Genomic DNA, 72089 nt, shown 5'->3' with positions numbered 1-72089 from the left:
GCAACAAATAGACATGGGCACAAGTGATATCTATCTTAAGGAAAGAAAATGTAAATTCGAATTATTGACTAGGCTTAAGAATATGGTTTATAAAACAAAGGATTCAATAAACTTCGGAAGTATGGAAGTCATCAAAGTTCTTAAGCTAAAGGGAAAGGAAATATATGCTTTATACAAAAACTCAAAACCCGTAAAGGAAATAATCAATATTTTTGGAGATTACACTGTCCACAAAGTTAATAAAACCGAGAACCATGGTATTGACACACTAGAGATATTTAGATTCAATAATGAACCAAGATACAAAAATATAAGCCTTGAAATGGTATTAGGAAAGGGAAAGCTCCAAAAAACACGATTTTTAACCATAAGCAATACCAATCTTATTTTCAATAATACAGAATATGATTTCATTATAGCTATACAGGGAAGAACAAAAGAACTCAAACGAGGGGGCTGTATCGATGTTCATTTTGGGGACAATGAAGGTTTTTATATTTTTATTGTGGGCGTAGATGGCATTGAAAGAATAGATTTGAATGATCTAAAAGATGAAGATTGTATTGCAAGCCCCATTAAGAATAATAATACCGACAGACAACCAAGGGATACTTCTAATGGCGATATGAAAATTAGAATACAAAGCAACAACGCGGGATACTTTAATAAAGTCAGCAATAACATAATCAAGGATGATGATGTCAGCAATAACATAAACAAGGATCATAAAGTAAATTGTAATATAATCAAGGATGATAATGTCAGCAATAATATAATCAAGGATGACGACTTCAGCAATAACATAAACAACGATCATAAAGTAAATTATAATATAATCGAGGGTGATAAAGTCAACAAGGATGACGACTTCAGCAATAACATAAACAACGATCATAAAGTAAATTATAATATAATCGAGGGTAAAAAATATAATATTAACGAAAACAGTGGTAAACAAGAAAAACACAAGTTAGGTGGTTTGTCTCCGGTCATGAACAGAAAATTTGCACATGAATATACTACAAATATTAACTACTATTATTTTGATATAGAGGGTCAAATGTACAGGATGCGTAAGAGAGCAGATTCTAAAATTATCGAGAGGGGAAGATGGATACCGGTAAAAGGCATAGAGTCACTTGCCTTTACTCTCAAGCACCAAGCAATCCAGGAAGGTATAGAAATAGAAAACGTTCTTCTTCAACTTAAGACACTTCTCGATTCAAAACAAAGACATATCCAGATAAATACCTACCACAAATATCCTTATATAATTAACAATAGAACAAAACAGGCAATTAGATTTAGTCAGAAGGATGTAAATAATTTTCATTTGGTGCAATCTGAAAAAGAGTACCAATTTGCCCTGGATGATTTCACAACAAAAAGACCTACTTTATATATTGATACTTTCTATTTAAGAAAGAGAACAATAAAGGTGAGATTGAAGCACAAATTTAAGGCTGTTAAGGGTGGTATATTAGCTAGTGTTTGTATAAGAAATGGCCAAGCCTACATAAATATTGAATACACTGATACAAAAGCAAACAAAGAAAACCATGCACAGGACGGTTATACTAAATATACTGATTCTAGAAACACACCCACCATTAAACATGGGGAAACACAAATTGAAAATATTAGCACCAAATATACAGAAGTTAAAAAATATAAGGCTAGACATGGAGGAACAGATGCTGTTAGTCCTACTACACATAGTGGAATAAAAAGCATAAGTCCATTATATGGGGGAACAGGTGGAATCAGTCCTAGGGATTCAGACAAGAAAACCAGTCGCACTAAATATCGAGATATAGTAAATTTCGATGGATCGAAAAGTAGTATTAACCGTAGCATAGACAATAATGATGCATATTCATACAGTGAAGAAAGCTCTGGGGAAAGTGACTCGAGTCAGTTCTCAAGCGACGAAGGAGAAATAAAAAAGAAGAGAGAATATAAGAACAGTGGAAATGAAGCTGTACTGCTTAAGAAAAAAGAAGTAGACCTAAATGATATTGAATTTGAAGAATTATGTGCTCATAATAAACAAGAATTGGATATAAACCTTGAAATACCCATTCTTTCAGTTTCTGTTTGTGATGAAGAAAAAGAACTCGCATGTATACATTCTAAGAATCTAACAATAGATATAAACAGGATCATTGCAGAGATGAACGTCGGAAATATGAAAACAACAGGGAATACTACTGATATTTGGATAAAAGTATTCTCCATTCAAATCGATGATCAAAATATTCAGAGCAGATTTCCCGTCATTTTATGTCCACGAAAAAAGACACTCAATATTTTGACCGGTGATTCTCAGTCAGGGGAAGTCTTTTTTAATTTTCGCGTAAAGACAACAAGCATGTTTCAAAATAACAAAATTAATGAGAAAAGTAATGATAATAATGGCACTGTTAATAATATTGCAGATGACAATTGCTTTAATAATATGAATGATATTGATGATAACAATAGCTTTAATAATATGAACGATAATAATTTGACTAATAACAATAGCTTCAACAATATAAATAATATTGATGATAACAATAGCTTTAATAATATGAATGATAATAACGGTATTATCCATAACACTTGCAATAATAATACTGTAAATGAAAATTCTAAAATAATTGTTGACGATTTGTCGCTGTTCATAAACGAATTTATCCTCCAACTTGATGAACAAACCATAGACAGTATTTTCGCTTTCCTTCGAAACAAAAAACCAGTATCAAATTACATGGAATGTTCAGACTGTCTAAAAATAACATGTTCTTGCAATGAAATCACCAAAACAAAAACTAAAAGATTCGTAGTTCAAAATGCATACATACACCCCATTTTCTTAACATTTAACGCGAAAAAGAAAAAAGGAACACCAGAAGATGGACTTAAATCAAAACTTATTAATTATATCATCAACAGTTCAAGCGACGTAAAAATAAACCTATCACAACAAAACCTAAGGGAAATCGAAGGGTCCATAGAAAACTTTAAAGACCTACTCATAACAAACTATAAAAATGATATATACAAACAACTCATCGGTCTTGTCGGATCCGTTGACATTCTCGGTAACGTATCTTCACTAAAAGAAGCCTTTTCTATGGGAATGAAGGATTTGTTCAAAGAACCATTCAAAGGTAAAAAAACGGAAGACCCTAAACAACTTGGCAAGGAAATATTAAAAGGTGGTGGAAGTTTTATTAAAAACGCCTTTAAAGGATTCGCCGGTAGTATTGGAAAAATCACATCTTCTGTCTCTAAAAACCTAAGTAAAGCCACACTTGATAAAAAATTTAAACAGGAAAAACAAGATGAAAAAGTTCATACCGAATTTATAAACGATGAATTCTTGCGTGCACCAAAAGGAAAATTGTTCTCTGATACTGTAATAATAGAACCGTTCGCAAAAGGTGCTGAATCACTCATAACCAGCTTTATTTCAGGCGTAGAAGGCATTTACACCCGTCCAAAAGAAGACATCAAGAAAAAAGGAATGAGTGGACTCTTCAGCGGCATCGGAAAAGGCGCTGTAGGATTCATCACAAAACCCATTGTAGGAATTGCGGATTTCGCTACGGGAATAACAGACGGAATAAAAAGGAATATCGAAGACGGCGTTGCACTCAGAATTCAATACCCAAGAAACAACATAAACGATATATACATCGAAAATGAAAATCAATGCTATTACCTCTTCAAAAAATTAATCTATGGAAAAGAAGAAGATCTCGAGAAGTATAGCAGGAAAAAACAAAAGATTGAATACTCAGATGTTAATAAACCAATAAATATTCAGCTAAATAAAGATGATAAATTCCAAGGGGATTATAGTGATGAAACAAATAGCAACATCCATGGAAAAAATAATGAATATCAAGAAGAAAGGGATAAATTTAGAGGCACATATACTGAAAAAACAAATAGCAATATCCACGTTAATAACAATGACCATATGCGTATGTTTTATAATAACATTTCTAAAAATAAAGACCGTCAATATAGTGATGAAACTACAGGCAAGATACATGGAAATAATAATGAGATTAAAGGTATGTTTTATCATGGCGATCCAAAAAATAATGACTATAAAAACGGTGATAAAATATCATATAACGTAGAAGAATCAATAGAAATAAGTAAAGGAATCGAAAAATACCACAATGCCAATGTAGAGGAAAATACACACACAAAACACACCCTAAAAGATGACAACCCTAAAAATATACTGTCTACCGGTGACTTCTTGACAGGAGAAACATACCCAGAAATGCATCTCATCATCACGACCAGAAATATTTACATCATCGATCCAGACGGAATTTTCAGATTCAAATACCAAAATGTTATATTGGAAAATAATATTTTAGTAATTGATGGCGCGGCAAGAAAAATCCTTCTTCAGAAAAGAACACTCGATATAATCAAATCTAAATTACAGGAAAAATAGATTTACTAATATGCACGGCTGTAAAATAAAATTCCATTAAAAGTATATTTTATTTATTTCGGGGTGAATGCTTCTTTTAACTTTTCATGTTTGCGCCCGCAAAACTTTAAATTGCTCTGTATTACAGATTTGTTTATACTTTTCAAACACACCATCCTTAAGGGCCTTTCTTAATACATCCTCTAAGCTAAAGACTTATACATTCTAGTGTTTTTCACGCAAAATTGTTTGTATATATGTACCACTTCCGTTGGACTTCTAATTATTAACACGACCTATGTTATTTCGTGACCACAAATCCCATGTTATGGCATATGGCACTATTATCATTCAAAAATACTATAATATGTCTATAATCCATTTTAAATAAGAAATATTTTTTTCGGGTTAGATAACTATTTATTTAAGGGTAAATTATTCTTTTGGTTTTTTATATTTGCTTTGCGTAAAACATTAGATTGCACAAAAAACGGTTTTAGTTTATACTTTATTCAATTTAATCATCTTTACATCTTCATATACAATTATATATTCTAAAGACATATACGTTCAAGTGTTTTTCAATCACATTGTTTACGCGTATAAATGCATGGAAATCCCGAACTCTTTAATGAACGACTTGTGGTCTAAGTAAACAAAATAAATCTTAATTTCAAATCATTAAAATCAGAGAGTAAAGAAAACACATAAATATAAATCTCCTAGCAGCGGATTCAAATACATATATATACAATTTAGTGATGCCTGAGTGTGTAATTTAAAATTACAATGAGGTTCAATTTTTTTTCTATAGTCTGTTTATATAATAGCAGAGGTTTTTATTTTATAAGCCATTGAAGTTGCTTATAATTTAAAATGTACAAAGAGGTTCAATTTTTTTTCTATAGTCTGTTTATATAATGGCAGAAGTTTTCATTTTATAAGCCATTGAAGTTGCTTATAATTTAAAATGTACAAAGAGGTTCAATTTTTTTCTATAGTCTGTTTATATAATAGCAGAGGTTTTTATTTTATAAGCCATTGAAGTTGCTTATAATTTAAAATGTACAAAGATGTTCAATTTTTTTCTATAGTCTGTTTATATAATGTAGAGGTTTTCATTTTATAAGCCATTTAAGTTGCTTATAATTTAAAATGTACAAAGAGGTTCAATTTTTTTCTATAGTCTGTTTATATAATGGCAGAGGTTTTCATTTTATAAGCCATTTACGTTTCTCATAATTTAAAATGTACAAAGAGGTTCCATTTTTTTCTATAGTCTGTTTATATAATGTAGAGGTTTTCATTTTATAAGCCATTTAAGTTGCTTATAATTTAAAATGTACAAAGAGGTTCAATTTTTTTCTATAGTCAGTCTGTTTATATAATAGCAGAGGTTTTTATTTTATAAGCCATTGAAGTTGCTTATAATTTAAAATGTACAAAGAGGTTCAATTTTTTTCTATAGTCTGTTTATATAATGACAGAGGTTTTCATTTTATAAGCCATTGAAGTTGCTTATAATTTAAAATGTACAAAGGGTTCATCCAATAAATATCCATAGGATAAATAAATTAAAATAACGGAAATTTCTATTTTATAGGTCAATGAAATTCATTGTTAAATTAACAAGCCGATAAATAACGCTGTCCATCTGTAATGTATACAGCAAATAGAGGTGGAAAGACCCATTATAAAAGAAATTTACGTATATAAATCTAAACTTGATTCGATTTTCGAACTCAAATGCAAGTAATCAATGTCATTATTGGTAAGATGGACTGTTTTATCCTATCGATAACCCGATTTACATGATTAAACTGGAAAATAAACTTCTTTGCTAATTTTAATGTATAAGATAGGAATCAAAAATCAAATTATCTAAAAAAAATTGATCATTATATTCTAAGAAAGAAACAAAATTAAACGTCTATATTTTAAAAAAATCGAAAATAATATCCCGGAAAGAAAAATAGTTCCACATATAAATATATTATAGAGATTAATTTCTTTGAATTGGAGGCCCTGTCCGCTAACTAGAGTGTACGCAAACCCAAACCAAACAAAAAACATTCATCTTATATTATGCTTTCTAAACTTGAAAAATTTTAGTTTCTAGTAGAACATGTATTATGTGGGTTATATTCTAAAAAATATTATTCATCTTTCATATTGTTTACTAAACCTGAAAAATTTAGTTTATTAGTAGAACATGTATTATGGAGTTATATTCTAAAAAATATTATTCATCATTCATATTGTTTACTAAACTTATAAAATTTAGTTTACTAGTAGAACATGTATTATGGAGTTATATTCTAAAAAATATTATTCATCATTCATATTGTTTAATAAACTTATAAAATTTAGTTTACTAGTAAAACATGTATTACGTGGGTTATGTTCTAAAAAATGATGTTCACCAAATGAGTAAATTAAAGCAAAAGTTATCGGTGTGCAAGAAAGGTTTACATTTATCAATGGGTTAATTTGAATTTGTGCTATTTGTATTTGTTAAAGCAAAACTTCTGATCTTAATGAAGAAAACATCAATACATATTTTAATGATCATTTATTTGTCAATTTTGATTTTTTTCTAACTATTATAATTTTCTCAAGAAACACTGTAGATCACACTATAGAGCATATTTGCTAAATACTTCTTTCAGTCTCATTATCTTTTTTAATCTGCATATTCTTATTTTAAGTGCTATATATTAAAGTTTTTTTCTCGATCGTATTGCTTTTATTTATGCTTCGTTTGACATTCCAAACCACTTAATATAAAACCTATGCAATTTTATAACGAAAAATTGCTTGTTATTGACGTTAGCAACATTAGAATTTTATTTTAGGAAAAATTAAACAATGATTACATATTATGTTTGTTTTGTTTAGTGATGACGACACAATTTATCAGAAAAAGGTATAATATTATCCTATAGTGCATATTTTTATCTTTTTTTTTATTGTAATACGAATTGTTGATAATTTCTGAATGATCTGTAAATAAACACATCAGAATAAAATTTAAACATACAAATCAAAGGTTATGTATGTATTAAATAATAAACACCAGTTTTTATGCAATGAATTAAATTTAAAATTAATGTAAATCTGAATTTGAAGGAAATGAATTTTAAATTATATTTTATGCAGTATTTAAATTTTTAGGCATTTAGAAAAATATAGCTTTGCATATCTCTCCATACGCATCGGTTGTCGATTTTCTGCATTATAAAGTTTATCAAATCTTAAATAAAATGTTGATCTAAAAATTCGAAAATTTCAGCTAGCTAAAACTCATAATCAAATAAAGATTTGAGCTCAGTAAAAAAATCGGCTTATACGTAAATATTAGTTAATAACCATTAAAAATTATATAAATTAAATTTTATTGTTGATACAACTAAATAAGAGCATCTTTTTTAGTGAATATTGCATATGAAACTCTAAAATTTTCAAGTTCTTAGCAGAAACAAAAAGCCGAGAACCCATATATTAAATTTTATATGCTTGAACAAGATTAATCATAAGAATATAAATATAGCAAAATTTTGTTATTTTTTTAACTTGGTATTATATTTTTTATTCTTATACCAGTATTTTTGTTTATTTCAAGTAATTTTTTTTTCAAAAAATAGAAGAGTACAAATATATTTTATGACTTAGACCTAAAAGCATCATAAAGAACATTATTAAAAGGATAATTCTTTCACTCCTTATTTTTTTTATCTTATAAGAAAAACAAGGAAAAGTATTCTTATAAAAACTGTAATTGTATCTATTACTTTCCAACTTTTTCTTGAATCTTTCTCTTATTAGACATTAAAATATTTTAGGGCTAAATTATTCATTATAATTTATTTTTTGCTCTCAAGAACTACTTGCTTGATCTCTCGTGCGCACAGCTTATGAGTCATCTTGACTTTTTTTCCCTCTCGAGTCTTTTTCAATACATCTCTCTCTTTCCGAGCCCTGTTGGTTCAAGATTTTCCCAATCCAAAAGTTTGTATATATGCATGATTCTATTTAGTTACTTCGAGTTCTTTCTGATACCTTTTATAATATTGTGTTACTACTAAGTCCCAAGTTATATAATAAGTAATAATTTTTGTCTTGCTCTGGTATATTAATGACATCTTGGATGCTAGCAGATCATATTTTTTAAATTTTTCGTTTATAAATATTTTTATGTTTTCAATACTAGACACATCGATTTCTATGAGAGTGTTAGAGCTCTCAATTTATCATATATAAAAATATCAGGTCTGAGTTTTTTTATTTTATATCGGTTTTAAATCTTGTATCTACTTTGATCTCTGCGAATGTGTTTCTATGATTTCTTGTACTGTGTGTCCACAAGTTTTTTTGCAAATTTTATTTCCTTGCTAGAATAAGTGAAGAGACCGTACAATTTCATACAGTCTCCTAGTATAGTCACGGCCAAGCCTTTTTTTTGCATCGACTTCTCTTATATAAAATATAATATTATTGATCATCACAAATAAATTGAAAGATTTCAATTTTCTTTATGTTGATGCTGTTTTATTTTATTCAGAAAAATTTTTTTTTTAGGAAATGCTTGTTTTTATTGGTAAACTTGCAAGTAATTTAAACTAAAAACAAACAAGACTACAACAAAAATACATTCGATAATATTTTTTTTTGCGAAATCATTCGATTCTAAAATTTTAGCAATATAACAGAAATTGATTTAAAATTATATAATAGAGTATCTATGAATTTTAAATTACATAATATACATTAATAAATCAAAAACTATGTTACAAACGTTATTACATATATATATCAAAAAGGTTTCCACATAAAATCAAAGTTTATTGTGTCAAATATTGAGAGACATATTATCTTAAAATTGTTTTGAAATATAAAAATACTTGAATTAGAAGCTTCTTTATTTTTAATATGTAATTTTTGAAATAAATAGAGTATATCGGTAGAAGCATGAGCAAAAAAAAAGCATGCATATTTTTTTATCTGAAAAGAGCATTTATATAAAGCAATATGGCAATAAATTTGTAATAACGTATCTAATTTTAATACAAGTAAATATAATTTACCTGTATTTTAGCATATAAATTTCATACGTTACGACGAAATTTCAATGATATGAAACTTTTAATCAAAATATAAATGTCCGTGCTTAAAAGATATATTTTCATTATTAATAAGGCGTGTTAGACTTTAATGAATCGGAAAATTGCACACATCTAAAGGGAAATACAATTATTTATGGCTTTCAATCATATTTTTAGTTACTTTTTCTTATATACGAATTCTGTATTTTTGATTTATGCTAAATTTTGGTATTGTAATATAGGATTCCTATTTCAAGTATGTCATGATTGATTTACCGTGCGTTATAGTATCTGTAATATTGACTATATTCTTTTATCATGAATCTTCTTCGATATCTCTCCAATTTTTAAGACATTTTAGCCTGTGTTTTTAACTAAGTTCTATAGTTTAAATATATGTCTCGATTTAGTTTGTAACTTCAAGTTTTATTTGTACCTTTATGATTTATTTTGGCATTCTATCCCGTTCCACGACATATTTACAATTTTTCTGCGGTTGTAGTGTGTGAGCATTTAGATGTTGCTAAATCATATTTTCATAGTTTCTCGTTTACGACAATCAGACTAATGTGATATAATTAATGTTAATAAATATTTTTTATATGACTTTGTAAGAATATTTTATTTAAGAGGAACGATTTAAATCAGATTTAAATATTATGAGATCATCCATTATCTTTAAATTTCAATGATAAGGTTTATAATACATTAGAAATCTAAATAATCTACTTAATGAATATATTTTATAAACTTTAAAATATATATAATCGGATTTTTCATTGATATATTATATATTGAAGATCTAACATCTCTATCTTATTGCATGTGGTTACTATCTGTTTAAAAAATTGTTTTGTGCTAAAAAGACACGATAAATCTTATAAAATACATATAAAATATCGATTTTATACACTTATCTATATCATTACCGACCAGTAAGAGTATTAACTAAAAATTTTATTAATAATTTATAAACACCAAATATAGAATATAATGAACACCCATATTTCTTTAGTTTCATTTATATAATGCACTATATATTAATGTATCGGGCTTATTTATTCATTAGCGTATTTTCTACTACAATTTTTTTGTGTCGAGCTATAAAAACTTTAGGCACTCAATAAAAATTCCAAGGCTCTGAAACCCATTAATAGAAACAAAAAAAATAACAATCCTGACAACTTATTGTTTTCTAAAATATATTGAATACGCAGGTCTTTTGATATTTGAACAGATATTTTGCTACACACTCTCGCTTTTTAAATATGTGATCGATAGGCCAAAAAAATAATCCACTCATTAAAAAAGAGACCAATCGAGAAATGCATAGATTTGCACATATTAGGATCCAAAAAAAGTTTATATGAAATGTTTTAAAACACATTTTTCGTATGTTTTTTATAGTAGAAATTCAATTACACTCGATACAAATAAATGCCAGCAGTGATTAAGTTATTTTCCTGGATAGTATATTCTTGCCTGAACATCATAATTTATATTTCAGGAAAACTTAAAATATGATATATTAAATCCGAAGCTGATACTTTATAAATTTTATTCATTGATAGTTTACAATACAAAGTATACTAGAAATTTGATGAAATCAGAATCGCAATCAAAAAAGAATTATGCAAATTCACGAAATTATAAATATTAGAAATTCAAAAATGTATTTTTTAACGGTTCTGACTGAATTTAATAACAATACCAAAAAAAACACATAAAACTTTTTACTCAGACGTAAAATTTGATGCCTATCTATAGCATAAAAATATATTATTTTTACATAGTTTTTAAAATATCATATACTTTATAATAAATAATATATATTCGCTTGTTAAAATTTGTTCTATCTTGCTATATTTTCTATAAGTTTACACGGTTTTCACGTTGATAAAAAAACCCACTGTTTAATATACCTTTTACATCTTTCTGAATACTTTCTAATTGTAATTTTTTTATATTACGCTTATATGCTTATATGAAATATTTATAATTCAGTCAATTTATTAAATTCTATTACTTTTACTTTTTTTTCGATATATTCAAATGTTTTTTAATTTTAAAATGTTTAGTTTTTGGCTTATTTTTATTCAAATAAAAAATATTTGAAAGCAATTAAAATGATATTTCGTCTGAAGTTTGATAAAAATTGGTGAAAGTTATGATTTTCAAAAAAACGCATAACGGTTCGAAAATCGAGATTGGTATTGCGGCAAAGTTGCCTAGTATCAACTTGTCAAGATTTTTAAAAAGAAATATCAAAATATCGTTACAAAACATATAAAATATATATCCGAGCAACATTCACGTTTCTATATAAATGTTTATCTTTATATTTCTAAAAAAAGATAAATAATTTTGAAAAAAATGCGTCCGCGAGGATATATCTTATATAAATCGGTAAATGATATAGTAGCTATAAAAGAACAAAAAAGCTTGAATGTAGTATCTTATGTGGCTGTATTTTGTTACATCATTTACAAATAAGAAACAAAAAATATAATATATACCGATATGGATGCTATTATTTCTTATGCATAGACTTTTTGTTGATATAATAACCGCTGATTATATTGAATTTATTATACATAAAAATTTATAATATTTGTGCATCAAAAACATCTTTTGACTTTTTAATATTATTTTACAGTTATCCAAGCAAAAAACAATTTATTAATACTAGGTTTACTTTCATAGACAGAAATCAACCAAGTATGCAATATTATCAAGACATAATTTTTTGTGAAGACTATTTTATGAGTATTTTAGGCATTTACACAATAAAATCAAAAAATATTTTTGTATATTAGGATATTTTTTAAAAAAATCTGTGGTATTTTAAAGACGAAATATTCAAAATTACAGAATTTTCTTTACAAATACGTATTAACTTATTATAGTATCCTATCGAGTATTACAAAATATATTTATAGCCGCAATACAAAAACATACGATAAACTAGACCCTTAAACGTAGGAAAGATGTCGTTAAAATCAGACTTTTTAGAAATTTATTCGCTTTTTTGATACATTTTGATACTTTATTTCCTAAAAACTATATATTTTTGAATAGAAAAAATTATAAAATCCAGCATAAGCAAAATTTACTTTGAATCAGATTAATCTTAAATTAAAATATATGTTAAATCTATTAATTTGATTACACAACACTTTTAAAGTATAACAACACAGTAATTTCCATTTTACGTTCATTAAGGATGACACAAAATTATTTGGATATAGAAACTCTATATTTATACAAACTTGGATGTTTTTATATGGTAGTATAAGTCATTTGATTTTTAAAGCCCTGTTACTAGGGTATCTTCACTAAACATGCATTTTCCCCATATCAAATCCAATATTATGTTTATTATCCGATATTATACAATCATATACTTACTTTAGTCACTTAGGAAAAATTTATTCAGATGAACTTTGATTTTACTTCCAACAACGCACGCAAATCACATGTATATCATCATAATTAACTACATCAAAGTGAAAAAATTCTATAAATTCGAAACATCATACGTTTTTATTCTTTTTTTTATAAATTGATAGTTAAATTGAAAGAGATAATTCAAGCATAACACAACCATAACGGATATTTCTATGCAATTAAAGTGTTTTTATCCCGTGTAAAATACATTTAGGCCTTAATTATTGTAAAATATTCATAAAACCAATTAAATATACGTTTAATTGACCATAAAACAGCCCTATTAACAGTATATCCAAAAATATCATGGCTAATCCCGCTATTATTTAACTAGAGAAAATAAAACGAATTTTTTTTACCTTTAGTTCATAAACCAACGGCACTTTTATTTTTGTTATATAAAAAAAATAGTAAAGAATGTAGGAAGCATAATATTAAAGTACGTAATATAATGCATATTTTACAGATTAAAAGTATATGAAAATGTGTAACCATACATTAGAAGAAGCTTCCGAAAAAGAACTTCTTATTCTAGTCATATCTGATAGAAAGTATATTAATTTTGACCATATTTGCAGTAAGATGGTCTAATGTAAATCGAATAAATCACATGAAGCGGTAAAAATATACTCGGAATATTAATATAAAAATCCGACATCAAAATAAAAAAATCAAATATTTAAGATGACAAATATTATAAACGGAGATATTCTTTGTTATTTTGGAAGCACGGTAAAATCTGTGTATATGGCTTGATTTTCTTAAGATATTAAGGTTTTATGTTTGATCTAGGTGGAAAATAATTAGACAAGCTGATCATATTTGCAAAATAGGAAAAGATATTGTAAATAAACAAGAAAATACTACAAATTAAAAAATAATTAGGAACGCAATTCGTTAAAAATGGATTATATGGTATGTTTTATACTACATGAACGACACAAAGATCAAAATACTCTTATATTCAAGAATTAATATTTGTAATTCTACTACTATATCGTTGTTCACATAAAACCCCATTAAGAACAAAAAACTTTTATTCGCTTTATATAAAAATTATAAATAATCGTGCAATTTTGTTTCTTATGCAAAAAGTAGTATTTAGAAAAAAAATAAAGATTTTTTATAAGTCTTAAACCTGTTAAAATTAAATAATCAGAAGGAAAAGGATTTTTTTTTATTCTGATGCTTCTATGTCTTTTTCTGGATAAAATTTTTATTAGCGTCAAATGCCTTTTAAAATTATCGCTTAATACGTATGATATTTTTCTCTACAATATAAAAAAATATATTCTTTCTAGGATCTAAAAAAGTAGATTCCTTAACAAAATATTTTATTGTAAACAAGCATGTTTAGAAAATTTAGTTGAGCTCTAAAACATCCGATATATTATATACTTTTTATTGAAAAAACAAGATTAATAACAAAAGTAAAGTAAATGCTCTGTAGAATCCAATGTGTCTATACTTTTTATTGAAAAAACAAGATTAATAACAAAAGTAAAGTTGATGCTATAAAGTATCCAATGTGTTGTATATTTTTATTGTAAAATAAGATGATAAGAAAATTATATTGAGCTCTAAAGCATCTAATATATTGCCTACTTTTTATTATAAAATAAGATGAATAAGAAAAATTTAGTTAATGTTCATATTATCTTTTAGAGTACAAACTTCTATTAATATAGTTCATATCAAATTTCTGAAACTATTTGCAAAAATATATTGCCTTAAAAATATATTTATCATTCTATAAAATACATATGTAAGATAAAGTTAGAATAATTATTTTCGCTATGTCCTACTTTTTTACAATAATAAAGGCGTCTTTTATAATATAGAATTTGACTTCGATAGCCTTTTAATATTTTAAATGATGGTTCTAGAAGACTAATTTGGTTAATTTTTGTGTGCCCGCTGCTTGAAACGGCATATTTATATTATTGGAAAATAGATTCTTACTGCACAAATGATATTTATAACATAAATAATGCACAATTTTTTTTTGATAAGTACGCGGAACGATGCTTTGGATGGAAATGTCACAATTATTAAGGTTATTAAATGGGAAAAGGAAAAAAAATTAAGCGTTGACTGATGCCATTTATGTTCAGATTTTAATTAAGTTTCAAGACGTATATAAATAATGGAATTTACAACCGGCCTTAAAGTTTTGTTAAATTTTTTCTAATTTATTACATACTTCAATTATTATTTTCTTCGGAAAAAACATAAATGTTACCATAGGTAGGTAAAAACAGTACCTTTTTGATTTTTGTTTTCTTTACAACCATATCCATTTATTTACACTTTCAAAAATTATTAATCAAATTTTTTTTTCTGTCGTATTATTTAAGGCTGTTCTTTTGTTTGTGTTCCCTCAATCTTAAAATACGACCAACACCTTTTGTGACCATATTTTTTTTCGGTATTTATAAATATTTATATATATGTTTTGAGGCATAAAATTATTGATTTTAGTAGTTTTTGTGTGTATTAATGTTTGAATATTCATATAAAGTATGTTTTTTATTTAATTTTCTGTTTTTTTTTCTAGAATAACATGATGCATAAACCATAATTAGATTTTAAGAATAATTTATTTTCATGATCTAGTCTTTATTATATAAATGAAAATATATCGTAAAAGTGATTGAATATATATTATTGAATGAAAACTAAAAATTTTTGAGATCTATCATATAAATGAATATGGTACTAATAAATTATGGTATAATATAATTACAGGTATTTTATTCAAAAATAAAAATATGATGATATTAAATTGAAAACCATAGGATTGAGAAAGACTCTTTAACTGATTAGTCTTGAAAGAAGAAGGGATATCACGAGAATATAACAGAGGAAGTGATAGTTAAAAGTATTGATGAAGTTTGCTCCAAGGTTTTATCACACAATCAGTTTGAGAAAACATAAAAGTTAAACCAAAAATTAACCCATAAATAAAATAATCATGATATAATTTAATCATAGGTCTTGAATTTTTATATATTTCTATTTATGGGTTAATTAAGCATTCCAACTTTAGATTTTTCTTTCTAGCATAACGTGATTGAGTGTCACGGAAATATCATATCTATACTCTTGACTGTACCTTTTTCTCTTATACTTTATTCGATACTTTCTCTCTTCTCAAGACCTAGGTGTTCAAAGGTTTTCCTCAAACTAAAGTTAGGATATATGCTTCGATTTGGTTGGTGACTTCGAGTTATTTTAGGTGCTTTTTATTATATTATGAAACTACATCATTCCATGTTATTACATATTTATGGTCTTTGTCTTACACCTGTAGATTTGAATTCACAAATTAAATAATTTAAAGGCATAAATCCACACATAAAAGTACAGAATCATTAATGCATCAATGTAGAATAAAAATAAAATTATTAAAAGGCATAATTTAAAAATATGCTTAAAGTTACATACAAATAAAATAACTAAATGCATTTGGAATTCATAAACAAACTGGATAACATCAATATAAAATATAGAATAATTGAAAGGCATTTCAAAAATTATTCCATATATTATAACATGGAACTGTCTGGTGATACGAAATCATAAAAGGCACTAGAAGGAACTAGATGTCATGAATCGGATCGAGGCATATATATATATACAAACTTTGGGATTGAGAAAAACCCTTGAATTAATAGATCTCGAAAGGAGGAGAGGTATTGAAGAAGACTTTGTAGAGGAGAAGATGACCGAAAGTATAAATACGCTGTGCGCGCAGGGAATCAAGCAAGTTGTGCTCTTGAAAATAAAATAAAATTATAACTATAAATTTACCCCATAAATAAATAATTTAAAGGCGAATCATATATAAAAATAATTGTAAAGCATTTCAAATATTGCACGCGAAGACATAATGAAATAGTAAGATATCTTCATTTCCTCCTATCAAGACGATACAACTTTAAGAAAACCAAAAAGATCAGAACTCACTCAGTACAAGAGATCAGCGAAAACGAAAATGCAGAAATAAAAGTTGATACCCGAATTAAAACAGATATTTTAATCAAACAAAATAGACCTGGTATTTTTCTATACGATAAAAAAGAAAATATGATTACGCTGATCGAAATAGGTATAACGAGCCTTGATAACTTGACTGAAGTTGAGAATGAAAAATATAGGAATTATGACATCTTGGCAAATGAACTTGGTTTAATTTACAAATGCAAAACAAGAATAATACCATATGTGGTGACTTGGGATGGGGTGGTCACAAAATATCATAAAAAATATGTTAAGGAGTTAAAAATACCGGACGAAGTAGAAGAATACATGCAAGCTCTCACACTCCGCAAGACACTTGAACTCATCTCATTTGAGAGAAGAAGAGCAGTTGATGAAGATAGATCAGAGGAAGGTGTCAAAAGATGCATCAAGGAGTTGTGCAATATTCCCAACACGCTGAACACATCTAAATAGATAAAATCGATAAAAAGAAAATTAATATATAAATAAATAAGATGATAAGCATTTTAAATATAAAAATAATTAATATGAAATTTAAAATATAAAAATAGTTAATAGAAATTTAAAATATAAAAATAATTAAAATGAATTTAAAATATAAAAGGAAGAACAATTAAAGGTGTTGAATTTAAATATAAAAATAGTTAAAGGGCCACGAACTAAAATCAAATATAAAAATATAGTGTATTTTGTGAAAGATTATTTCTTGGGTAAACGTTAATATAAGGGGATTTTTAATTGTCTTTTACATTTTACGAAACTTTGCATTAACAAAAGCTTTAACCTGATCACCGAACAAAAAGTAGCAAATAGAAATCAAAGCGGCTATAAAAACAAATACAACAAGCTTTCCTCTTTTCCTTTCCTTTACAGGTTCGCCCATAGTTGACACAACAGTCGTAATATCGTACGACTTAACACTAAAAACCTTAAATTCAACTTTCTCCTTATTTTTATTTCCACAATACATAGAAAAATGAACATTTTCCAATCCAGAGTTAGTGACACTAAAAACCTCCTTCATTTCTTTGTTATCTAAACTAAGATACGCCACAAACTTTCCATTAATATTTTCTAGCCGCATAACAATAACAGAATCATATATTTTATTCTTTAACAATATCTTGTTTGACATTGATTCTGTAGTAACTACCATTTCCTTCTTTCGCCCGATCTCAGCTGCAAGAACAGGTGTATGCTCAGTAAAAAGCATCATCAACAATCCTTTAAAAGATATTTTCTCATTTATGATGTCTTGCAATGGCAATTCACTTTTAGTGAAGGCAAATGCGAGATAGGAACCAGGCGAAGAATCTGTCACCATAAATTTTATGTCCATTCGAAAGTCTGGTGATTTTCCATCTGTTGTTCCTATCTTCTCTTTTGAAATGAAATACCCTGATGTTGGTCCGTTACTTAAACCGAGCTGGGCATATGGTGTCTTGGCTGAATATGTCTTTACCATGTAGTCTTTCCCAAAAGTGTATCGGTGTGATCGACCGTTCTCGTCAACGTACGGTGCAAAGAGAGAAAGGGAATCGTTGAGGTTTTGAGTCTTTCTTGGATGTATTTTTGGTGCACTTAATAGTATGCAAGTTAATATTTGTGCTATTCTTTTCAAATCGGATAACATTATTAGAAGGGCAGGGTAAACAAAAATTATACATATAAAATAGAAATTACCATTCAATTGAAGAGCAGGGCAAATAAATTATACATATAAGAGGAATGCCATTTAATAGAAGAGCAAGGTAAAACAAAAATTAAACATATAAAATAGAAATTACCATTCAATTGAAGAGCAGGGTAAATAAATTATACATATAAGAGGAATGCTATTTAATAGAAGAGCAAGGTAAACAAAAATTATACATATAAAATAGAAATTACCATTTAATAGAAGAGCAAGTAAATTAACAATGCTCATAAAAGAAAAATTATAATTTATTTTATGCGTCATCTTTTATATATAACTGTGTAAAAATAAAGGATAAGAAATAATTGTAAAATAAATTTGAAAATATGTAGGTTATTTTTATCTTATTGATCTTTATTTTATAACTTGGATTCAGATTGTTCTCTAAAAAGTTTTGCTCATATATTTTTACAGTAAAATCAAATTTATTTATCATTTATTTTATCACCTTTTTTTAAGCATAACTTTATGTGTTCCATATATATTTGTATACTAAAATAAAGTTATTTTGTAAGCTATTTTTAATATGGTAGTTTTTTAGAGCATAACTTTATTTGTTCAAGTTATCTATCTATATATTAAAATAAAGTTATCTTCATCATATTGATCTTTATTTTGCAAAATAGCTATAATTATTCAATAAACAAGTCTGGCATATATATTCGCACCATAAAATATAGTTTATCAATGGATAGATTTTGATATTGTAGTTTTATTTTTTTATTTAGCTTAAATTTAGATGTTCAATATATCATTCTGTTTATTAAAATACAGTAATTTTTATCTTATAGATCTTTTTTTAAGCATAGCTTCAGATTACAACATAAAAAAGTCTATCATATACATTTATACAGAAACTTTTATTTTTTAGCTTAAATTACGATGTTCAATATATTTATCTATACACTAAAATACAGTAATTTTTATCATATAGATCTTTTTATAAGCATAGCTTCAGATTACAACATAAAAAAGTCTATCATATACATTTATACAGAAACTTTTATTTTTTTAGCTTAAATTACGATGTTCAATATATTTATCTATACACTAAAATACAGTAATTTTTATCTTATAGATCTTTTTTTAAGCATAGCTTCCGATTACAACATAAAAAAGTCTATCATATACATTTATACAGAAACTTTAATTTTTTTAGCAGGAATTTAGATGTTCAATATATCTATCTATACATTAAAATAAAATTAATTTGTAAGTTTTTTTTTATGAGATGGTTTTATTTATTTTTCTTTAACATAACTTGATGGTCTTCATTGTTATATTTTATCCATATTTTTTACATCTTTTTCTTTTCCTTTCTACCCCTCTTATTTTCATGGCTTATAAGTTTTTGATTCGTAAATAACTAATTTGACGGGCATTTTAATCTTTTGAATCCTTTTAAACACAAAATAAATTTCTGTCCATATAGAACAGATCATATTATTGCCTTTTAAATCACATATCTTCACCATAAAATCCCCCATTAAAAATAGATTGATTCAAGCGCGATAATCAACAAAGGTTTGTGTATATGTTTCCGCATCCATCACTATTCCTAATAAATATATATATACGACTTACAGTATTTTCTGACCATAATAATCTATATATTTATACATAGTTCATTTTTATCCTGATATTTAATTAAAAGGGTTAAAAAGCCAAAAAAAACAATATTACTCAATTTTATATAATGGAAAATTTAGACTGAAGATATTTTTAAATAATTTTTATTTATTTTTTCATGCTATTTTTATTCAGAATTACAGTAACAACATAGTGGTGGAATCTGTAAAATAATAATTATTCTTTTATAACGAAAATAAAATTGAAAAAATTCTTATTCACTGAGAAAGCTATTTTTGACCATAAACATTTAAAAAAAATATATAAATTTTTAATTGTATAAAATAAAGGTATAAAAAACTATCCAAGAGAAATAATCATATTTTATAGTTTTTATGAATTTTTATCTTTTTTAAACGCTATTATATTCATATTTTTTGAGGATAATATATTTCATGGTCCTTTTAATCAAAATAAACTTATACGTATTTTATCTGTGATTTATGTTAATTTTTGTACCAAAAACCAATGCACATTAACCTTTTTTTTCATTACAGTTTATGCAAAGTTGTAAATATTTAAAAAAAGTAATACGTATGTGATAAAAGTATACGAAGTTTGCGATTCTTTTAAAACAAACGCAATTTTTTTTTTTACTTTAATTGACAAAAATTCATTATTATACTATAAATTATCAGTAAAACTTAGCAATAATCCATATCGTTAAAGTCTTAAACAAACAAATATAAGTATATATCGTTCATACCCAAAAATGAAACAAGTAAAATTAAATATTTTGTTCCTGTACATTTAATTTTTGTTAGAGCATGGTATTTTGTGTAATCCACACCCATTTATAAGGAAAACATTTTATGTATAATAGATACATATCGTTTTTTCTTATCTTTATATATTTGCTTGCTTTTTATCCAGATCAATTACAATAAAAAGCTCGGCGCTATAAACATTTTTTTGAATTGAAACCTGGTAAAATATGTTTTACCATGGTTTTTATCGCAATCTTTAAAATTTTAAAAAGTTTCGGTACTATGAATATTTTTACATCTTTAGTCAAATTAAAATTACATTTTTCGATATATAAACTGATAATTTACAGTATATTTATGTATTTATTTTTTATACAATAAGTTTTTATTGATTTTTACGCAATGAGATTAATCTCTATTTTCTACCGTATATGTGTACAATTTATAGCCTTATTTTGGCAACAATCGATGGCATTAATTTAAATTTAAAATAACACTTTTCTTATCCCCTATAGAGCACAAAATTTCACTTTAATGATTTTAAGTATTTTCCTGTGAACTTATGTGATTTATACTGCTTTTCTTTGCATTTTTTTAGCAATAAAAAAACTTTATACTGCATTTTTATTCATATCGCAGTTCTTATTTTTTCAAATAGTTTTGCTATTTTTTATTTTGAAATAAACTAGAGAAAAAATATTAAAATTACATTTTAAATATTAGAACATACAGCCTGCCGTCTTTGCATCAATACATCGAAAATATTATATCTAGATACAAAAGGTTTTTTATCATTCTACGATGTCGATTCTTTTATATTTTTTGACTCTGTGTTTTTTTCAAGATAAAAAGGTTTAAGTTTCGATTATACAGTATCTTGAGTCTTTCATATAATATAAATATAGATTTTATTCACGATAAAAAACTTATTTTTTTTAAGGTAATATCAAGTCTTTTATATTTTTTGCACCGGAATTTTATATAAAATTTTAAGATTTTCTTCTATTTACTATAATCCCCGTCTTTTATATAGAATTTTGAAGAAAATAAAACTGTATAATAATCATTTTCTGCTATAATTCTACATTTCATGACCTGACATATTTTTCGAACTGATTGTATCTTTTAACATTTTGTGCTGGAAAATATTAACTTTTTTGGCATGTTTATATGTTAATTAATATTTTTTACTGTTTTTTTAACGTTTTATGTTTTAAATAAGGAAAATTTACAATTTAAATAAATTTGACCTAACAGTTAATAAAGTTTTTTTATTGGCGTAATACTATTTAATTGAATAGTTTACCAAATCATAAATGATGTTTGTTTTCATGTTTTATGACATAAAATTGACTTTTCATAACAGTTTATAATATTTTAAGATTATTTAATCAAATATAAGATCCAATAGCTAGTTTTCATAATTTTTTATGTAATTTAAATATTTATAATTTTACGATAACATGTTATTTTATAATAAGCTTTGTTGGCGTGCTTTTCAAGAAATATTTATTCTTATAATTTTATGACATTTTTTATAAAAAAAAACTTTTTTGACAAATTTATTATGTTTTTTAAATGGTCTATAAATTTGTAATCTTTCTACAACGTTTTATGTCATTATTATGATTTTTATCGCGGATTTACTTTTTTTTGGGTAATTATAGAATATTGTGTATTCGTAATGTTTTTGATAATATATCTGATTCAAAACAACCAAGGTAAAATCTTTATGTGTTTTAATCAAACGAAATACTTATTTTTACTTTTATTTCATAAATAAGACTTATATCTATTCTAATACTTGTTTTGATTAGAATTACGAATATGATATTCTTTCTTAATTTCATAAAGCTCACATTAGTATTTTCTTATTTTGTATAAATAAATGATTGCCTTATAATTTCACAAAAAAAACAATTTTCTTGCTTTCTAGTTTTTCTTAAAACCACAAAACAAATAAAAAATATTTTTTGCTATGATATTTTTAATCAAATTCTTCTATTTTTTAGATTTCTCATTATAGGAATATTTTATACAATTATTGATGCCTTTTTAATTATGCCAAAAACTGGAAATGATACAAAAAATATGAATCTTTTGTTTTTTTTGAATGTAATAAATTGTGAGAAAGATTCAAAAATACGTTACGTAAAATGTAAATGTTTTTATATAAAATTATAAAGATTCTGTTGATATCAAATTTACACATATAAATTATTTTTCTTCATTTACTTGTTTTTTTTTTCATTTGATTGTAATCTCTTATAATGGTTACATGTGTGTATATGCAGCAAGCACATATTACAACCATCATTTTTAACTGATAGCGCTTCTCTTATCTGTTCCATATACACTCTTTTTAATTTAAACTAGATAAAAAAGATAGGGAAAGTTCAGAAAAACTAAAATTGTATTTTTTAGTGAGATAAAATTTCTATCAGTACGAGGTTTTATAGTAAAAAATACACATACGGAATATAATCACAGATATTGTCATATAAAAAATATAATTTTGATTTCTGCATGCATAAAAGTGTTGATATAGCATTCTACCATAAATTTTATGAAATTAAGATGGGTATAAATTAACCTCAAAGGTTGTATCTTATTTTAATCTGAATATTAACCTATAATAATTTTTTACATTTTCAATATTTATGGTTAAATATTATGATTTAAGTTCTAAAATCCAATAAATTCAAATTTAATGTAAAATGTGCTTTACTGTAGGTAAAATTATGGTTCTGATATATGTTTATATAACATATTTTAGCACACTTAATACATTTTAGTGTAAAAATCAAGGCATAGAAAGGCACTATATTATCTTTCATTCATATAAAAACTTATGCAATATAAAGAAGTAATTTAAATCCATTTACTATTGATAAAACCAAAAAAAAACCATTTATAATTACCATAACCCAAATAATTTTTATAGTGAGCGGAATAAAATTAATAAGTGGATCTAGAGAAAGTCAGATGAAAAAGCGACCTTTGAATTCTTGAGACTGCCATTGAAATAATGTGAAAAGAAACTAAATCGCAGATACTTATACAAAATAAATCATTTAATTTGCATTTAAAAGGTATAATAAATAAATTTTTTATCCATTATGCTTAACATACAACAGTAAAATTGATTTATTGAAATTTTAATGCTAAATATATAATAGCATCTGAATATATTAAATAGAAAAAAGCAATAACCTAATTTTTTATGATCTTAGAATATAATTTTGAAAAGTTTTAAAAATAAAATTCTCGAGTTTGTTATTTTTGCCCGCAGTAAAATTGTGGGTAAATTGTTTATTAAATTTATAAACTTGTATTATTGCAAGATTTATAGTCTAAAAATAGTATTATAATGTGATATTGCTTTTTTATTTTTAGAAATTTCGAAATAACCAATTTTGTTAAGAAAACGCATTGTTTATAAAAAAAGTAGCAATTTACTTGCATAAAACAATAAAATATGTTTATGATCAGCAAAAGACCAATTTATTTCGCTATATGCAGTAAAAAATACAGTTAAATATGCAATATTTTTTTATAAAAAATTTAGCTCTTCGTTTAAAATGCTTACTATCCTTGAAGGTATATAACTAGGAAAATAACAAGTTTTTCTATCTTATTTCAAAAAATAAATATATCGAACTAAATAATCTAATATAAAATGTTTGTTTTATGAGCACAATTATTTTTTTATTGATTCTAATACATATTTTTGTGTATATTTGTTTCCATAATACTTTATTTATGTGATATTGTTTATAATTTATAAGCAAAAACTTCTATTCAATGTAAAAAAGCCATCCAAGTTTTAAAACATAGACTATGAAAGCATCTACAATCACAAAATAAATTCCATTGAAAATATCAAAATTTATATAAATTATTTTAGTTTATGGATCGGTGTAAATCTGATATTCAGATTTTTTCCCATTGAAAGCTGATTATACATATGTACCAAGATGAAAACAACATGGATAAAACAGTGGCAACAAAACCAATTATAATATTATTTATCGCACAAAAACATATATTATTCACCAAAATTTGAAATTTTTAAATTAAAAACAAAACATAGTATATTTAGTAAGATTGATCTTAAACGCAAACTGTGGATTTCTTTTAGTTCCCTGGTTTTCTAAATTTTTCATAGGTGTAGGATATTATGCTTTTAGGTTTTGATTAGCTATAAAAACATTTATAAATCACACGATAAAAAATTTTCTCTTATAATTTTAATAGTTTTTTTATTTTCTTATGAATATAGATGCATGTCCTTTAAATTTATGAAAAAATTCAAACTATGGTTTATTTTAACTCTAGTACTACAGTAATTTTTTTAAATGAACAAGAATATTCTTATTATCGAAACTTAATGCTTCAGTAGCTTGGAATAACTTTTTAACACAAAAAAATCGTTATTTTATTGGTTGAAGTTACTGAAAATATTGAAACAACTCATGATATACGTTTTATACGTGATTTAGAACACAATTTATTAATAATATTATAAATGAAAAATTTACTAATTGAACTAATTATTAAATGCATTTTAGTCATCAATCACAAAAAAAATATTATTTAAATCGCCTTGGAATTATATTGATCATAAATTATAAATTTAATTTTTGTATATAATATTTACCATCCTTTTTTTGTATATCTTTAACTTTCTTTATATTTTTAAGATAGTTTAGACTAATATTCAACATACTATATGCACAAATAATCTTAAAACAATATGGTAGGGTAAAAGTCATGAAAATTTCTATTTATATATTGTTATTTATAATTTTACTTATTTATTTGGAATTACATGATTAAAGCTTTAAGAATAATTTTTGGTAATAGTATATTTTTATATTTCGTGTGATCGTTTCTAAAATTATAAAACACGCCAATATAATATATTAGGCCTTTTTTTTGTAAAATTTAATTGTCCACAAACATTTTTTTTCTAGAAATTTATTTATTGCTTGGATACTGAAAGCCCGTATTTTTTATGTTTACTGTGAAATTACATTAAAATCACGATGCTACAAACCAAAAAGTCAAAAGCAAAAATTAAAATTTTTTTTTGGAAAAAATTTAATGATTTTTATATGATAAAACAATTTTCAGTATTTTATCTTAAATATGGAAGCTTAAAATGTAAATTAATTTTTAAAATAATAATAATATAGGGTTATACATTATTTTAATTATAAGGAAAAAATTTATGTAATTTAAGTTTCTTTTTCTAAAATCTAGATTTTACATGGATACAAGAAATCATTTGGTATATTACGTATAACGTTTATAAATTTACACATTCAAATGATCTACATACAGTGTTTTACTGTCCGCTTAAGTGTTTTTTTATTCTATTTTTGCAGTAAATATGGTTATATTCGATATTTCTTTTTTGAAACCTACACAATAAAATGTTGAATATTGATGGACTAATATTTCATATAATAATTTTTAAAGGTTTAAGATGCAATTTTATAAGCCCAATGTAGAATACAACTTAAATAACATGAAATATCTTTTATTATTTGTTAAAAAACAGATTTTACTCATCATAAAATAAAATAACCCAAAAGCCTTTGCTTTTCATTTCAATATTTTCAACATGTATTTTAGCTTCTTGTTATACAAATTTTTATATATATTTTTCTGATGATTTGAGTTTCACTGTGAATAAATTACACAAAGATGGTAATTGCATATACAACCAAAATAAAATGCTTGAAATTATATTGATTAAAATTTTTTTATTGGTTTTGTTGAAGTATTTATATGGTCAAAATAATATGAATCATCAAAAATATGTTCATTGATAATAAATTTAAGCAAAATTCGTTTCAATTTTTATACACATACAAAATTTACTTATCATGTTTAAAATAATATATAATGTGAAAAATTTTAAAGGTATAATTTTGTTTGATTCGCATACAGTATCCATATATAATGTCTAAATTAATTTTATTATGAGTAAACACAGACAAAGTAGTGTGTGTTACAATTATTAAGAAAATAAATTATTTTATAAAATATGTTTATTGATAATAAATTTCACGGGATTTGTTCTAGTTTTGATACATACATAAGTTTTATATTTCATTTGAAAGTAAAATATATTAAGAAAAAATCCAAAGGTGTAAATTTAATTTTGGCACATATACAAAATTAATATATACTCTTAAAAAATTACAATTAAGCAAACTTGACCAAAGTAGCTTTGGTTTTTATGCATAAAAAACATTATTTCTAAATTATGTCTATTGATAATAAATTTGACTGTAGTTTTTTAGCTTTGATAAACACAAAAAATAATTATACTATCTTGATACTATTTAAAGGCCTGTTGGAATATTATTTTATTGAACAATTTTTTTCATAGAACCCGAAAAAATATTTTTCAGCAACTGATTTTTACGTTTCATTCGTACTTTATTAGAAAAAAAATTGCATCCAGTTTTGCATCGGAGTTTATATAGAATGTTCAAGGGATATTGACTGTATCATATTCACCCATTTCTCTGAACTATTGTCTTTATTTTGATATTCATTGTTTTTATTTTATAAATATAAAATAATAATTGTAATAATTTGAATTGATAGTCTTTATTATAGAAATATATTTGCAAACCTAATATATCTTGAATATCTCATATAAATTCATATTAAATTCGAAATATTCTTTATTTAATTTCTTGTTTAGGATTACATATGTTGACATACATATTTTTATAAGTATTTAAAGATCACTAAAAAAACTAGCTACTAATTACTATGCTTTACACGAGTAATATAAGTTTTTTTCTTTAATTGTTTAAAAACCACATAATAGATAACATTTGGAAAGAGAAGTTTCTCCAATATAAAATTTAAATAATTGAATGGCTTACTTCGAGCTATACATCTCTTCTTTTTTGCACTATTTCCTATAAAATCACCACATTTTAAAATTTAAACTGTAATAAAGAGACAAGTAACAATATTTCATCCTACAATTTATTTAAGAATGAATTTTTTTTCGTTGAATATAATATATGTTTATATATAAATATAATAAAGCATTTAAATAAAATTATTAATTTTACATCTTTATTTCATCTACACCTATTCAAAAAAATCTAATATAAAAAAAAATGCAAATGTAGAATATGATATTATAAATATAAAATTATTTATTACATTTCATTCTACGATTTATAAAAAAATTAAATTTTTACAAAGATTAGAAATATGCTTACATAAAATATAATAAATCAAAAACATATAATCTTGACTATTAAATTCTCTATTCTTTATTTATCTGGCATTATCATAGGATGCATCTGTGCAACATATATGGTCCAAATCACCACGAAAGCCGCAGAAATGCTTACAAGTATTGTTATTTGTATCCAAAGATTTTCACCATTCGCCTGCTTTCGTTTAAAGAACAGAAATGTTCCAACCATTAACAAAATATATAGCAAGAAATATATGTATTGCAACATCGCTTATATATCTCGAAAATGATCTTTCTTTGGGGCGAATTATTTTCAATTTACTATTGATCATTTGTACACAAGAAGAAATCAATGTTCAATGCTATTTTAAGAATATCATGATTTATATTACACTACACCTAAATCTTGATATAAAAATCAAGGACTTTAAAAAACAACAAAATCACCTCTAAAAAAATGTAAAAGCAATGCTAAAAAACAATATCACATAACCCAAATTGCTAAATTTTCTTGTATAAGATAAGACTAATTAGAAAATATATTGATAATTAAACCCACAAAATTTAAATTATTGAAAATATGGCTATATATCTTCTTGCTTAAAATACGTCCCTTATATAATTTCTGCTCGATTAAGTAAAAATTATACCAAGGTAATCCAAACTTAGAAATTAACAATTTAATAAAGAAATAGACGTATGTGTGACGCATATAAAAACACGTTCTATTAAATTCATAAAATGCTAGAAATTTTATGGTTCACTGTCTTTTATTACATATTCAAGAATAATAAATCTTTTATATAAATTTTACAATAATAAAAAATAAATTACGATTTAAAACATCCATTGAAAATTTACAATAACAAAATGGCATTTTAAAATTTATTTTAGATTTACTTTTCATGCTAAAAATATAAACTCTAACAATCATAAAAACCACAAATTTTCAACATTGAAAAATCAGCTTTTCGTAGTTCAGCCTATAAAATTAGCTTAGCTTCCAAACACCTCGCCATAAGATAAGCCAAGTAATAAAAAATATATATGATTAAATTGTTTTTAGAGATATTGTAATTGTAAATAAGAATACAATTTTTAATATCTAAGGTCTGAATCTGGAGTTAAATCATTTATAACTTTAAGTGTTTTTGTGAACACGAATCCACTTCATTTAAAAATTCCACATTTGTGTATCTTAAAAATACTGTAATTCCGCGTTTCTAATGTTATTTAATTAGTTATTTTTTGAACTAATTTTTTGTTTATACAGTATTTATATCAAATTATTATTTCATATCATAGAAAACAAAAAGAAAATCCTTTAGTATGTCTGATATTTGCAAATAAATTGCTAATTTTTCAAAAATACAATTATAATACGTATAAATTCATTTATTTTATAATTATTAATTAAAAGCTACAAATATTAAATTCTTATGGAATATGCAAATTTAGGTGCCACCCAATTATTATTTTTCCAATAAAATTTAAACCCTTATTAACTATAGACAAATATTATTTACATCTATTTCAATTCATACTTATATTGTAATATAAAATATAAATTCAGTCTATAATATTTCACCAACTTTTAGAGCGAAATGAAAATTAGGTTTTTATTATCACCCTTTCGAAGCACCTTATAATTGGTGAATTTTTTAATGACTAAAAATAATAAAATTCATGGCAAAGAATTTAGGAAAGGTGTTATAAAATTCGGATAGGATTATAATCATTACAGTAAAACCAAATGAACTATATTTTTAGCATATCAGTGGTTATGACCGAAAAGGGGAATATATCCGACTCTAGAAAAATCAATTAAAATGATTGAATATTATATCTTTTGTTGGAATAAATTTATAAATTACAAAATTGTTAGTGAATTCGCTTAACATCAAATATAATTTAATAATGCGACTCAGATCAAAGAAAGATTTATGTTTTAAATATTCACTTGATTTTAGCGCCAAAAACCAGGCTTCGATGTCAAAACGCAAATATCAGAGACTTTTATTGTAATGCACATATTCACCAATAGTGACGAACCGATTATAGCTATCTAATTAGAGCCTTTAACTTCCTTCTTAAGATAAATAAATTAATTCTAGCTTATTATAAACTCGTGATTGGTGTTTTCTAGAATAACCTTGGTTTCATATATTTATTTTTATCAAAGCATTTAATCATTTATGAAACTATAGGCCCGTAAAATCACAGATACCTATATTCATTTATAAAAACCCACAAATTAAATAAAATACATTTAATAGAAAAAGATAATCTCAGTACAAAATACCAAATTCATATATTATTGAATAATTAATTGGAGCTAAAGCATGTATAAAATATATAGAATCATGGATAACATCTAATCAATGAGTTTTAAAGAAGAAGATGTATTAAAAGGTTTTCAAAGATACAAGGCAGAAAAGTAATATACTCCACTTAAAAGCTATCTAAAGTCATTTTCATGCTTAAATTACAGATAGAAAAATGTAATTAAGCATAAAAACAGATTTTTTACGCTAAAATTAGCGATAAATATGCTCGCTCTTGTCTAATAATTTAAATATTTTGATTATTGTATATAATCATATTAGTTAGCGTTTTTATTTATTTTATACAACTATTGTTTGCAATTTTTTTATTATTTTTAAATAGAGTACTGAAATTATTTCTAACCCTTTTAATTTTCTGCGAAAATTTGAATAAATAAAGCCTACTGATCCATAAAAATATTAGGCCTTAAGATTTTGCAAATATAATTTTATTTAAATTTATACAGACATAAAATCATTTCACATAGTTTATTATGCATTGTCGAATTTAGGACTATCAAATTTAGTATAAAACATAAAAATCAGAATAATAAAATCCAAAATAAGGAAGATTAAATTACCCAAGACATTATATATGAAAGAATCATACAAAAAAAAACGCATAATAATGTCTGTATTAGGAGTCTAAATACGTTTTTTTTACTTAGAATAACAATAAAAACTCAAAGAATTATAACCGAAATATGCTATCTATATAAATACAGTTTTTTATGTGTTTTTATAAATAAAAGAATATATTCATTAATATAATATATCTTTATATCCAGATCATAATAAATAAATAGAAATAAAATTTTATAAAAGCTGTATAAATATAAATTTTGCAAAGATTTAATAAAAATCTGGACTTTAAAAATATGGTTGATGAAAAAAATACAAAATCCATATAAAAATGCCCTATAACGATTATATATCATAACTAAATCTTAATTAATTAATCAAATGCAGAGCAAATAAGTAAAATTGAAAAACCATAGTAAGCAGTGGATCCTATCATAACAAATAGGCGATAAGCTAAATGTTCTATACTAGATGGGTATTTATAGAAATAAATACTATTATATAATTTTATTGGAGATTTTATTCTTGAATTTACATTTTTTTGTGCCTTACTATAGTTTGGCTTGCAGACCATATTTATGTGATGCTGATTTGAAAACAAAAAAAAACCTTACTTTCAGACTTAATGCAAATGTTTCGTGCAAGAAAAATTTGTCAAAGTTAAAAATTAATATGATTGTTTTTGAATTTCTAACTTCAGTTGGAAGTCCAGAATCCATAATATATGACTTATGGATTGAATAAAAATAAAATAAATACATATTTATCTATTTTACACTTATTTCATTAAAACAAATCTTCAATTTAAATTACTATCGCGTATAAAAATACGATTCATTCACATATGTTTATAGTAAAGCATATATCCAGAGAAAAGATAATTAATTTATGCTTGATATACGCTTTATGTGATTAAATACACAGAAATTGGAGTTTTATGGTTTTTAATATTTTTAGTATTGATTTATTTTTGCTCAAGCATTTAAATATTAAACAGACTAGATTTTAGTTTATACTAACAGTATAACGGAATCAAAGAAATTTAGTGTGCATGCATAGTTTGTTAGCATATAAATTTCATACCAAATACATTACTACATAATTTGATACAATATAATACCAATTATAATTTTTCTCGATTACTATAGTTCTTTAATTATATAATATAATCGCATAGCTTAATGATCCTCGAATCAATATACAAGGTTTAAACCTATAATTAATATACGTTCTCAACATAAAATTTTCTGTAGATTGTTTTCATTAATTAAGTTTATTCATTATATTAGTCTTCAACGAAGTTTTTACATTGTAATAAAAAAAACATTGATCTCAAATTATTGTCATATAATTTTTTTATCTATCATTTTCTAATTTGAATTTAATTTTTTATGGGCTTTCAAGAAGCCCTATCTATGATTTTATAACCGAGTTTGATATGTTAAATTCAATTCACAGTGCATTTAGCATTAGATAACTTGGACTTTAAAACCCTTTTTACCATTAACTATAAAATATAAGTTTTACCTTGGTGATTTCTTAGCCAAATATTTTCTAGAACCACGAAAAAATCGATTGAATTGTAGTCAGAAAAATACCATCTCGAAATACAGACAAGGATTTTTATACGATTTTTTCTGCTAAACGCCGGAAATTTTTAACCAAATATAATACTTATTTTTTTTAATTTTCATATTGACTCAAAAATCAGCTAAAAATACCCCGTAAAAGTTATTAGATCAGCTATGACGAAATTATTTTTTTATAGGCCTATAAATTTTTACATACAATCATTTATCATGAAAAATCACTTTTTTTTATTCCCAAACCCAAAAATCGAAATGAAATTATTTAGATGCATTTATTTTTTTCAAAAAAATACTATTAATATGTAAACGTGCGGCTTGTATTTTCATATATACATGGCGAAATCTTTATATTATTATGTATGTTTTTAAAACAAAAGGCTTATAATAAAAATTTACCAAGCTCTTTCAAGAAATGTTAAACATATAAAAATCTCATAGCAATTGTACGTTTGAACTAAATACTTGGCAAAACGAATTTTCGCTTATATTACAAATTATGAACTGCCGTGTGCTATTGTTATATTTCTTTACTGATTGGTTTATAATTTTTGATAGAAAATAAAAATTTTTACTTTTACTTCTTCAAATATGTAAACATGTGATTTAAAAATCAATAAATTAGAAATTGGATGTGATAAAAAATGATACAACCTTGAACCTTTTAAATAGTGGATTTAATTACTTCACCCATTTAGTTTGTATCATACGGATTATCTATATCTTGATAAGATTTATTTGCAGAGAAGCCTAGAGCATCGTTTTTACTAATCCGATTGAACACTATATTATTATTAAATGTGGATTGTATATGGTGAAAATAATAAATCGGTGATTTAAGCATAATTTGTTTAATAGTGTTTATTTCTTTGAGAAAATTGGATAGAATACAAAAATTAAATTATTTCTTTCAATGATAGATCATTATTGATCATTATATAATTAATCATCAAATAATTATGAAATACGTCATTTCTATCACTATAAGATGACTATAATTTAAAAATATATGGAACATACATCTTTTTTATTTAGAATATTTGCAGCTTTTTTGTTATTATTCTCATTATTTTACATATCGAAAGGTTTATATTTAAATACTAGCCATTTGTCACATAATTCTTTAAGTTATATTAACGAAAATGAATCCATTCTCATTCCAGATGCATTCAGTTCATTCAATAATGAAATAGAGGAAGTAATTAGGAAAGAAAAAAATAAAAGCAAAGGTAGGGGACTCATCACTTATGATACTTCAACTGGATTTTATAATGATATGAATGTAAAAACAAAAAAAAATATTTCAGTTCATATTTTAAAAAATCATAGAGAAAGAGGATCACATAAATACATTTTAAATCATTATAATATTGGGGATAGTAAAGATTTTTCAGCTACTTCAGATTTTATAGATGAAAAAAACATGATAAGCAGAAAAAAAAGGCTGAAGACAAGAGTTCGTCGTGACATTGAGAAAATTAAAATAGCATGGTCGCCAGAGCTTCCCACATGGAAAAATTTTAAAAAAGATGACACATGCGGTTTAATCATCGAATACAACAATAAGTTAGTTCTTGATCCGTTAAATGATAAGAAAATAAGTGAATTGAAAGAAAGTATAAATGATCTGCTCATCAAATCCATAAATAATGAGAATATTAGTGCACTAGATAATTATAATGAATTTAACTATGCAAATATTGTAGACTTATTTTCACAAAAAAGTATAATAAATGCAAATTATACCGCTGGAAATATAAGACACACATGTTTTTCAGATGAATATCACTATACTAATTTGAAGATTTGTTTTTCCAAAGATGCCTTCAAAAATACACATTCTCAAGAGCAGAGTATGAAGAATATTTCAAATACAGACCAGTTATTTGTCAATTTTGGTAATTGCAGTACTTTGTATCCAGATATGAGCGGTCATATGTTTGTTATTGGAGCTTTTACCAAAGATAGCGATTTATTTTACTTTCATCAGAAAATTATAGGAGTATCTACACCTTTACTTTTTGTTGATACTGATTTAGTGCCACTAGGTAGAAAGAAAAAATGTTCAGAAAATCTAAAAAAGGAGTTTATAAGATTTATAACGGAGTTCAAGGCACTATATTGCGCAGATGAGGACCCAGAATATATAAATTTTGATTTGTCCGAGCGAAACGAAAAAAATTACACAAATAAGACCGATTTTTACCATCCAAATAAACACATTAACGAATCAAGCAATGAAAATACTAATAAATCGCAGCTATCTAATACTGAGCAAGATATCACAACAAAAAATTATGCTATAAAGAAAAAAAATATGCATGCAAATTCTTTGATACTAGCCATCATGGTAATATATATATCAAACGAGAGATGAAATATAGTATCGCGATAAAAAAAATAAAAGAATAGTATTCTGACCATCGCAGGAGTATAATTTCCAAATGAAGGATTTAAATTGATTCTTTTATAAATCATTTATTTTCTTAGAAAAAGAGATTATTTAAGCAAGTTTTATCTTTTTCAAATTACCATAAAAAATGTTTAAATTTTATAATAATCAAGAAATTATTTAACAATGAATATGAAATTTATTTATTATTATAATATTTTATATAGTAATTCGATATATTCTTCATGCATGGGTCTTTATATATTTTAAGTCATAGAATATTGTAATAAGGGTTGCTTTGCGATATATAGTGTGGATGTGTTAAAAATTTTTAAAATTAAAATTCTATAATTAAAATATGTAATACATCTAAATATAGACATTGAATTATATAAAATGTTTAAATCAATTTTAAGGGCTATATGAGTGATAACTTTATAGTTTTGAAGTTTTTTAAAACCAATAAAACCAAATAATGAAAAAAATATGCACAAAACTTTTTGTATAACCTTATTTCATTTTATTATCCTTATAATAAAAATAAGTACTAAAAAGATGACAAAAACATATAAATATTTTTAATTCAGATTGCCCGTATATTTGTTAAATAATGCTAAAATTAGTTCATTCCCACGATATATTGCTTTTATGGACTACAAAAAGATAGATAATTGATAAATCACGAAAAAAAGTTCCTATGTAAAAATTATGTATTTACATGACCAGAGTCGTGATCATTTAGCACTATTAATTCTGACAAACATATCCATCTTTAAAGAAAAATAGATTAAATAGCACAAAAAAACCTAATCAGACGCTATATCATATACAAATCTTATTTTTATGTATTTTTTTTAGCTCAAATTTTTGTCAAGCTTTTAAGGAAAATCACTTATCCAATGATTACCTTTAGTTTCCAGAGTTGGGGATTTAACTTTTATTCGTATTACATTATAATTAGAAATCATATTATTTTTTATTTAAAAACAAATGACATCTTCCCCAATCGCTTTGTAGTTTATAGATAAAATTATCAATGGAAACTGTTTAAATAAAACGTGAAATATAGTATTCCAACTGTATAAATAAAATTTGACATGTTTATACTAGATTTTATTATAAATTAAACAAAAGTTTAGATGATAACTTCTTTCCCCCCAATCATAACTTTCATCTTGCTGGTGCTATATTTGAAACCTGTTCTATTCATTATATGGATTATAAACGCAGATTTCAATAAAAGATGTTAGAAATATAAATATTAAGTTCTAAAAAAATTGAATCCAAATTATTTCCCTACGCAAAAGACCTAAAAATACTTTCAGAGATATATATTCATAGGAAAATGTAAACTTAATGCAATCGCTGCAAAACAGAGCATGGAATTCAATATCTGCTTCAATAAAATGTCAATTTAACTATAAACCGCTGTTTTTAGATAATATAAATATCGGAGAGATTTTTTTCTGCCATCATCAAGTAATTAAAATAAAAAATGCGCAATTTAATTTTTTTTACACCCGCATTCATCTTACACTAATTTTATAGTTTCCAGGCATCTTAATTTAAATCTAGTAATCAAGTCTATAGCAAAATATTACAGACAGTTTTAAAAAAACAACAATAAATGATCAAATAAATACATTTAAAACATTCTTTCAATGATGAAATCAAACACTTCAAAAATTTGCATTGTTTAAAAGGAGAAAAAAAGAGATCTGCGCGCCACAAGAAGGTGCTCTGGTATAATATAAGGAATATGTCAACAGGAAAAATATAATTTATTTGATTCTGACTATATTAAATTAGTTATATATATATAGTAAATTTCATACAATGCACAATACCATGTAAATGAATATGCTAAGAATTTACTGAAATAAAACTTACAAACTAGGCAAATTATATATTTGCTAATTATGCAAACTTAAATCACAAAAGTACTTTTTTTTACGGGATTAAATGCTTATAATAAAATTATTATACCGAAAAATCGATTTTCTTATGATTTTAATTAAAATTATCTTGAAAGTTTCAGAAAACTTATAGTAAACTAGTTAAAGTAAGATCATTATTTAAGACGTAAACACAAAAAATGTTTTTAATAATTTTCACCTTGAAAAATTTGTATAAATCTATCCGTTCACAAAATAAATTTTAGCTTAGGCTTTTATGATCTTTTAGATGCATAAACGTAACAATTCATCTTTTTAGAATTAATAAAGCAATAAACACACAAAAGAAACACCATAATTTAGATTTACACCGAAAGAGATATTTATACCGGTTCCACTAGGCTTTGATTGCATTAAATCAATGTTTTTATTTGTCATATTTTTGTAAAGATTTTTTTATGCTATTTATCAAATTTAAAATGTTAATATAAATCACACTTGATTTTTTACATTATAATATCATCTTCTAACATAAAATCTAAGCTCTAAATTGATATAATAATAGGGACACATATGATCCCATTAACACAGTTTTTTTTGCTGTATATTCATGAAATTAAAAATAAATGTTACAGACCAGGTATAAAGCAGAATTTTAATTTAAATTGTGGAGAAGTGGTTATTAAGCTTTGAAAATTTTTATGGTAATAAAATAATCATGCTTGTTTTTTCTTTCGCAGGATAAATATGAGATTGTTTTTTCGGATATTTACAAGATAAAAAATGTAGAATGGTATAAATCTTAAATTAATATCCTTTTCTGAAGTTATTTTTTTTGATATACAAATGATAAAAATACAAATGCATATCGAGTCCGGTTTCTCTGCATAAAATTACGAAATTTATGTACGAAAAGAGAAAGTTGATTAAATAACTCAGGAATACTATTTTCAACATTTTAAAAAACAAAATTCAAGCCATCGCATAAATATATAAATAGCTCTCTAGAAATACGGGTTATATATGAGTTAGTAGAAGAAACGAGATACAATCTTAAATACGGTACATTTTTACACGGAATATTAGCTGAAATCTATATGCGAATACAATTAAAGCATTAAACCTATTCTTTTTGCTGTGATTACGCCATACTAGAAACGACTTGAAAGAATAAACAAAGTCAGAGTAAGTTCTATAGTTAATGCTTATTAAAACATTAAATAAAAACTCACTATATTCTTTCTCATCAATCGCCAAAAATAGTGTTACAAAATTTAATTTTCTTTGATTTTAGTCCCATGATATAAAATAAATTCAATTTATTTTCTTTGGATCTTTTTACACAAATAAATTGTTTATATATATTGTACCTTAAATAATATGTCATCATATATTTACATAAATTTTTAAAATTATTATCGGATTTATTTTTTATATAAACATTAAATATTTAAATTTCAAAAAAATGTTTACATGCTATTTTTTATTATTCAAATTGATTTTTATATAAATTATTTTATTTGGATTCATATGTTTCCTATTCCTTCAATTTAACGCCAATAATATTATATATAAATAAAATAAATATAGTGTAAACGTAAAGCAAGTATAATACCATACGTAATGATACGGAATGAGTGGATATGAAATTCCATAAAAATATGTTAAGGAGTAAAAAATCTCGGAAGAAGTAGAAGCAAACATGCAGCTCTCATACTTCGGTAGAGACTTTAACTCATCTCATTTAAGAGAAAAAGAGAAGTTATTGAAGAATGATCGGGTAAAGTGTCAAAAGATGTAATAGCGAGTTTCATAATATGCACAATAGATTGATCACGTCTAAATAGACTAAATTGATAAAAAGTAACCTTGCCCATACATATAAAAACACGCGGATTTAGTATGTATTATATCATTTATATTTTAAAAACGTGTATTTCATCAAAAAATAAGTATTTTACAACAACATTAATATAAATATATTCGAACTTTTGCAATAGAAAAAAAATATAATTAAAAAAATATATAATAGACAGAACAAATTAAACAACTGATGCTGCCGCCCTTCATATTTTAGAAGTGGCTTTTATACTTAAAGAATATATTTCGCATTTTACTTTAAATATGCGCAATATCTGTAAAATTTAGTTTAGAACATTGCAAATAAGCTACTAAAAAATTAAAAAATTTTTTAATCGGCATTTTAAATAAAAAAACATTAGAAGATGCATATTTTACAAATTCAGCACGTAATTTTTTTCTAATCATATCCGTAGGTATTCGAAATCTTTCGAGTATTGTATGTTCTGTGGCTGAAAATTCAATATTTTATCTACGACTATATATTAGATAAATTTTTGATATTATTACTATATTTCGTACATAATTCAACATGAGATTACATTTAACAATTTGATTTCGTTGTTATTTCAGTAAAATTCTTGTAGAAAAGCCATAAATTTTTTTTAAAAATATCTTTAGAAATGAATTTGCTTAATGTGCCTTTCTTACGTTTAAACGAAGGGAAAGACCCGATATATAAACTTGGTTATTTAATAGACAAAACATTAAAAATATTTAGTCTACCCAACGAAGAAAATGCACGTAAAAAAGCAAATTCATTTAATAAGTCTTTTCATCTTCTAAATAATATGTTTAAGAATCAATCAATTCCCATTATTTTTTTATTACACACGGATTAAGTGTCTTTTTACCCAAGATCTATCTTTATCAACTGCTCTTTCTCTCTCAAATAAACGAAGTTCATCTGTTTTTCGGTGTGAGAGAGTTTGCTTATGCTTCTACTTCGTATGTATTTTTCAAATCCTTAACATATTTTTTATATTATTTTGTGACTACCCCATCCCAAATCATCACACATGTCATTATTTTTGTTTTACATTTGTAAATTAAACCAAGTAAATTCACCAAGACGTCATAGTTCTTAAAATTTTCATTCTTAACTTCATCTAAGTTGTCGAAACTAGTTATACCTATTTCAATCAACGTAATCATATTTTCTTTTTTATCGTATAGAAAAATATCAGAGCTATTTTGTTTGAGTAAAATATCAGCTTTTATTCGGGTATCAACTTTTATTTCAGCATTTTCGTTTTCACAGATCTCTTGTACTGAGTATGTTCTAAGCTTTTTAGTTTTCTACGGTTGTATTGTCTTGATAGAAAGAAATGAAGACATCTTACGATTATATTGTGTCTTCGCGTAAGATCATGGTCCAAAATTCTCTTTATCTTGTTGCAAGGTGATCAATTGTTTTCATAGCTTCGTTAGAATGCGGGTATTTATTTCTCTCACCGAAAAACATATTTCTGTCTTGAATAAAACAGAATTTTCCTTCTTCACTTGGTTTAATGTTGCCGTCTTCGATCAATCTTGATGATCTAACAATATCAACCATATCATTATTCTTGGCTTCAAAAAGTTTTTAGTCCAATGGTTTTTCTTTTATTTTACACAATATACATTCATGCTGCTTTTTCTTCAGTGTCTCTATATCGGTGATATTGGCATGAATCTTATTTTTAATATTTCAATTATTGAGAGATGCGTCTTGTTATCCTTTTCTACTTGTAAAATTGCAGCCCTCCTGGGTGGACTGTTTTTACTGTTTTCAAGCAATTTTTTTAGCTGGTAGATCATCTTTCGGCTTTAAATTAAATATTACATAGCCCACATCCCAGTTCATTTCTATTTATATATTATCTTTGTTTATTACTAGGCTGGAGGAGAGTACTAAATTCGTTTAAAATATCTAATATTTTATGATCAAGTTTAATATATTCTTTAGGTTCTAATTTATATACGCCAATAGGTTAATTTATGTGTGATCTTGCATGTTAATTAATGGCTTTAAAAAAATTCCTAGCATTAACTTAAGTCCTACATAAATTTCTTATTCGATTTAGTATTTTTCTGCAATTATATCAATTGTTTATAGCTTTAGCTTCGATTTGTCTCATTCAATTACCTAATATATTTAGGGGCTGCTGGGCCGTCGATAAATGTGGACACATCTGCGTATATTTCATGGTTAGTGGCAGACTAGTTTTTGTTTATTTCAATGCGTGCTGCATTAAAGGAGGTCAATGTTAAGTCCGTCATGAGTATAAGTTTTCAGGTGTTTTTTATAAATTTGAGGTCATCTATGAAGAGTAGGTGATTTTTTTGTATAGGAGACTTCGTCTTTCATTACACTTACCTCCGAAAAGCGTTCATTTAATTTTCTGCTTAAAGGATCAATGCATAGAACGAATAAAAAGGTGAAATACAGTCTCCTTGTAGCATTCCTCTATGTATTCCTTTATACATGATTTATTCACCTTTTAACCTTAAAGATATGCCCATTTAATTTCAATCTTTTTTATTGAAGACCTTTTTCATGTCGGTAAAGTCAAGTTTTCAATACACACATGCTGGTAGTTTTTTTATATTATGTAAAATGCTTTTTTTGCCCCAATCCACGTGTTATATAGATTATTTCCATGCTTTTTAAATATCGCAATATTAATAAGAGCTTGTTCTTTTGCTCCTTGAACGCGCCTTATTATTCCTAACTGATTTTCTAATTATAATCTAAATATATCTATTTATATACGATTCCGTTAATCTTTTTTCTCAATTACGAACTTATGCGACAGATCTTTATGATTGACTATTTTTTTCACGAATTAATCGTGTATATAAAATTATGAAAATGTTTTTTTGAAGTTAGTATAAAGTCTAAATCGGGCAATTCTATCACATGTAATCCTATCTACTGGGCATATATACACTACAAAATACGTAATAAACCATATCAGAGCTTTCTTTCATTTAAACAAGTTTTTGTGAAAAAGAAGCTTATGTTGTCAATATAATATCTGATCGTCTAGCATAGTTTAGTTTTTACATGGTTTTTTTACTTGAATTTTTTATCGGAAATAGAGCCATCAAAGCAACCTTATAATTTATTAATCAATAATTTCTTTATAAAAATACCGATGAGATCATTTATACTAAAATTATAGGAAATTATTTGTATATTTCAATTTTAGGAAATCAAATTAAGGCATTTAAAAACTGTAAAAATATTCTATACATGCTTATAAATATATGAAAAGTATTTTACAAGTTTTTGTGCTAGTAAAATGCAATAAACCACATATATGCCCAAAATAGTTAAATCACATAGAAAAAGATAAAAATTTTGTAAAGAAAAATTGCAAAATTTAAATATATAAAATGAAAATTGTGAAATTTTATGCCTTAAGCTTAAAGGTTTAATTTTTTTTTTTGACTAAATGGGTAGGAAAAATTAAAAGAACTGTTAATTTCGTTATCATTGAGTTTATGTTTTTTTGATGTACGTGATTTAGAACTCTCAAAAGTACGTTTTTTATATATCGAAATCACACATTTATTCAAAAGCAAAGCTTTTAAAAATCGAAGAAATGAATTTATTAACAAATAAAAATCTTCTATTTCATTTTTTAGTTTAACCAAATTTAGATTTTATGCTGTTACTATAAAAATCCACAAAAGCTATTATAAATTTTTGAATAATATTTTCAACTAATCTTATTAAACATTCAAGTTCTATCTATAATTTACATTAAAAAACTTATAAAGTTTTATTATAAATTGTAAAAATAGACTACTATTTTTTTCCCAGATAATTTCTCTAGACATATAGTAATTCTAAAAGAATACATTATTCTACACTAGAGAACAAAAAAAAAACAAATCTTTTAAAATTATAATACATAAATATCCTAAAAAAATATATTTTTTTAATTTGAAAAGTTTTTATATGATTTCTTCAAATGATTAGTTAAAGAAAAGTGCTTTGTAAGGAATATTGCATAATGTTTTATAATTGTATGTGACCTCTCACAAGTTATAAGATGAGATTAATTTTTCAAAAAAATATTCACAAGCTTTGAAAAGAGCAAATGGATGAAGAAATATTAAAAAACACGTGAAGAGAGAAAAGATCAATGGTTTCAGCCTAAAAAAATTAAAAGTAATTTGTGTATTTTTTCATTGTAATAATGTCTGGGCTAACAGAAAATATCCTTTTGAAGCTTATATGCATAAAAATATTTATGGCAAAGTATAGGCGGTATTAGGTAAATAAAAAAGTAAAAAATCTAATTATTAATATTTAGAAATTGCTATTTTATGCTTCTAAAAATAATAAGACATACGAAGCCCTGACTGACTTTATTAAGAAAATGTAATTTAGATCTTTCGGTAAATAATTTATGGTTGGTGATCGCGTTTTTATAAGGTATTAATGGGAAAAAATTGATCAACATACTCAATGATATTCCAAAAATAGCATAAACTATGATTTTTATATTATAGACACACCGTCCCTAATGATTCCAAACCATAAGAGTAATTCTAATTTAGATCCCAGGTATTAATTTTTAATGCTTCCTACAAATAAAAACGTATATTGATTTTGTAAATATTAATTTAAAAATATGCTATAAATTTCAGATGAATATAATCAATATTGTATTTGCCTTTTTCATTTATAATAATAGAGTCCAGAAAAATATATTTAATTTCAAATTTTTAAGGGGGATTAAGAAGCGCTTAAAAACCTTTTTTTTGTATTAGAAAATGCCGTTTGTATTGTAATAAAAATAAAATCCATTCTATATTGTAAATCTATAGTGAAGAAAGTTTGCTTAAATCTTATTTGTAAGAATATAGATAAACATAATTGCAATCCTATGCCCTTTTAAATATATTTATATTCATATTTTAGATATAAATATTATGTTTGATTTTTAAACTTGTTTGGAAATAGATTATCTTCTTCTTAAATTGTGCATTTTATTTTTGATAACTAGCACTTAGTATAGCATCAGAGCTATTATTGCACAATACTAGGCCGAAAAAGCTTTAAAAATAACGCATTTGATTATTTGACACAGTAATTCACTTTAAATGTTAATCAAATATGTGGAGCTACTATCAAAAAAGCCCTAATTTTTCGAAATGTGTAGTAAGAAATTTTTGTTTAACTTGCATAGAAACCAGCCATGTGTACCACAATGCTAAATAGTTTTAATTCCATTATATTTTGCCATTCCATATTTGGTATTGATTACTCTGACTATATCGAATATTTAAAAAAAAACCGGCATTGTTCTTTTAAGTATGATTAGAAATATTTCATAAAAAATACATGCTGAAAAGACAAATCGTAAGACGTTTCAGCTATTATGCGCTTAATAAAATCTGCATTATGCAAAAAATTTTTTTTATAGTAAATGATATCATTAATGGATAGAATCACACAAAAAAAGTTCCAAGACGCTGTAAAAACCACCTGTTATACATTCAATATTAAATCTATAAAAGTTATATTGAGTATCTTTAATCCAATAATGAAGTTCAATCGTATAATTTTCTTGTTTAAATTTGTTGTTTTAAAGCGTCAAAAATTACCATTGTAAAAGGATCGTGTTTCATAGATAATCTCTGCAAAATTTAACTTTTTTTGTGCCATTAACATCATTGTAGACTTGAAATAACATTTATATATTTGGAAATATTTATGAATAGCCTTGATATTTTCCGGTAATTATATATAGGAATAATATTGTGCAGTTTTGTCCCGGTATAAACTTTACCCAGGGAGTCACAGTAGCTGCATATAAGTTTATGATTAGCATGTTATTTGTTAATATATTTATATATTTTTTGGTAATATATTAAAAATCCATGATAACTATGCTGAAATATAGCAGGTGAATTAACGAAAAGCATTGTTTCGGCATTATAAATCTATCAGAAACAAAAACATCACAAGCATACAGGTAAGAAAAATTAGCAGTCTTGGTTGTCATCCATAAAATCATTGGAGGGACAAAAACATATGGTTTGCTACAACGCAAATCATACACATAAAGATATATACTTCATATATGCACCTTTTAATTTATAATGAGTGATAAATGTTGTTTTTCGTTTCTATTATTTAAAATCTAGCGCTATTATAAGTTGAAACCATTCAAAAGTGATATTAAATATAAATTTTGCAAAAATGATAAATTTAAGAAACTTAAAATTTATAAAAAATTCCAAAATATAAAACTGCATTTTACTAGACAGAATCTTGCATACATTCGTTTAGCTTTGCTTCATAATTATTTTCGATTAATCCCTTTTCATAAACAATTCTATAAATGCTGTAAACAGCGCAACAAATTTCACTATTTTGTGGGCGCCGTATAAATCTTTTTAAACATGCATCCTGATATCTCATACAACCATTTTCACCCGTTGTAAGTTCCTCACACAGTGGTTTTTGTTTAGATCTTATATCCATTGTATTGCATTGGGATGAGAGTGCAACAAGCAATAAAATTGAAGCAAAAAGCACAACGAATTTATAAACGATGATATTTTTCATATTTCGATATTTATTTTTTTAAATAAAATCATTTGAAATTTCTTCTTTAGTAAATAATTATAAATTATGGGCCATTTTAATACAATTAAATTTTTAATAATCCATTTAAGGCTATTTTCCTTGCATGACATCGAAGAAAAGTGAATAATGGTTTGAATATAATTATTTGCATTTATATAATTTATTTTATGTGTCACCTTCTATTAATCATGCTAAAACATACACAATAAAGCGATTTAAATAATTAATATTAATATAAATATCGCCTAATATATCATTTTTAGATATGTAATAGAATCAAAATACAAGTTCAAATGCTAGCGGTAAATAATTTTGTGTTTTTTATCGTATTAGGTGAATGTATAAAAACAAATATTTTAACGTAAAACACTTTATGTTCAAAAAATTGCTTAAAGTATAGTCGAATCAATATTTAGAGTGCTTAGCTTTATTTAACTTTGTTAAACGTTTAGCATCTATTTTATGCATACTAATAGGGTTTTTTAGACCATTCTATACATCCAATAAAGAACCATAAGAACTTGTGACTAAATTATAATAACTAATATAAAATGCGCTCATAAATATAATATTTAAGTTCTACCAGAATAAATCTAAAGACATTCCATTTAAAAATACAACTATTTGAACTTTCAAAGCACATTAAAATCGATCGAATTAAATCAAAAAATTCTGTAAAATTTATTATATCAGTGGTCATTCTATTTTTTAGGCTCTAGGCGTGGTAAAATATAATTTTGATTTAATAAAAAATTAAATCGATGATAGTTATAAATATGTGAAATTTAAATTTATATACGTAGAAATACTTTCAATACATTAAATACTTTATGTTTTACATACAAAATACACAAAAGATGTATTTTATTTAATGTAAATAGAAATAAAACACTCTCTTGCAATAGATTTATTATAGAAATCATAATACATAAATAAGCAACAGTATATCCTTTAAAAGATTTAAATATAACAATATTTTCATTTTAAATAAAATTCCTTATAAAAACGTAAACAATTCTCACAAAGTTATTTTAAACATTATAATTTGTGAGTGATACGAGACCTGATTTTTGGTGATTTACTTAATCGTTTAGTGCGTAACAGAAAAAAAATTTAAAAATACATTCTTTATCATAATAATAAGTTTTTTGACATTTTATTATAAATTTTGGTATAAATCTGTACCTTTAAAAAAAATATTTTTTTTTGAAATTTTTATGATATATTGATATTAGATCAATAATATAACTAAAGAAATATTTTTTTTCATACGGGAATATGATATCAATGAATCTTGTAAATTATTTCTTGAAGCTAAACTTATAATATAAAATGATATAAAAATGTGATTTTGAATATATTTATTGCCTCTTTAAAAAAAAGACATGAAGAGAAATTCTTAATTTAAATTGATAATTTTATTTTTGTTGTATGATAATAAAAAATTGCAAAATATCGTCATAAAAATACAATATAAAATTTAAATTCTGTACATTTACCATGTATAATGGACAAAATAGAATTAATGACAACAAATAATTAGTATAATTTCTACTGAAAAAATATGTGCAGAGCTTATAATAGATATTAACTTGTATCTTTATTATGAGATTTCATAAGCCTATACATGTATTTTTGGCTATTCATAACAATTATATGTTATAAACAGGAAAAGTTCTATGTAAAAAATTTACGAATAAAAAAAAATCATTTTACAGCCATATTATTATAGTGTATAAATTAAGTTATAATTCTTCCTCGTCAAACTTAGTAAGGTTATAGTGGTAGAGCAATATTTATGTACATATAATATATCAATCAACAGCTGTAATTTATTTAAGCACGAAAATTCAGTTATGTTGTTTTCAAAACTAAATGCAAAAACATATTTGCAGAAAAACCAAAAAAAAATGTTTTATTTAATACCTTAATATGATTGAAGGTATATTTTGTTCATTGTAATATAAAAAGTAAAATAATCATGGAATTCACAAATTGAAGCGCTTTATACTATTTTTGCAAGAAAATAGCAATTTTACACTTTTAATATCATGAGTAAATATATTATTCAATTATTGTAATTTAAGAATCCAACTTTGATGTGCCATAATAATTTTATGGGTAAATTTTAATTATATAAAAAATGTGTTGGATTACAATGTACATCAAAATACCTACACTTTAACATGTAATATGGTTTATCGATGTGGTTTTTTACTGTAGTTTAAAAATATAATGGTTATTTTAATAAAATTTCAATTTAAATGATTGAAGAAAAGAATATAGCTTTATTTTTTTAATAAGTTAATAGATGTATAGATCGGTAAATTTCAATATTTTTTTAAGCTATTTGAAATATGGATACTTTTAGATTATTTTTAGAAGAATTTACACTTTTTTTTGCTTAAACATTTTAAACAATCAAATATGACATGAAGATTGATTTACGCCGTAGGAAACACACAATAATGGCAATAAATACCTTTATAGTTTATAATTGCATGCTGGAATCGGTTGAGGTATTTCAGCTTTACCAATAATAATATGTTAAATCCAAAGACTCACTATTACTGTGGGTTGATCGAATATTTTTGCTGTATTCTCTGCAACTAGTCAGTATGAATAAACTGATTGATTATTCAACATGCTATATTGTTAGAAATTATTATAACATCACAAAAATGGCGAATATACATTTATTGTTGGCATCACTGAAATATTGACACTAATTGTTTAAACATAAATTATAATCTAAACATAATAGTACATTTGAAGGACTGTGATTATCAGAAAAAAAATTTTTATTGGGCCAAAAAAAATATTGGGATTTGAAATATTTTAAGATTAATGCAAAAAAATTGAGAATAGATTTCACATTCAACAGAAAATTTACAACCAAAATTTTATGACAAAAATCATTAAGATTCTAAAAATTATTTTGATGTGTTGGATGAGCTTTGAATTTTTATCTAAAAATAGTAATAAAAATAGACATTTGTTCAATAGAGTTAATAAAAAATATAAAAATAGCATATATTCGAATAAACAAAACAAAATGAAATAAAAAGAACGTAAAATTTAACACATTAATCCAACTTTTTTAGTCGATATAAATATTTTAAACAATAAAAATATTACTAATACAAAATTTTTTTTCTGTGTAATAGAATAAAATTTATGTGCATATTGTGCACCTTTACTATGATTATCATACAAAATAGATACGGATTCACTTAGTAAATTATTAATTTTATATCATTTATTTATTTAAAAATGTGTGGTTTTAGCTTAACAGACAGTAAGGTATATAGAATTGCCTTAAAAGAGCAAAAAGCATATACGAAATAGTGTATGACCTGCAATACTAGCTATCAAATTCACTTATTTTATAATTATGATATGAAAAATGACTAGTTTTTTTATTATTGCAAAATGATTTTGTTTATGATCGTAACCGTTCTTTATTATCAATTATGTTTTAAGATATAAAATAAACAAAAATGCGCAAAAAATTATTACGAATATATATTTAAAATTTAAGTTTGAATAATTTTTTTTTTAAATCGTTTAAGTATTTTTTGACGAATTTCTTGCGATAGTCTACTTTGAATCTAATAAAAATTTTTTTACGAATCTATACTTTCATTGATTCTTTTATTAAGATAATATATTAAAAAATGCATCGTGAAATTCCAATTTTACAAGATATGTGAATTGAAGAAGATTCCAATTTTTTGTATATCTATTTATTAATATTTTAAAAGATAAATTTATATTTCTCAAGTTAGTAAAGTAACGTCGATAATTATTCGGGTGGATATACATTTTTTAATATATAATCACATCAGTAAAATTTATAAGAGTTAAAAAGCTCGATAATTTTTATTAAATTGATTTTTGAGGTTTGATCTTTTTTTACTGGTAAAAATTAAATTTTTATTGATCAAGATATATAATAAAAGCGCTCTAAAATATTTATTCTAATAGCTTGTGATTTTATAATGTACAAGCTAAAAGCATTAATCCCACAAGAAAATCATAATAATAATATGTCCAAAGAAGGCATACGGTTTCTTGGCTATTCCATAAGTTTTTTATATTTTACTCTATTTCAAGATTAGTAATTTAAATATCAATAAATTACAAATCCAAATGAATTTTACGCGATAAAACACTTTAATCATAATGAAATCGTGTAATATAATGAAAGAATTTATAGATTTTAATTCCAAAATCAATATTTGCATACTTTCGAATATTTTTTAAGCTTAGGGTAGTAGATTTGTACAATTCAAAGCAAAATTGGTAAAATCTAAGCCTTAACCAATTAATGTTCATATTCTATGCTTTCTAATTACAGTCATAATCAATAATGCACTAGAATCGTCTATGCACGGATTTTTCATTGTCATTCTTGTTAAATGCATCCTTTTACTACTCGTAATATTCAGACCTACAAAATAATCCATTTTCGTATCTAATTTAATCTATAAATTTCATTATTGTATAAGGTATAAATTTTAAAAAAAAATATTAGAAAAATAGAAATAATTCAATCGGTTTTACAATAAATAAAAATCATTTCTCATGTAATTTGATATAATTATTTTTCACTTAAAAAAATAATATTTGCATATTTAAATTTCAGAGCATGCATTTTCCCATTTATCCAATTACGTTATAATTCGTATATTTTCTTTTTCTATATATTCAAACAAAATTTACTTAAAGAAGTTTATTTGCAAATTTTAAATCCATATAGCATCAATGGCATAAAGTCTTATAAATGAATCTGATAGTAAAAAGAATTTTTTTTTCCCAATATGTAATTTTCATAAGAGAGGTGTTTTTAATGTTAGAGCGAAATAACGCTAGAAATTTTCATCAAAATGCTAATTTAAATAAATAAAAAAACGAAAAGAATATTATAAAAGCTAACGCAAGATTTAATCTAGTTCTTATTTATACGCTAAATTTTTTGATATTATCATCCAAAAAATGCGTTTAAGGTTACAAATAATAAATATACTTTCAAAAGGAAATACACAAAAAAAAATATAGATAAGAAATAAGATGTTTTTTAGATGTGGTTTACTAAATATTTAAAAAATAAAATCATTATCATTACTCTAGTTTCGCCTTAACTTCTTGTTGAAACTGAAATTTACAACTTAGTTTTTTTTTTCATATAACATACCACAATTATTTAAAGAAGAAACTTGGAAAAACCATATGTTTAAGATCGTACTGCTTGCAATCTATATTTTCAAATACTAATTTAGTTAATGACAAAATAATTTTGAAATAATTGAAGTTATTGAATTCCATATCAGATCAATCTAAAACAGATAGTTCATATTGCATATAAAATTTAGAGAGGCATAAATATTATTGTTATACAGTTTATATTTCTCGAATTAAAAGAAAATATACTTATCACATAAAGCAAATTTTAAATTATGTTCTAAAAATAATTTTTTGCTATTCCTCGATATAATTAATTTATAAATTTGCAGCTTTATTCATGAATTAATTTGATCTTCAGATATTGAAATTCATTTAAAGAATACTATATATTTCTATATAGAACAGACTTTCCCAATACTAATTTTAGCCACATTATCTTTACAATCTTGTAAAACATTCCCCCTCAAAATTGTAACTTTATAATTCTTTCTAGATTCTATTCGTTGTAATTGTTCTTTGGTTCAGGTGGCCTAGTTACAGATTAGTCTACGATATATTTTACTTTTAAAACACCGATTCCAAAATATGACGTATGGATAAATTCGAGATCTGGATTTTTAAATAAGCGAGAGCACATTTCGTTATAGATGTTCTATCTATATTAATGCTTTTGATAATTATAAATTTTCATTATGAAAAGTTTGAGTGGATTATTCGACACATTTAAACCTATTATAAAAAAATAAAAATGTATATAAAATGTTGCAAGGAGTTGAATGCACAGATAAGGAATTATTTTTAGCAAATAAGTACACAGGAAGAAATAATAAATGCAAAAAATCTTAAATTCAATACTTGTAACTTAAATTAATTGATAAGAAATGTAACTTTTAAATATATAGTGTCAACAAAAACCTAAAGAAATTTTAAAGATATATTTATATTCAACGTAAAAATATAATTAAGAACCCGAATCTACTTGATCTCCTCACATATACCATCAGAAAAACTAGTTTAAAAAATCATTGGAACTAGAAAAACAATATTTTTATGAAATTATCTAAATCGACCTTGCATATATCTATGAGCAAAAGAATTAAAGCCAAAATCAAGGTTCAACAGTTGAAAAATATATCCTTACAAGCGAAAAAAGTAACAAATGGATTCATCCTTTTCAAAATAGGTGTAAGTGAGCTCTGATAGACAAATATTGAAAACGAAAACCCATCAAAGACCCTTGATGTGTCAAGAACCCAGGTTAATATCATAAAGCTGGAAAAAAATATTATACACAATAACATAAGATGACATGGTCCTATCTATGAAGAATCATATATAGATCTATTGATGAATAGGATCATTAAAATAAGCAGAAATAATAGAATTAGGTAACTCTTTAAGCACATATGTCTATAAGAAAATAGCAAATAGTGATGTGTTAGAAAAAACTAAATTGTAAACGCATATAAGTGTTCTCTTTTTTAGATTTATTTATGCCCGTCTTTTTGAAAAATACTTTAAAAAAATTTGATAAAATTTATTATAAAAGGCATATTAGACAGTAATATAAAGAGACTTGAGGCAGGTATATCAAATTCAATTTGATGCGATTGGGCCGAATAAAATCCGCCTATGCTAAATTTCATATAAAACCGGAGTTTAAAACATCATTTATCGGTATAAAGCATTTAAAAAGCATAATACATTCATCTACAAATAAAAAATTCTCTTTTTTAGATTTATTTATGCCCGTCTTTTTGAAAAATACTTTAAAAAAATTTGATAAAATTTATTATAAAAGGCATATTAGACAGTAATATAAAGAGACTTGAGGCAGGTATATCAAATTCAATTTGATGCGATTGGGCCGAATAAAATCCGCCTATGCTAAATTTCATATAAAACCGGAGTTTAAAACATCATTTATCGGTATAAAGCATTTAAAAAGCATAATACATTCATCTACAAATAAAAAACTCTATGTTTGTGTAGTGATTGTTAGAAATTATTTATCAGCATACTAAAAAACTTTAAATCACATTCGTGCCTGTTAGATTTGCTAAATCTGTCACTAAAATATATAAAAGACATAAACAAAGAATAAATTTTAGCGTTTTATTTTTTATTTGCTGCTAAAATAGGATTATCTAAAAAAAACAGACATCACAATGTGCAATGAACTAAGAAATATAGTATTACTAAATATAAATATTTTAGAAAAATTTTAAATACAAATAAGGAAACGAATTATGCTGATTAAAGAAATATTTCTTTACCTGTCATAAATTTACAAATAGACTATTTTTTCGAAATTTATTTACATGCGCCATTTTAAAAATAACAACCACAAAGTTTATGATTTAAATGAATTATATTTTCATAGTTATTGTATACACAAAATAGATAAAATTAATTATAATATGGCTTATATTTATCCCTAATTTACTGATATCTTATTATCTTTCGAAAGATAAAATTTGGAGATAATGCATTTTAGTCTTATTACATATAAGAAATTTTTTTAATTATCAAAAAAGTAAGTTTAATCCTATCGAATTTACTTTATTTATATTTTAATTCTATTACTTTTTAGGAAGCTCGCTTTATACTAATAGGAATTATCGCTTAACTGATGCTACTTTCTGTGGAACTCCCATAGAACTCATTATCACCCGTGATCACCGTAGATTGGGGCCTTTCTCATAGGCGGCGTATATTATATAGAGGGAATAGGATTATTTCTACTGTTTATCGCTAGGGTATACAAACTACAACCACAATCTACACTTACCTATATCCTTGCTGAACGGTATGGAATCGTTTTTCCATACTAGAGGCAATTAAACAGTCTAAACAGCATTCTACATAATCTCATGGCTTGTCAATGCTTTATGTATTTTCTTTTTTTGATCACTAGCTGCACCCCTGAGTATTTTTCTTTAATGTAAATTCGTTTGGAAATTAGTGGGTGAAGGTGGATCCCGGTAACCTTCATTTGGGGGTTCAACCTGTATAACACTCAACCATAACAATCTTGAAGAATTATTAAATGAATATTTAAAAATATTATGTCCATGGACTAAAGTTTAAAAGATATTAAAATATATAGAAAGACAAAATTTAATTGAAAAAAAACTAAATTTATATGTTGATATTTGTTTTAATAAACTGTATTTCTGTAGACTTTTTAATAAAACAATGATACCCTAACTGTAAAATCTATCCAGAAACCAAATAGAGCTGTATATCATAAATATTACACCAATAGAAACCGTAAATCAAAACTCTTTGCATAGATAAATATAAAATTTGCATAAATAAAAAAATGACAAGTCTTTAGGATGAAGCAGAAACTTATAGGTGTATGTGAAGACAAACTAAGGAATAGATTGTATCTTACTAAATGCATTTTAATGCGTAAACGAACGAGAACAGTTTTTTTGTAATAATTTCGTGTATTTAATACGATATTCTAGTGAAAAGTATTGCAAAAGCTCAAGTCTTGCCACAAAAAACCCACAAGATTATATATGGTGTTTTATGATGAAAGTAATATATAAATTCAGGGTTATGCTATAATATTAAAATTTTATAATAAAAAAAGTAAACCGTGTCATCTGATATAAAGAATAAATGTGTATTTTAGGAATAGAAAATTCGAAAAATGGTATAGGCGTTTCTGTTAAATAAAATAGATTTTATAAAAATTGTGCCAAAATATTTTAACTGCGCAGGACCCCAAAAAATCTTAGCTGGAAGAAATTCAAAAGATATAGTGCAGAACTAATTTGTACGCTTATATAGAAAACAATACATAAGATTTTTTTAAATCAAATACACTTACTTTTTGCAAAACACTTTTCACCTATAAATTTAGTCTAAAGTTTGCATTCCGCGTAATAGAAGAACTGAAGGATGCAAGTGAGCATCTATAATATATATTTATAAGAAACATAAACAGAAAGATATATGGATAGCAGATTTTGATGCACACAGAGTAACTTATGATGTGTAATTGCTGTTAATTCCAACTTTAATTTTTAGAAAATTTATATGGCAACGATTTATGCTTAAATCTAGGATCTATAACTATTTAAGTGTACAAGATTCCTGTTTGTATAATTTTTTTAAAATATTTACACGGAATATATACAAAAAAATTTCTAGAGCAAGTTTTAAATTTAAATTATCAGACTTATTCATTAATTCATGACATATAAAACCTTTATTATTTTATAGATCATACATATAAACATCTAGCCATAGGTAAGACATAGTCTTATATATCAGTCGAAATAGTTTTTTTTGGATTAAATTCTTCATGTCAAAATAAATCATATATTTCTACAATATTTATGATATTTTTAAATCACAGATGCACAATTCGGGTTTTCTTTCTCTAAAAATATAATTTGTATTCATTCACAAATTATTCATAGCCAAATAAGGTTATATTTACTCGGAATATTTTTTTAAGCTTAAATTTTTAGTTAAACTTCGGTCTTACAATTCTCAATAAAATATTCATAAAAGCAGTATAATTGAAAATATATTTATATATTAGATTAAGCTGTGTATAGATATTTTGTTGTTAGATTAACAAAGTTTTTAATTTCACTCCAGATATTGTATTTAACTTAGAGTACTCTTAAGGACTTTAACTTTATAAATAACTTAGATAAACAGAAATTAATAATATTGTCTACAAAGATTACGCTATTTTATTAGCAAAAACGTTATTTCTGGATCAAAAATTAAAGTTCTATTGTTTATTTTGTTTTTTTATGGTTTTAGTCCTATATATTAGGTTTGAAAAGCTTTTTAAAATACAAAAAAATATATGTCTCTATAAACACTTTCTGATGAACCAGAGTCCTTTAAATATATACAATGTATAAAAAAAAAGAAATAATAGAATACAAAAAGTTTATTTGTTAATTTTCTATTATATATATATATAGATATTTTAAATGTTATTTAATTATAAAATTTTTAGCTCACATAAGGAAAACATGAAGATTGCCGTAAAATAATTTCGCTATTTGCAAATATAGGTATGAAAAGGCTTGAACACTATCTTGTACATTATGTCTCACATGGTTTCATATTAATAAGATAAATAGTATATTTATTGTTTGAGTGCACACAAGCCACAACGATAAAATTTCTAGAAAACCTAGAATATCGCAGCGAAAAGGACACTTGACAGGTATTAAATATATTCAGTAAACCTACGTATGAATTTGAATTTTATTCAACTTATTTTGGCAGCTTGTGGTATTAGATTATTTTCCTGTGTTTCATTTTTTTTATAAAATTACGATTTAAAATATCCAAAAGAGTTTTCAAACGTTTCGTGCAATTGTTTCTTCTAGGGCGCACAATTATTCTAAAAATCAATAAAAAAGAAATAGATTATTGATGCGGTAATTAGAAGTCGTGATAAAATATGCAAGAATTCTGCTGTATTTTTATAGATCTTAAAAAATTAATTTTTCTGAATTCTATGAAATTCTTTCTATGTGTCAAACGCAAAAAATGTCATAAGAATTCTATATCAAATAAACTCAAAATATATTTTTTTTAATTCCCTCTTCTATTTGCAAATTGATATTTATTTAATTTTTGGAAATATTGCAAGGTGACAGTATGTCAACTTTTTTATTCACCTATGTATTGATTCCTTAGGCAGAAAATATTATGCAATAATAATTGGTGTAAGTGTAATGATCGATGAAAACTCTTTTACATATATAATCCATATTCAAAAATAATCTCAAATTAAAATCAAAAACACCAAGAAGTCTTAAATACATGACGTATCTAATACTGACCTTCTTTAATGCATTAGGCCTTGAAATAAACAAAAAAGTCTGCTACTGACCATGAAATATACACAGATATAGCACCTTTATTTGAAAACCAGGCAGCTTTTCATTTTGTTTTAGTATGTGACAGGCAAAATTGGAGCTAAAGATAGAAGCTTATAATACAATTATAGAACAAATGCTAAATCGAAATGAAAATTTTATAGATTAAACTGAATGCAAAATTTAATTAAAGCCATTAATGAACACGCACCATCGTCGTAAAGTACCAGTTAAGCGTATTAAGATTATTACCAGAAAAATACATTAAATGATGATAATATAAGTGATATTTTAAACATTTTTCTAATCACCTATAGCCTGGTAATAAACAAATAAAAAATATAAAAAAAACGTGAACTAAGACGTAGGCTATGTAATATTGAATTTTAGCCAAGAAATAATCTAACAGCTAAAAAATTGCTTCTAAACAGTAAAAACAGTTCACTGAGAGCGGCTGCAAAATTAAAATAGAAAAAAATATTTAGAAATATTTTACATATCTAAGAATATCTTAAAAAAATATCATGTCACTATAACCGATTCCGAGACACCGGAGAAAAAGCAGAATGAAAGTCTATTGCGTAAAATAAAAGAAAAACATTAGACTAAAAAACCTTTTTCTGTCAAAAATCATGATATAGTTTTAGTTCTAAGATGATCAAGATGGAAAATGACAGATACATCATTGTAAAATAAGAAGGAAATTATGTTTTATATAGCACAAAATATGTTTTTCGGTGAGAAAATATATGCCCACATTGTAAAGAAGCCATTAAAACATTAGATCCTCTTGCTACAAGATGAAAGAAAATCTATTGAAATTATTACACGCAAAGGCACAATAAATCGATAGATGTCTTCGTTCTAATATCAAGAAGATATAACTAAAAAAACCAAAAAAGATTAGAACTCACTCAGTACAAGAGATCACCGAAAAGGAAAATAAAAAAACATTGTTAGGTACCAAAAAAAAACCGATATTATAATCAACAAATAATAGACCTGATATTTTTCCATACGATACAAAATGAAATTAGACTATATTGATTTTATTAGGCACAAAACTAGCCTTGACAACTTTAATAAAGTTTAGAATGAATAACATGAGAAGTATGACATCATAGTGAATTAACTTGGTTTAATTTACAAATATAAAACAAGAATAATACCATATGTGATGACTTGGGATGGGGCAGTCACAAAATAATATAAAAATAATGTTAAGGATTTGAAAATCACATACGAAGTAGAAGCATAAGCAAACTCTCACACTCAGCAAGACACTTGAACTCAACCAATTTTTAAGAAATAGGAAGGTCGATGCAGACAGATTAGGTGAAGGTATTAAGAAGTTGTGAAATATCTCAAATAGGCTGAAAACGTCTCAATAGATAAAATTATAAAAATTATCGCCCGTAAATAAATAAAAATTTTAAATATAATACAGTTTCTATGTATTATCATGTTAATATGCTTAAATTATATAATATACGTGTCTAACAGGCCCTTCAAGGGAGCAATTAACAAGAGTTTACACGGTAAAGTGTGATATAGAGTTAGATATGCAACTATATATATTATATCCTGAAAGTATTTTCCATATTACATATAGCTTAAATCTCTTAAATTTTACGCTTTTACTAATAAATGAAGTTTGAAAACCTAATTATCTATTTATAAATAATTATTATGATTTTCGCAAGAAATATCCTTTTATCGCTATTAAACATTCATTTACTATCATCTCTCATCTTTCTTTTGAACATAGTTTATACTGTTAAATTGAAAGATAATCGATTTCATTATTTAAGTACCAGAAATTCTCAACAACTTAATCAAAAAATATTAATATCCTTTGCTTTTGCATAAAGTCTAACACCGCTTTAATTTTTGACATAGAGTATATTTTGTACAATAAAAAAATAAAATCGGTCGTAAACTTATGGCTTAAAAAAATTACATGCTATATATAAATTTTTACAGACAAAGAAATTAATAAATATGAAGTGAAATAAAATAATTTTTTTATTCTAATTGATAGTTTAAGCAGCTTATAATAATTTAAATTTATACTTTTATATAAATATAATGCAAATTACAAATAGCTGGATATCCTAATGATTAAAATATAATTTCAAGATTTATAGATATGGTTTGGAAATAAAATTGGTGGTAACTGTTAACAGTAAATATTATCTTTTTTCACTATAAAACTCAAAAAACCATATCTAAAACAGGATTCAGGATAGTTAATTGCATGTGAAAAATGAATTTTCAATGCCACAAACTGAACTGTGAAATTTTAAAGTTAATATTTTGTTTATTTGATCCTATAGAAAATCTTCTTCTAGATTAAATTGTTAAATTAAGTCTATATATATTTAAAGCCATTGATTTCATACTTAGCTCCATCTGACTACTCAAATTTTGATTTATAAATTTTATTTTAATATTTTCATAATACATACGCATATATTTAAATAAAATGAATTTAAAATTTTATCCTTCATATCGTATTTCAACATACAGTATTGCTTGAATAATAATTAAATATACAAATGAAAGATTTATGTTGCTATTTCTCATTTTTCAGGTATTTTAAAGATTTTTTTGGATTATATAGTGTTAGTACGGGCAAAGAAAAAAGCATGCATTTTAAGAATATAGCCTCTAAAGGGTAAAGAAAGTTTCTTATGTAAAAAAACCAAATCTGCTATGTTATGAAATGTTTTTTGGCTAGACAGACTACTGAGAATAAGTGAATATTGTTTGTTTTAAGGTTTTCTCGATAAAATGTAGATATATCTATATCTCCTTTGCATAAATATACTTGAAACACTTCAGGATACTTTATAATGCATTCATAGGCGAAAAGACGGATGAAGAGATATGGAGAATTGATTTCAGGAAATATACACGCAAGAAAGTTGTCTAAAATACCATAAGACGACAAAGTGTCTTCTATACGGTTAAACATATCCATTGCACAATATGCTTTTTGTGCATTTTCATAATTTGGTATTTGTTTGTAAATTGTAATATAGCCCCCCAAAAGAACAATTATATCTTTGGCTTTATCATTTTTTTGATATATCCATAATCCAAACATCTGGGAACTGAAAAAACCCAACAGATCACTATTTGATACTTTAAATGAGTTTCTATTATATTCCATATCACAATATTCCTTGATTGAATCTCTTAAGATTAAATTTCTCATGGGAAATAATATATCGAAAACAAAGAAATGCACATGTGGAAGATACAAGGTTATAATATGTTCGAGAACAGATCTTATTGCAATAAGAGTTTCTAAAGAAATATTAAAATATTTATGTAAATACAGATTTAGTGACTGATCAATATTCAAATGGATATTTGAGAGAAGTATTTTAAAGTCTTTCATAATTATATTCAAAAACCTAAACATCAACGTGTCATCTCTAAATTCATCGAAACAATAATATTGTTCGGTTAAAGTGGAATCATCAGCATCATCCACCATTTCATATGAATAATAATGTTTATATACTTTCAGTGCATTGCATTTTATGGTCAAAGAAAATAATTTTTGTTCTTCTGTGTAATTTTTTTCTTCGTTAAAAATATCTTCAATTTCGAAACTCTCAAATATATATGAAATGATATTTTTGGTTATTTCTTTAAACTCATCTGATCTTCTATATAGCCGCACACAAAATTTCATGTAAGTTTGGGTAATGAATATTAAAATTTTTGATACATGATTTAATTCCTTCGTCTTTAATGAGTCATAAAGAATGTCCAATATTTCGACGATCTTTACATCATATATATAAGAATACTTTTCTGTTAAACTACTCAAATTTTCATAGCATGATAATATTTCATATAACTTGATGCACTGTAGGATGTTTTTTCTTTGATCAATATAAAGATAGCTCTTCTCAATTGTTTCACACCATTCTTCCAGTGGTGTGATCTTGCACAAATTCTTGTATAAATTTTCTATTAGATCATTGATATGTTGATTATGGGATGATTCTAAAATATCGAGGCTTGCTAATAGTAAATTCTTTTTAAAATGCTTATATATGTGACCATCATAATCTTTGGCTGATATTTTAGAAAATATTCTAGATAAGTTAGTTTGTGTTTTTATATCACCATTCTTGATGTAGTTTAAAATTTGATTTTCGAATTTTATTATGTCTAATTCGTCGGAAGGTATCATCTTTTTGATGGGTATTTATTTCCACAATATATACCGATCACCAAAATTGATGAACTTTTTATCACCCCTTTTTTCCATATAAAGTATAATGGTTATATAAGAAGAATAAATCTTTGTTATCATTGGTTTACAATAATGTTATACTAATGCCAACACAAGTTTCATACATCATACAATTAGAGTATATAACGCTATTTGAGGCTTTTTAACTGTATATTTATAATTTACCTAATACATTTTTAAAAAAATATCTAAGTATTCAAAGCCGCATATAAATAAGGCCCTTGATACATTTAGATTATCTTATGATTAAAAATTAAAGCTCTACTGAGTTATGTGATTTTAATGCTATTTTTGGCAAATCTGTCTAAAGAAGGAGTAAACAGAAAATCTTAATAAATGTGATCACCAGAATGATAAAGCATCATAATAATATATAAACATCAAAATTTTATTATTATATACAAATTTCTTACTTCTATGAACGTTATAAATTACATTATTTATGATTTTGCTTTGGTAATATTTTCATCGGCTCTTACTCTTAAATAATAGAGAATTCATATAAATCAAAAAATAATAATAAATAAAATCAATGAAAATCACTTGTTTATATAAATTTAATCTAAAGTTCGATGCCAACTGGCTTAGTCCCTTCTTGTTCATAAAAACTAGGTTTGTATTTACTAATTTTATACGATTCGAGATCGTTGTATGCATGAATTTATGGCCGAAATCTTTGTAATTTAAACATACACAATTTATTACACAACGTGTGGAATAATTAATGCTTATAATGTCATAAGAAAGACAGATTTTGATTCCGAATTAAGATTTGCAGATACCATATTGATGTGATTTATATATTTATTTCCAAAAAAATACATTTTTCATTTATTATATCCTAGGCGAAAAGAATATTTATGTAATTAATTTTTTTTAAATTTGCTTGCTATTTTCTTTTATTTATTTATTTTTATCCAGCCTATATATTTAGTCACATCTGATATATCCAAAAAATAGGGCTGTATTATATTTTTTTTAGAAGCTCGAAATGATATTTATTTATTGCAAATTGCAATGAAAACAATTTTTATAGAGCTACAGGTGAGCGATGTATATATTATTTTAAGCAGTGATATTCGCATTTTTCAAAGAGGTTCTCACCAAAACGAACTTAATTATTATTAAGATAATTCATACTATTACAAATAGAGATAATGTTCTAGTAATCATTAATTTGATAAAAAGACTTAAAATAAATGCAATTATATTTGAACAGTGTAATGACTGTTAAAAAAATCATGGTATATGCTTTAAAATCGCAAAGGCGTTAAAAGTAGCAAGTTTGTATGTTATTTTGACAAATAAAAAAACAATGCAAGTCGTTATAATATAAAAAAAAATTTAAATACTGGTAAAATCTTAGCTCGATAGAATAAGCTGATACAATTTTTATTTACAAGGAGAAATATGGAATTTAAATGTGGCAGTATTATCTGCATACTATTTAATAGGAAAATTTTATCTCGTTCTGTTTTAATTAGAACGAAGTGATAGCTGAATTTCATGTTCAATGCTTAAAAAAAATTACATTAATTTTATTTCAGAACTAATCTAATCATAAATTTACTTATTAAGTTTCTGATAAATATTTTATACATTTTTCAAAATATTTATATAGATAGAACGAAAAAACATATTTTATTCTATCTTTTAATATTATTCAGCGTGTTTTTTTATTATATACCACCTATAAATACTTGATGGATTCTTCTTTATTTATATTAATTTGGAAATATTCAATTACATTTACATTACCCAAAGCCAGAATAAAGAAACGTAGGCTTAATTTCAGTTTTTAATTTATTTTATTTTTTTGGCTTTACATTTTAACTTATGTTCACTTTATCGTGCTATTATCTAGTCTGAAAGTCAATATTTTATTCACGAGACAAGATAAAAATTTACTAATATATAAAAAGAAAATTTATTTTAAATATATACAAAAATTTGATTTTTACTACAATAATAAAATCATATGTATTTTAATACGGTTATATAACTTATTGAATCTATGACAATAAAAAACCATTAGATAGAGCTTTTATGAATGCAAGAAATCATATTTATTTTATAAAAACGGTCCAAATATACATTATAAGCAATGAAAACTCACCAATTTATAAAAATATAGAGAATCATACATGATCTATGTGTTTATATCGCTTTCAAATAAATTCATTATATAATATAAAAATGATGAGGTTTTTTTTATAAAATCTAAATACATCATTATTTTTTTTTCAGAAAGAGAAAATTAAATTTTTTGAAATAGGAGCAAAACTACCAATTCAAAATGTATCCGTTACAATGTTCTCAAAAAAAGCACATAAAACATCAAAAAATATTTCAATTAACTCTATAATGTAAAATGTCAATCTTGATTTATATATTGACGTTAAAACTATTTCTAAAGTTATTTTTTGTTTGAATTTATATTTAAAATTTTTAATTAGAGTTTTAAATAAAATAAGCCGAATTTGTGCGGTAAAGTAGCTTGGTTCATTTTCGTCCTAAGGGTCAAGAAGAGAACGAGGAATAATTTTTGATCATAAGTTCAATTATAAACCTATGAATTAGTAGATTTGACAGGTGTTAAAACTTAAAGTAAATTGAAGGTTAATATAAAACAAAAAAGAGTAATATATGATGTGCCCATGGAAATTCATCTAAGCATTACTTATAGAGAAAATATACATTTGAAATGCTCAGAAAACCATAAAAGTATAACAAAAATTTTTAATATGGGAGAATAGAAATTGCATTACACTTAAAGGACAAAATTTGAAATACACGTTGTACGAACTTTAAATATGCAATATAAAGATGCTTAGATCTAATATATTTAACACGTTTAGATGATTTAAACTTTTTTGATAATTTTCGTAACGAAAGACTCATTTCGCAAATACAAATAGTTTATTTCAAAGACAATATGATAACGCTTTGCAAATATGCCAGTTTTCAGATGAAAGAAAAAAACGCTATTACGAAAAATTTAACATTTATTTGTCATGAGGTAACTTTAAATAGGTTAAGTAGATAATTATAAAGCAAAAATTAACTACAATAGTTTTAGAATCAAACGATAAAGTTAACATCAAGAGAACGCTAAAAATTAATACTTTGCATTTTTAATGATAATTTCATTTCGGTGAGTCGAGTAGAAAGAAATATTATATCATATTCTAAACAAGAAATAACTCAAAAATCACGAATTCAGATAAAAAAATAATAAAATAAATTTGATATGAATTTATTCAATAATTAATAAGATAATAGAAAAAAAAATTTCCTCATAATATGATGATTCTTCCGATATTGCGATTTTGCGCATAAAACACAATATACTTATATTAGGACATGAATCATACACTTAAAAGATATAAAAAACCCTTTATCTGATATGACTTCGGTAAAAAAAGCGTATCTTGAATAACCCACCTTGCACTTTTAATTCAAAATATCGAATTTATTGTTTAACTTGAAAAATAATGCGAAAATGTAAAAATACAAATAAATTAAAATGTAAATGAGATAAGCAAGTATAAGACAAGAATCAGAAAAACTTCAAAAATAAATTAAATAAAAAAGATAAAAATGACGGAATTAAAAATTTTCTTTTATTTTGCACTTTAAAAAAATGTTCTATATCTATAGCTTTCTGAATATAAAGATTAAACACAAAAGGAAAGACAAATTAATTATGCTTATATATAATATAGCCGCCTATCTGGCCCAAATCCAAAAACAGTTAAAAAAGAAAAGCATATAATAAAAAACTTTGATCTTATATAGATACAAATTTATCTCAATTTTAAGCCTACTTGACCAAAAAAGAAACTTTATTATTACATAAAAAGATGAAAAACTTTACAAATGCAGACAAAACACTTTAAGAGACGTACTTTTCCAAAATATTTCGTACGTGTCGTGTTAAATTCTTATACAAAATAAATTATACTACTTTAAAATCGGTAAATATGACATTTATGTATTCAAAAACTTGTATATTGCATTTAATTTCGTTTAAAATCACAAATTTATTAGAGCTTTTAGATTAATTGTTAATTACACTAACTTACTAAGAAGTATTGCGACGAGTACAGAAGAAAAGAATGAGTGTTATCTAAATATTATTATGTAACATAAATTTAAAATTTATATAACGTTTTTTAAATTCTAAACCTTTTTACATATATAAAAACATTTTTTTACACATCCTATTTTTTTTTTTTATTTAGTCTAAAAAGAAACGTGTAATGTAAAACAAAGCCAGGTAAATTTATTTTACATATACGACTTTTATAGTACAAAATATACAATAATTCATTGTCAATAAGTAGTTTAGGCTTTCGTATTTCTATTTTTTTATATGCATGAATTCAATAAGTAGAAAAACGAACAAGCACGTCTCTATAATTAGCAGAGTATAATAAGTTATTATACATGACTGAAATCTCATCTTTTTTATTGATATGGCTCAACGATATTTTAAATTAAAAATATAGGGCGTACATAATAGATAAAAACACAGAGATCCATATTAGTATGCATAAAATGACACATAAAACAAGCCCGACAATTATTTTTGCGCAAATATTATTGTTATATACAATAGGCTGTAGTTAGAATATCAATAGACAATGAAACAAATACATGCAAAATTGTAAAACCAAGAACAAGATATTTATTTTCATACAGATTACAGACATAATCAAAATAAGGTATGGCTCGTTTATTGTTAACTTGTATAAATATATAATTTAACAATAAGAACTAATGAAAAATTACAAGCATTTGTAATTTTTTCAACCCAAAATACATATAATACATAAAATTAAGATATGTCATTTTTAGAATAATTATTAAAATAAATTTATAAAGAAAAAATAAATAGGTCTTGGTTATCGAAAATAAAATATATAATAAATAATATAAATAAGCTTATTGAAACTAGTAAAAACTTCTAACGAGAAAAATTAAATATATCTAGTAGAGTGGAATAATCACGAACATCTTATTTTTATGAGTCAATAGAAAATTTTTATTTTTCTCCTATAATTTAATGTCCATCTTCTGACTATTTATCAATTTGTAATGACATTTGATGTCCAGATGTATGTCACTATTGTAATAATATATTGTAAAGAACAAATAAAATAGCGAGTATATTTATAAATGCACATTGAAAAGTTAAAAATATAAAAAAACATAAGATAATCTACCTCTTAGTAAAAGAGTCGATTGTAAATGATTATAATCGGATATATGAAAAAAAAGTCAAAATACAAAAAAATAGACTTACATTTTTAAAGCATAAAAAACCAATTTTTTAAGACGTAGAATAGAATAAATACCTATTCTCTATGATCTTACGCTAATTGAGGGTATCTAATATGCGAAAAGCATGTTAGCTTACATTATTTTTTAGGTAAAACATAAATAAATAAAATATATAATTTTTGTGTCTTGAGGTAAAGGTGTGCAAAAAATATGTGAAGTTTATCAATAATTTGAATAGATGGCAAAAAGTTAAGATCTTCTACTTCAAATGACGTTTTAGTACATATTGTATGAGAGTAAAAGAGCATTTTACATATATAGATATATTATAAATGCAAAAAATATTTATAAGAAGTCTAGATATGTACTAAAAGAACGACCACATTATTGTAATGTAAAAAAACATATAACGACATTGCATCTAATTGTTATAAATTAGATGAATAATACATTTACATAAGAAATACTATCGATTATAGTGTATATTAAAAACAATATTGCAAAGAAAGATGTTGTAAAATATCTCAATATAGTAAGTTTGAGCGTGTTGTGCATGTCATCAATATGAAATGGAAAAAAATAGATAATAAAACAATACTATTTTAAGGGGGTAAGATTTATAAAATGCAGGAATAAGTTAATCACCTCTGATATCTTACGAATTAATATCTAGTGCGATTAATTTTTACATTAATAAATTTTTTTTTCTGTTTATATAATTTTTTTATGAACGGTGTTTTTTTTCTAAAATGAATTTCGCTAAACTTAAGATTAAATAATTTTTTCAAGAACAAAAAGTCACTGTTTGGTATATAGCGTCGCAAATATCTATCTAATAAACTTTTCTATCATAGATATATTTTTTAAAATTTATGATATATAGCCAAAAAAAACAAAAACAATCTTATTATTGACCAGGTGACACAAAAACATATTTGCAAGTGTAGATAGGATAGTAAATAACTAAAAAATACAATCAAGCGCCTCTATGCGGTTCATAAATTCTGTCATATAACTATCGCAAATAACCATGTGGTATAGAGACATTGTATTGAAGTCATCAAACTGTGTGTTCTTAATAAATGGTCAAATACGATGATTAAAAAATTTACATATGTAATTAATGTAAAATAAATTCTAAGAAAATTCGTTGATAAGATTCTATTGAAAATACCAAAAGATAGAAATAATTTTGTAAACATGAAAAATATGTGTTTTCACCACCACGAATAATTAATTAAAATTATAAACTATGCAGCTCAACCCATTTTAATTAACTCAAGAATAAAATAGAAAAGAACAAAGTGAAATAATTTTGGGGTTTGCTGTTATTCGTCTATTTGTTCTTAAAAATTTGCATGGCGTAAAATGTATTTGCCTCACGAATTTTGCTATAAAATTAGATGTTATTATTTGTTTTTTTTTCAAAAAAAAAAATAGGCTCATTTTTCCTATATTTCATAAATATTATGTTTATTTTAATTAAGGTTTAAACTATTAGCATATAAAATAAAATCTAGCGATAATAGTATTTAGAATAAATCTAGTTTTCATATAAATATTATAACTAAAATATATTTCGTGTTTATAATCTGTATATGTCTAATATAAAGTGACAAAAATAAAATTTCTGTAAACTAGAGTCAAAATTATAAATAGAGGATATAAAAAAATCCAGAAAAATTCAAATCCATATTTTCGTAAGATTCTGATATAACAGTATTTTTAATATGTATATGTTGTTCAAAGATAATGAGAGATATAAAATCCATGGTAAAAAATAAATAAATACAATAACAGGTATAGGAAATTATTTTTCGCGGTCTTTTAGATCTATATTTATTACAAACAAACTTAATAAGATAATAAAAAATTTAAAATAAAAATCAATAATTCTCGTGTATTATAATGCAAAATAATAAATGTTTTATTTATGAATATTCCCATTAGTATCCTAGTTATTAGGTGTCAAAAAAGATTTTCTCAAAACCCAGACTTCAATTTATAAACGCTTATTCTTGCTTTCATATTTCTTCAATTTATTTATTGATGGATGTATAAATATACAAGAAAGGCTAGAAAAGTAATTTAAATACCAAATGAATTTTGATAAAATCCAATGAAAAATTAAAACTAATCTATAATTATTACATTCTAATGTTAAAGTGTTGTACATTGCTTAATTAATATTTGGGTTAGAATATTGACAATAAGAATAAAACATCATTTTGTCTATGGTTTCTAATTTTAGTATTTTTTACGTGTAGTTATAGTATAAAATATTCTAAATAAATAATATAATAGAAAATAGACAAATTTTTTCAATTTTTTTTATTCGAAATTATAGATCATTCGACATATCACACAAAAAATCACGCTTTAAAAAATAAAAAGTATATTTTTGATGTGTTAGAGTTGTGTCCTTTCTTCTTGTTTTTTTATATATATTGTTCTGCCAAAATATAGATGAAAATGTATTGTAAAACTATAAATATATATTTTCTAGTCAATTATACATATAAAAATGTGATTCTTTTTAAATAGGCGTATTATCATACGATCAGATCAAAAATAATAAATTTTTTTTAAATTGTGTATTTTTTCTTCGTAGATTCCATATGATTTATATTGAAAAGTAACACATGTAAATAGAATAGTAAAACCCTGTCGATTCTTAATTGAAAACTGCGATTCGAAAAGATTTGGCACAATGAAAACTATTTTAAGAAAAAAATGAAATTTAAAATAGGATTTTATGCTCTTTGAAAGCTTCTTTACATAATTCAATCTACGAATGAATGGTATGAGACTTTGTAAAGCGATAGAAAAGAATAATGAGAATAAATTGCATTTATTTAATGGTGCGTTATTCCATATAAAAACAAAATCGAAACCATATTTTTAACTCTAAAACAAAAAGATAAAGTTATTTATAATTAAGTATTAGCGCTGTAACTTATGAAATTTTTATTTACATTTAGTGGGAAATCACATTCATGAATTTAAACTGCATAAGATTGCAAAATAACTTGATTAATATTTATGATATAAATATAGTTTTATAAACGAACTTGTATTCTAATTATCCCTTTTATGTATAACTAAAATCGATAACAATGAACCCGATAAATTTATTATCACAGGCAAAAAAATTACCATAGATATTTTTCAGCGTATAATGTCTGTAAATTTGATGTATACTTTGACAATATGCGCTGAAAAAAAAAGAATAATGCAAAATGTACATTGCAGATCTTCTTAGTACTCACAGCTTTGAAATACTTGGCTTGTAAATTTAATCCTACATTTTTACCACAATGAAACATTTCATATATTTTCGTGTAATATTGATACAATTAAAGGTTATTAAAGTATTTTTTAAGGCTAATCAGATCAATTTTTTACGGTTTTATAGTTTAAACTGCATCTAACAAGTCGTTTTTTCAACAATGAATTCTATTGCAAAAAAAAACGCATAATCTATCAATATTATAAAAAATAGATAATTCATTTTCCATTACCTTCTACAGCAAAAATAAATCAATCGGCTACGATTTTAGAGGATAAAAAACTACAAATTAGTGGAAATATAAAATTAAAAAAAATTAATGCACTGTATTGTATATCACTAAATCGATTTTATATGTTAGTGTGTCACCAAATGTGTAAAAATAGAGTTTCAACATATATATAATAAAGATTTGCAACTTTTAATTTAATACAAATGTTGAGGCTGAACTAAAAGCAGTAATTTTAAAAATATTCGTAGTTCTATTATTAAAATAAGGAAGCGGGGTCAAAAATTTTATGAGATAAAAATAATGGATTATGATGCAAATGACAGCAAAAAAAATTGCGCATATCCATAGAACTTGCTGTCGAGTCAATAAAAAAATAACTGATATATAATTTAAAATGTCATAAAATCTACAAAATAGCCAAATATTTGCTAACAAACATGTTATCTTATTATAATTAAAGGAAAAAAGAAAGTATGAATAGTAATTTTTAATTTTCTATTTTGGTATATAATTCATGGTTATGTTTGTTCATTAAAAGATTCAGCTGATATTGCACATGAAAATACTAAATGTAAGTCGCACTTAATTATATTTGTTTTTTAAATATTAGACAATATTTTTTATACTTGATCGCAGTTTGCGTTGATTTTACCAGAACACACCAGAAGCGAAACAAAACCGGAAAATCTTCAAGATATCTTTCTTGCAAAAATGATTTTTTTATTATATACACAGTAGTGTGACTTTTGTATATAGGCAACTTTATCTTAGGTCGATGTCTCTTTTTTTAGAACCTAATATAATTTTGTTTTTTGCATTTTGCTTATATTCATATATGGCAATTTTACACGTCGAATATAATTTTCCATTCTGTTATTTGCTTAAAGTTTTTTTTCATAAATTTAATATACTATAATTACGAGTTTTGTTTCAACGCATTATTTTTACAAAAATTAAAGTATTTAGAAAATCATAATCTAGTTTTATTTCTTATGATTTAAAAGATTTTACAAGCAAATTTTAGACTTATCAAGCCTTTTAATTATTTGTTGCGTTTAGAAACGCAAAACATATGTAATAAAAGTCAGAACAAATAAGAAGTCATATAAATAATATAAAAAATAAATAATATAAATAATATAAATAATAAAATAATATAAATAATATAAATAATATAAATAGTATAAATAATAAAATAATATAAATAATAAAATAATATAAATAATATAAATAGTATAAATAATAAAATAATATAAATAATATAAATATCGTTATAAAAATACTATATTGCACACAAGAAAAAGAAAACAGACTTGTTTACATTTCGTAATTTGATTTATTTGTTCTAATTATACAAACACAGCTATTGATTGTGTTATTTTATATTTTATCTACAATAAAATGTTTTATTTTGGAGAATTACAGACTAATATCTATCCAAGCAACTGTATTTCACTTATATATATGCATTACAAACCGTGTTTTGCTAGAGTTTGTTGATTTATACTGCAAAATATCCTTTAAATATCGAAAGAGTTTCTATATGGTATATATAGTATTCTCATAGAATAGTATTCGATAGGATATAAAGATCAGCTTTTAAAGATAGATGAATAGTACATTTCTAATAGAAGCAGTTTATTCCAGATTAAAAATTTTTTTTATGTTGAATGAGCCCGATTAAGTACTAAATTTATTATTTATCAAGTGCGATAGTAAATGAAAATGGCGATTTTTTTTGGGGTTGAAATTCTATCACATTAAAGTCGAGTTATAATATATTCTATCATTTTTGATTGAATACATAGTATATAGCTTTAAAATATTTTTTTACGAGTACACAAAGAAACCTTTACCTTTTTGAAAGAAAAGCATAACTCCAAAAGACTCAGTTGTAAATAAAAGCATTTTTTATAAGTTTCCATGATATTCCGTATATTAATTACATTACCGCATAGAAACATAATGAAATTATATAAGATTCTATAAGCTTACCTTGTTAGCATTTTTGTGGTCAAATACAAAAATAATAAGCTCTAAAAAATTTTCAAGATATCAATTTGGTTAGTTCTACTATTTAAAAGATGTAAACATGATACTAGATAGATAGTAAATATTAAGTTTATTCATTTCATTTGTCCCAAAAAGAAACGAACTTTTTTATGCTATAAAATTTATTAAAAGAACACTTTCAATATTTATAACACTTTATAATCATAACATATTATAAAAAAATAATATCCGCAAAAAGCAAAGTTATAAAATTAGGTTAATGAAGGAATATTATGTCGAATAATGTGAAATATGCTATCTTTTGCAATAACTAAAAAAAGTCACGATATGATGATATAAAAATATTTTGATTTTGATTTCAAGTGTTTAAACTTTTTATTTGTTATTACGCATATATTTTTAAGTGAATATAAAATTTAAAAAATATTTGCTGGG

The sequence above is a fragment of the Rhyacophila brunnea genome, unplaced genomic scaffold, assembly GCF_057557595.1.
Source record: "Rhyacophila brunnea isolate RB1 unplaced genomic scaffold, BYU_Rbru_1.0 scaffold_125, whole genome shotgun sequence".
NCBI classification, from domain to species: domain Eukaryota; kingdom Metazoa; phylum Arthropoda; class Insecta; order Trichoptera; family Rhyacophilidae; genus Rhyacophila; species Rhyacophila brunnea.
Note: the sequence above shows the minus strand (reverse complement) of the source record.